Source organism: Oncorhynchus masou, unplaced genomic scaffold, assembly GCF_036934945.1.
Source record: "Oncorhynchus masou masou isolate Uvic2021 unplaced genomic scaffold, UVic_Omas_1.1 unplaced_scaffold_32___fragment_4___debris, whole genome shotgun sequence".
Classification (NCBI taxonomy): domain Eukaryota; kingdom Metazoa; phylum Chordata; class Actinopteri; order Salmoniformes; family Salmonidae; genus Oncorhynchus; species Oncorhynchus masou.
Genome location: NW_027016571.1, coordinates 80 through 72,168, shown reverse-complemented (window position 1 = coordinate 72,168; position 72,089 = coordinate 80). Strand labels below are relative to the sequence as shown.

The window sequence follows — 72,089 nt, the reverse complement described above, 5'->3', positions numbered from 1 at the left end:
TAGATGTGGAACTCACTTTTCCTGATGTTCTTTCTCCCCTCAGGTTCCGTGCCATCATCAACACCCTCATCAAGATTGGACCGACGATACTCACTTTCAGACAGCTCATTGTCGGAAGTTGTTTGTTTACAAACATTGGAGTGAACAAGCTTATTTTGGGTTCAGTTGAACTAAACTCATGAGATTGACGCTTGTAAGGGATATCAGATGATTTCAAATGTCAAGATAAATCAAATTCCCAATCTGTCAGCTGTGTATATCCAGCTATATGCCTCAACCCCAAATGAATGGGGGAAAAAATGTATGGCGCTTATCTCTTCTGTTCATTTTGGATTAGGCCATACAGCTGGATCTACAAAACAGATGGTCTTGGTCATTGACGCATATTTAAATTACACTTTATTATGATGGCTGAAAACAGACAATTGATTTTGGAGTGAAATATCCCTCCAATATGTAATCCTGTGTTGCAACTGATTGACTGCATAGTTGTCCCATATATTTCTCAGGTGGTCTATTACAAATTCACCATGGTGGGAATTGAGTTGTTCAAAGGGAAAATATGCTTTTTCGAGGCCAACTCCACTGATCCGGATAAGGCATTCTGTGGAAACACCCCGCTCAAACTTAGTGTTCGCCAAGCACAACTACTGCAAGAATAACTTTAACGTTGTTTCCTCTTTTATCCTCCTACTGGAACTCACCGTGGTCAACCAGTGGCATGATAACCTTTTCAAAGCTTGGGAAAATACATTGAGCTAAAACGATACTTTTTCCGTACTCTTGTGAAAATGTTGCTACAAGATAGAAATCTTGAATTGTAATGTACAGTAAGCAGTGGTCACTGACTAAAACTTCACAGTAGGTTAGTGTGTAGAGGATTAAAAATGAGATGAAATTGCAATATAACAACTTTATTTACTAGTCTTCATAGCTTATTTTAGACAACTGTTGAAGGAGAGGCAGACCAAAACACAGCGTGGTTATTCTGAGATGAAAATAGAACAATATAGAAAAACAAGCACCGCAAAACACCAAAAACAGCCCTATCTGGTGTAACAAACACAAAGACAGGAACAATCACCCACAAAACCCAACACAAAACAGGCTACCTAAATATGGCTCCCAATCAGAGACAATGACTAACACCTGCCTCTGATTGAGAACCATATCAGGCCCAAATATAGAAACAGACAAACAAGACATCCAACATAGAATGCTCACTCAGATCACACCCTGGCCAAACAAAACATAGAACATACAAAGCAAACTATGGTCAGGGTGTGACAACAACTGGGTAATTTCTCAGTGATTCTCTAAGTTGCCAGGCTAACTTGACCATTCCTGACCACTCAGTGGAGAATTGTTACTATTTTAATCTTTTCTTTAATGTTGGTCCCACTGCTGTCCAGCGGTTTCATTGCGGTCACTCACAGGATGTTCTTCGTCCTCTTCTACATTGTAGTCATCAAGTAAGAACAAGTCTCCTTTGAAATATTGAGAACCAAACAAACTTTTCTCAATTATACTCTATTGCTGAATATCCAATCGACCCCTAGCTCCTACCCCTACAGGCACTACAGTAGATCTAAAAGGATTAGACAAGCTTAAGCAATATGGTAATAACTTCCCTTTGCCTTTTGATTGGCTTGTACCCATCCAATAGTTTCAGATCTGCAGGAGTGCCTAAGGGATAGTGATAGGAATCCAGTTGGAACTCAGTATAGTATGACTTTGATAACTCACTCGCTCTTTATGAGAATTGAGTATCACGTGCATTTGTTCCTCAGTATTTTCATTGCTTTCATCCTGTACGCCTTCTTCGTGGAGTACACCGTGGACCAAAGTAACCTGCAATCTTCTTTGGAAAAGAAAATTGCGGAACTGGAATTAGGCGTCGAACAGTACGTGCCTGATAGTTTTGCAATTGGAGAATAATAATTTGCCATGCCTTGGGGTGGGCTTGATTTCGTATTGAGTCAGAGGGGTGAAAGTGTAGCATGCATCATTTCCTGTAGCCACGAGTCATGTTCCAAGCTAAACCACATACAGTATTCATGATGCACTGCCTTAAAACAAAGGGTTTGCTAATTGCTTATTTGCCAGTAGATGTGGCAGACTGGTGTTTAGTGAGGTGAAAGGTTCAGTGTTCCAGATGGAAAAATGATGAAGAGTTGATACGATTTCCTATTCAACATGACAATCAAAGCTGCTCAATCTATGCAAAACATTTCAATCTGATCGTTCAGTAATGATGTTCTCCTGAACAGCCATGTGCCATGTTTATCTTGTTTTATTGTATGTTCTCTTTGTGCCAATCAGAGAGAAACTGGATGGAAACTTGGTGGAAACTAACGACAATATGGGCACCTCTAAGTGGACCAAGGGAAAACCTGCACTCGTGTTCAAGATCGCCTGTAAAAAATAAGCTTTGAGGAGAATTCATTGTAGCGCTGTCTTAATCACCTGTATGGTGATATGATAAATCAAATCAAATTTATTTATATAGCCATTTACATTACATTTACATTTAAGTCATTTGGCAGACGCTCTTATCCAGAGCGACTTACAAATTGGTGAATTCACCTTATGACATCCAGTGGAACAGCCACTTTACAATAGTGCATCTAAATCATTTAAGGGGGGGTGAGAAGGATTACTTTATCCTATCCTAGGTATTCCTTAAAGAGGTGGGGTTTCAGGTGTCTCCGGAAGGTGGTGATTGACTCCGCTGACCTGGCGTCGTGAGGGAGTTTGTTCCACCATTGGGGGGCCAGAGCAGCGAACAGTTTTGACTGGGCTGAGCGGGAACTGTACTTCCTCAGTGGTAGGGAGGCGAGCAGGCCAGAGGTGGATGAACGCAGTGCCCTTGTTTGGGTGTAGGGCCTGATCAGAGCCTGGAGGTACTGCGGTGCCGTTCCCTCACAGCTCCGTAGGCAAGCACCATGGTCTTGTAGCGGATGCGAAACTGGTAGCCAGTGGAGAGAGCGGAGGAGCGGGGTGACGTGAGAGAACTTGGGAAGGTTGAACACCAGGAGGCTGCGGCGTTCTGGATGAGTTGTAGGGGTTTAATGGCACAGGCAGGGAGCCCAGCCAACAGCGAGTTGCAGTAATCCAGACAGGAGATGACAAGTGCCTGGATTAGGACCTGCGCCGCTTCCTGTGTGAGGCAGGGTCGTACTCTGCGGATGTTGTAGAGCATGAACCTACAGGAACGGGCCACCGCCTTGATGTTAGTTGAGAACGACAGGGTGTTGTCCAGGATCACGCCAAGTTTCTTAGCGCTCTGGGAGGAGGACACAATGGAGTTGTCAACCGTGATGGCGAGATCATGGAACGGGCAGTCCTTCCCCGGGAGGAAGAGCAGCTCCGTCTTGCCGAGGTTCAGCTTGAGGTGGTGATCCGTCATCCACACTGATATGTCTGCCAGACATGCAGAGATGCGATCGCCACCTGGTCATCAGAAGGGGAAAGGAGAAGATTAATTGTGTGTCGTCTGCATAGCAATGATAGGAGAGACCATGTGAGGTTATGACAGAGCCAAGTGACTTGGTGTATAGCGAGAATAGGAGAGGGCCTAGAACAGAGCCCTGGGGACACCAGTGGTGAGAGCGCGTGGCGAGGAGACAGATTCTCGCCACGCCACCTGGTAGGAGCGACCTGTCAGGTAGGACGCAATCAAGCGTGGGCCGCGCCGGAGATGCCCAACTCGGAGAGGGTGGAGAGGAGGATCTGATGGTTCACAGTATCGAAGGCAGCCGATAGGTCTAGAAGGATGAGAGCAGAGGAGAGAGAGTTAGCTTTAGCAGTGCGGAGCGCCTCCGTGATACAGAGAAGAGCAGTCTCAGTTGAATGACTAGTCTTGAAACCTGACTGATTTGGATCAAGAAGGTCATTCTGAGAGAGATAGCGGGAGAGCTGGCCAAGGACGGCACGTTCAAGAGTTTTGGAGAGAAAAGAAAGAAGGGATACTGGTCTGTAGTTGTTGACATCGGAGGGATCGAGTGTAGGTTTTTTCAGAAGGGGTGCAACTCTCGCTCTCTTGAAGACGGAAGGGACGTAGCCAGCGGTCAGGGATGAGTTGATGAGCGAGGTGAGGTAAGGGAGAAGGTCTCCGGTCTGGAGAAGAGAGGTGGGGATAGGGTCAAGCGGGCAGGTTGTTGGGCGGCCGGCCGTCACAAGAAGCGAGATTTCATCTGGAGAGAGAGGGGAGAAAGAGGTCAGAGCACAGGGTAGGGCAGTGTGAGCAGAACCAGCGGTGTCGTTTGACTTAGCAAACGAGGATCGGATGTCGTCGACCTTCTTTTCAAAATGGTTGACGAAGTCATCTGCAGAGAGGGGAGGAGGGGAGGAGGATTCAGGAGGGAGGAGAAGGTGGCAAAGAGCTTCCTAGGGTTAGAGGCAGATGCTTGGAATTTAGAGTGGTAGAAAGTGGCTTTAGCAGCAGAGACAGAGGAGGAAAATGTAGAGAGGAGGGAGTGAAAGGATGCCAGGTCCGCAGGGAGGCGAAATTTCCGCTCGGCTGCCCGGAGCCCTGTTCTGTGAGCTCGCAATGAGTCGTCGAGCCACGGAGCGGGAGAGGGGAGGACCGAGCCGGCCTGGAGGATAGGGGACATAGAGAGTCAAAGGATGCAGAAAGGGAAGAGAGGAGGGTTGAGGAGGCAGAATCAGGAGATAGGTTGGAGAAGGTATGAGCAGAGGGAAGAGATGATAGGATGGAAGAGGAGAGAGTAGCGGGGAGAGAGAGCGAAGGTTGGGACGGCGCGATACCATCCGAGTAGGGGCAGTGTGGGAAGTGTTGGATGAGAGCGAGAGGGAAAAGGATACAAGGTAGTGGTCGGAGACTTGGAGGAGTTGCAATGAGGTTAGTGGAAGAACAGCATCTAGTAAAGATGAGGTCGAGCGTAGTGCCTGCCTTGTGAGTAGGGGGGAAGGTGAGAGGGTGAGGTCAAAGAGGAGAGGAGTGGAAAGAAGGAGGCAGAGAGGAATGAGTCAAAGGTAGACGTGGGGAGGTTAAAGTCGCCCAGGACTGTGAGAGGTGAGCCGTCCTCAGGAAAGGAGCTTATCAAGGCATCAAGCTCATTGATGAACTCTCCGAGGGAACCTGGAGGGCGATAAATGATAAGGATGTTAAGCTTGAATGGGCTGGTAACTGTGACAGCATGGAATTCAAAGGAGGCGATAGACAGATGGGTAAGGGGAGAAAGAGAGAATGACCACTTGGGAGAGATGAGGATCCCGGTGCCACCACCCCGCTGACGAGAAGCTCTCGGGGTGTGCGAGAACACGTGGGCGGACGAAGAGAGAGCAGTAGGAGTAGCAGTGTTATCTGTGGTGATCCATGTTTCCGTCAGTGCCAAGAAGTCGAGGGACTGGAGGGAGGCATAGGCTGAGATGAACTCTGCCTTGTTGGCCGCAGATCGGCAGTTCCAGAGGCTACCGGAGACCTGGAACTCCACGTGGGTCGTGCGCGCTGGGACCACCAGATTAGGGTGGCTGCGGCCACGCGGTGTGGAGCGTTTGTATGGTCTGTGCAGAGAGGAGAGAACAGGGATAGATAGACACATAGTTGACAGGCTACAGAAGAGGCTACGCTAATGCAAAGGAGATTGGAATGACAAGTGGACTACACGTCTCGAATGTTCAGAAAGTTAAGCTTACGTAGCAAGAATCTTATTGACTAAAATGATTGAAATGATACAGTACTGCTGGAGTAGGCTAGCTGGCAGTGGCTGCGTTGTTGATTTGTAGGCTAGCTGGCAGTGGCTGCGTTGTTGACACTACACTAATCAAGTCGTTCCGTCGAGTGTAATAGTTTCTACAGTGCTGCTATTCGGGGCTAGCTGGCTAGCTAGCAGTGTTGATTACGTTACGTTACGTTAAAAGAACGACAATAGCTGGCTAGCTAACCTAGAAAATCGCTCTAGACTACACAATTGTCTTAGATACAAAGACGGCTATGTAGCTAGCTAGCTACGATCAAACAAATCAAACCGTTGTACTGTAATGAAGTGAAATGAAAATGTGATACTACCTGTGGAGCGAAGCGGAATGTTGACCGGGTTGTTGAAGTTCTATTCGGTAGACGTTGGCTAGCTGTTGGCTAGCTAGCTAGCAGTATCTCCTACGTTAAGGACGACAAATAGCTGGCTAGCTAACCTCGGTAAATTAAGATAATCACTCTAAGTCTACACACTCTAAACTACACAATTATCTTGGATACGAAGACAGCAAAGACAACTATGTAGCTAGCTAACACTACACTAATCGAGTCGTTCAGTTGAGTGTAATAGTTTCTACAGTGCTGGTAGACGGTGGACGTTAGCTAGCTGCTGGGCAGATAGCAGTGTAGACTACGTTAGGACGACGAAATACGATAATTACGCAATTATCTTTGATACAAAGACGGCTATGTAGCTAGCTAAGAAGAAATTGCTAAGATTAGACAAATCAAACCGTTGTACTATAATGAAATGTAATGAAAATGTAATGAAAAGTTATACTACCTGCGGACCGAAGTGTAGATGCGACCGCTCGCTCCAACCCGGAACCGGAACCGGGTTCGTACATCAGCTGATATCTCAAAGTGTTATACAGAAACCCAGCCGAAAACCCCAAACAGCAAGCAATGCAGGTGTAGAAGCACGGTGGTTAGGAAAAACTCCCTAGAAAGGCCAAAACCTAGGAAGAAACCTAGAGAGGAACCAGGCTATGTGGGGTGGCCAGTCCTCTTCTGGCTGTGCCGGGTGGAGATTATAACAGAACATGGCCAAGATGTTCAAATGTTCATAAATGACCAGCATGGTCAAATAATAATAAGGCAGAACAGTTGAAACTGGAGCAGCAGCACGGCCAGGTGGCCTAGGGACAGCAAGGAGTCATCATGTCAGGTAGTCCTGGGGCATGGTCCTAAGACTCAGGTCCTCCGAGAGAGAGAAAGAGAGAGAGAAGGAGAGAATTAGAGAACGTACACTTAGATTCACACAGGACACCGAATTGGACAGGAGAAGTACTCCAGATATAACAAACGGACCCAGCCTCCCGACACATAAACTACTGCAGCATAAATACTGGAGGCTGAGACAGGAGGAGGCTGATACATTTTATACCTTGGAAATCTATGAATGTGTATGGCAATTTAACCTTTAATGCATTTTCAAATATTATGGCTGATATAATGTACTATACAATGAGGTGAATTCTGAATGCACAATCAATGCATCATACACAGAATGATGATTTAATACCTGGAAAAAGGTTATCAAAAACTTTAGTTGTTTTCAAAAGGAAACAGCAAAAGATTTAGTAAAGGAAAATGTAAATCTGTGTTTTTGTTAGACAAGTTCGGGTAGTAGTCTACCTTAATAGGGCCTTCCTTTTAACCATCTGTACTGACCTCAGCTTTCTGCCTGCTTCCTCCCAGGATACAAAACTGTGGACGGTTTGTTACAGAGGATGTTTGAGGCGGACCTAGACCCAGAGAATTTTGCAGAAGACGAAGATTTCGATCCCAATAACTCCATTGAATCTGAACTTCCCAAATTCAACCTTTGATTCTCTATAGCCGTGGTCAGAAAGGGAATAAATACACAAAAATGTTTTGTACTGAAATGTATCATAACAAATACTATATTTTATGAAATATTTCCAGATGTTTATGTAAAACACAATACGCTATAAACGGTTAAACATTCCTCAATGTAGTATTTAGCTTGCTATTTTTCTATTTCATATTGCCACAGCATGAAAGGTTGTATCTATTGTCTGTTTCTATTGGGCAATCTGACTCAAATGCATGCTGTATGTACAGACTTTACTCTCAATTATTTCCACATTTTTACTTGATATTGTCATTTATGCACAGTTTCCCGGATACCGATCAGGCCATATCCTGGACTAAAAAGCAAGTTCAATGCAGAATCTCAATTTAAATGAGTTTAATCTGTGTCCAGGAAACCAGTCCTCACATCCAACCAACCATTCTTCTGTAGGCCTATATACATTATGATATGTTTACTAATAAAGCATACCAGCTAAGGGTAAAAATAATAACATTTTAAAGCCTTTCTTGTGATGTATTATGTGTGGCCAAACTAACATTTCATGTAACAAAGCATTCATTTACCAAAGACTGGTTTGCTCTGACATCAGCACAGCCACTTTCTTAAGTAAGCTTTGGCCGTCTGGGGCATAGCCTACCCTACCTGACACCATGCAGAGACAGTTACGGATAAATACCTACAGTGCCTTCAGAAAGTATTCACACCCCTTAATTAACTGTTTCTACTTTTGTTGTGTTCCAAGCAGTATTTAAAATTGATTACATTTAGATTGTTTTTTTGTCACTGGCCTATTAGCCTAGTGGTAGCCTAGTGGTTAGAGCGTTGGACTAGTAATCGAAAGGTTGCAAGTTTGAATCCCCGAGCTGACAAGGTACAAATCTGTCGTTCTGCCCCTGAACAGGCAGTTAACCCACTGTTCCTAGGCCATCATTGAAAATAAGAATTTGTTCTTAACTGACTTGTCTAGTAAAATAAACACACAATAAATTATGTGGTATTTTTGCAAATTCATAGATGAAAATACATCATATATGTATTTAACATGTCACTGTCATGTCCTGACCTTAGTTCCTTTTTAATGTCTCTATTTTAGTTTGGTCAGGGAGTGAGTTGGGGTGGGCATTCTATGTGTTCTATGGTTTTGTATTTCTGTGTTTGGCCTGGTATTGTTCCCAATCAGAGGCAACTGTTTATCGTTGTCTCTGATTGAGAACCATACTTAGGCAGCCTGTTTTCCCACTATGATTTGTGGGTAGTTGTTTTCTGTCTTTGTTTTAGTTACCAGACGGAACTGTTTCAGTTATTATTTTTGTTACTTTGTATTTTAATTTTCAGTTCAGTTTAGTTTAATAAAATGACGAACACTTACCAAGCTGCATATTGGTCCAATCCTTCATACTCCTCCTCAGAAGAGGAGGAAAACCGTTACAGAACTACCCACCACCAAAAAAGGACCAAGCAGCGCGGTAACCAGGAGCAGAGGGTTCTGGACTCCTGGACTTGGGAGAATATACTGGAAGGCAAGGGAACCTGGGCACAGGCTGGGGAATATCGCCGCCCCAAGGAAGATCTGGAGGCAGCGAGAGCTGAGCGAGGGTGATGTGAGGTAAGGCAGCGCAACAGGCATGAGAGGCACACGGGGAGATTGGCGGAGTCAGGCGATAGACCTGCTTACTGGAAGAAGCGGAGTACTGGTCAGGCACCTTGTTATGCGGTGTCGCCAGTACGCGCTCATAGCCCGGTGCACTATAGGCCAGCCCCCCGCAAGTGCCATGCAAGAGTGGACATCCAGGCAGGGCGTATTGTGCCGGCTCAGCATGTTTAGTCTCCGGTACACCGTTTCGGCCCAGGGTATCCTGCACCGGCTCTGCGTGCTGTGTCTCCGGGGCGCTGGGAGGGTGCAGTGCGCCCTATGTCTGCGCTCCACCCATGCCGGGCGAATGTGGGCATTGAGCCTAAGGGAGAGGTGTGAGTGTTATACACCAGATGTCCAGTGCTCACCCAAAGCCCAGTTCAACCTGTGCCTGCACTCTGGAGGGTCCGGGCTAAAGTGGTCATCCAGCCTGGACTAGTGGGGACAAGGCTGCGCACCAGAGCTCCAGTGCTCCCCCACAGCCCAGTCCATCTGGTGCCTCCTCCACGCACCAGGCCTTCTGTGGGTGCCCATCTCCTCCCTCCAGGTTCTCCGTTCTGTCCGGAGCTGCCAGAGCTGCCCTCCTGTCCGGAGCTGCCAGAGCCATCCATCAGTCAGGAGTTGCCAGAGCCGCCCGTCAGTCAGGACCTGCCACTGGCCCGTCAGTCAGGAGCTTCCAGAGCCGCCCGTCAGTCAGGAGCTGCCAGAGCCGCCCGTCAGTCAGGAGCTGCCAGAGCCGCCCGTCAGTCAGGAGCTGCCAGAGCCGCACGTCAGTCAGGAGCTGCCAGAGCCGCCATTCACTCCGGGTTTCCGGAGTCGCCCTTAACTCAGGCACTGCCGGAGTCTCCCGCCTGTCCGGCGCTGCTGGAGTCTCCCGTCTATTCGGGGCTCGCTAAAAGGGTCCCCAGTCCCCAGACCCTCCCCTATGGGTTTGGGTTTTGCATCCGGAGTCTGCACCTTTGGGGGGGGGGGGCACTGTCACGACCTGACCCTCGTTCCTTTTTTATGTCTCTATTTTAGTTTGGTCAGGGCAAGAGTTGGGGTGGGAATTTTATGTGTTATATGTTTTTGTATTTCTGTGCTTGGCCTGGTATGGTTCCCAATCAGAGGCAGCTGTTTATCGTTGTCTCTGATTGAGAACCATACTTAGGCAGCCTGTTTTCCCACTATGTTTTTGGAATAGTTATTTTCTGTCTTTGTATGTAGTTTACCAGACGGAACTGTTTCGGTTGTTATTTTTGTTATTTTGTATTTTTAGTGTTCAGTGCTATTGATTAAAATGACGAACACTTACCACGCTGCATATTGGTCTGATCCTTCCTACTCCTCAGAAGTGGAGGAAAACCGTTACAGTCACAAGTTGTATGGACTCACTCTGTGTGCAAAAGTGTTTAACATAATTTTTTAATAACAAGCTTTTTACTGTACCCAACACATACAGATACTTGTAAGGTCCCTCAGTCAAGCAGTGAATTTCAACCACAAAGACCAGGGAGGTTTTCCAATGCCTCTCAAAGGGCACCTATATTTTAAAAAAGCAGACAGTGAATATCCCTTTGAGCATGGTGAAGTTATTAATTACATTTTGGATGGTGTGTCAATACACCCAGTTACTACAAAGATACAGGTGGGCCTGTCAAGTGGCACAGTGGTCTAAGGCAGTGCTAGCTGTGCCACTAGAGATTCTGGGTTTGAGTCAAGGCTCTGTTGCGACTGGGAGAACCATGGGGCGGCGCACAATTGGCCCAGCATTGCCTGGTTTAGGGGAGGGTTTTGCCGGCAGGGATATCCTTGTCCCATCGCGCACTAGTGACTTCTGTGGCAGACCGGGCGCAGTGCATGCTGATACGGTCGCCAGGTGTACGATGTATCCTCTGACACATTGGTGCGGCTGACTTCTGGGTTAAGCGGGCATTGTGTCAAGAAGTAGTGCAGCTTGGTTGGGTTGTGTTTCGGAGGGCGCACGGCTCTCGACCTTCGCCTCTCCCGAGTCCGTATGGGAGTTGCAGCAATGAGACAAGACTGTAACTACCAATTGGATTCCACAAAATTGGGGAGAAAAAGGGGTAAAAAAACTAAAGATACAGGCGTTCTTCCAAACTCAGTTGCTGTCTGGAGAGGAAGGACACAGCCAACAGTTAGTTTATTGGCTGTGATAGTAGAAAACTGAGGATGGATCAACAACATTGTAGTTACTCCACGATACTAACTAATTGGCAGAGTAAAAATACAGAATAAAATATTCCAAAACATGCATCCTTTTTGCAACAAGGCACTAAAGTAATACTGCAAAAAATGTGGCAAAGCAATTAACTTTTTGTCTTGCAAACAAAGTATTATGTTTGGGGCAAATCCAATAAAACACATTACTGAGTAGCACGCTTCATTTTTTTCAGGCATAGTGGAGACTGCATCATGTTATGGGTATGCTTGTAATCGTTAAGGACTGGGGAGTTTTTAGGATGAAAAAGAAATGGAATGGAGCTAAAGCACAGGAAAAATCCTAGAGGAAAACTTGGTTCAGTCTGCTTTCCACCAGACACTGGGAGATTAATTCACCTTTCAGCAGGACAATAACCTAAAACACAAGGCCAGATATACAATGGAGTTGCTTACCAAGAAAACAGTGAATGTTCCTGAGTGGCAGAGTTAAAGTTTTGACTTAAATCTGATTGAAAATCTATGGAGATACCTGGAAATGGTTGTCTAGCAACAATCAACTTGAAAGAGCTTGAAACATTTTGAAAAGAATATTGGGCAAATGTTGTACAATACAGGTGTGGAAAGCTCTTAGAGGTTTACCCAGAAAAACTCAGCTGTAATCTGCTGTAAGCTTCTAACGTATTGACTCAAGGGGTTGAACATTAATCTATTCAAACTATATTAGTGTTTTATTTTTCATACATTTTTTTGATTTATTACAATTTGACAGAGTATTTTTTGATTTATTACAATTTGACAAAAACTACAATTAAATCCATTTTAATCACACTTTGTAACCCAATGTGGAAAAAGTCAAGGGGTGAGAATACTTTCTGAATGCACTGTATGTGTGCGTACTGTGCAAAGTTGCCCATTCAAATTGGATGTAGTCTATCACAGTGCTATCCATTTTGTCACCAACGCTCCATCTACTACCCACCACTGTGACCTGTATGCTCTCGCTGGTTGGCCCTAGCTTCATATTCGTCGCCAAACCCACTGGCTCCAGGTCATCTATAAGTCTTTGCTACGTAAAGCCCTGTCTTATCTCAGCTCACTGGTCATCATAGCAGCACCCACCCGTAGCACGCGAGAGAGAATAAAGTAGACGGCACGGGTCAAAATTTTGATTTATGACCCTGTGTCCATGATGACATATACATGTCCAAATTTGGGCCTCCGGCCAGGCCATCCTGTTCCTGTGGTCACGTGTTAGAGGGTGTGTTATTTTATATCTATATTGCATCCTTTGAAGTTGTCATGCTGATTGATGTCTAGGGACCTGGTTAAACTGGGTTCTGTGTTTGAACTTTTGAAAGAGTATGGCCCCACACCCCCAGTTTTATTGTTGCTATCTATGAAGCAGGAATGTGTGTGTGTGTGTGTGTGTAAGTGTGTGTGTGTGTTAGAAACAAGGAATGTGTGTGTGTGTATGGGTATGTGTGTGTGTGTGTGTGTATGTGTGTGTGTGTGTGTGTGTGTGTGTGTGTGTGTGTGTGTGTGTGTGTGTGTGTGTGTGTGTGTGTGTGTGTGTGTGTGTGTGTGTGTGTGTGTGTGTGATCGGAGTTTTGATGGAGCGGGCAAGCATCTTTGCGTTGGTGAATTCGAAACGGATAATGGTCAGGGCTAACCGGACCCTTTATCTGTAAGAAATAATATTTTGAATAATAACGTGTGTTAAAATGTATGTACTAAATATTTTGAATTAAATCACTGGTTTTAAAAATGTATCTCACGCTTTAACGATAGGGGAAGCGGTAATTTCATATTTCGGTTTAGGGGGTTATTAACTTTAACCTGCAATATGTGTTAAATATGTTTTACATACATCCATGACTGAATGGTTTCACAAACTCCCTTTAAAGATTTTGTAAGAAAGTTGTAACAGGCCTCATTCACCAGTCTAGAGATGAACCTAGAGACACCAAAACATCAACGTTTAGAGCAGCTTGGAGATTATTACCCATTTAAGGGGGAGCAAAGAGCTGATTTACCCAACTCTGTACAAACCCCGATGAACATGTACCCATTATAAAACTAAATGGTCTACGGTCAAATGCATCTATAGTTTTTAATGAAGTGGTCGCTGCAGTCTAGAACCAGTAAGAACATAGATTGAATGATCTGCTTTGTGCTATTGAGCAAGAGGCCTGACCCATTTCTATGTAAGAAGCCACACTGTCTAGAGATGTTTCTATTGTGTTATTGACTGTTCGTTTGTTTATCCCATGTGTAACTCTGTGTTGTTTGTGTCACACGGCTTTGCTTTATCTTGGCCAGGTCGCAGTTGTAAATTAAAACTTGTTCTCAACTGGCCTACCTGGTTAAATAAAGGTGAAATAAATAAATAACTCTATGGATTCTCCATTCACAGGAGAGTAGAGTCAGGGAAATCGAGAAGGGGAGGGGTTTCCCTTCTTATCTACAACAAATGGTTTGCTGACCCGAGCGCAGTGGTAGTCTCGACCCATTGTTCACCCGTCTTGTAATACTTGATGGTCAAATGCCTTCTAACTCCCGACGGAGTTTTCAGCTATTATCGTGACTGTTGTAAACATTCCACCTCAGGACAATAAATATAACACGCTGGCACTTAACAAACTGTACCAGGCTATAGACAAGCAGGAAATCTTACATCCGGAGACTGCCTTTCTTGTCTCCGACAATTTTACTTCTGCATCATTAAGACAAGTGATGCCCAAGTTCCAGCCTCCTTCCCCACTAGGGGCGATAAACTCTTCCCACAAGCAAGCATACAAGGCCCTCCCTCATCCATCATTTGGAAAAACAGATCATGACTCCATCATTCTGCTTCCTGTTTACAAGAAGTACCTGTGACTCGCTCCATTGAGAAATGGTCAGCAGAATCAGAGATTATGTTATAGGACTGCTTTACTAGCGCTGATTGGAATATGTTCCAAGACTGCGCCGATAACATCGACGAGCAAACCACCTCCGTCACCGGCTTCATAAGGAAATTCATCAGCGACATTGTCTCCAAAGTGAAGGTTCATTGCTTCCCCAATCAATTAACACAGAGGTTGGCGCTAAGCTAAATGACAAAGCTACCACACACAGGGCTATCGCAGATAACCCTTAGGCTACGGCTGGCAGGAACGGGACCAAGTACAAGAAGTCCCTCTACAACCTCTGCAGAGTCAAACGAGCAAAAGGACAATATAGGAATAAGGTGGAATCATACTACACATTCCCCGAGGCCCGCTGCATTTGGCAAGAGCTACAGTCCATTATGGATGACAAAAGAAGACCCAGCCATGATCTGCCCAACGATGCCTCTCTTCCAGACGAACTCAACACATTTCATGCACGCTTTGACAATAACAACAGGCGTACAGTGCGTGAGGGCCCTCACCAATTCAGAGGACTGAAGGGTCTCGCTCACTGAGGCCAATGTGTGTAAGGTCTTTAATCAGGTCAACACTCGCAAGGCAACGGTGCTGGATTGTATTCCAGGGCGCTTTCTTAGAGCATCTGCAGATCAGCTTGCAGGCATATTCACTGTAATTTTCAACTTCTCCTTGTGGAGATTACAGACTGGGACATGTCTTAAAGAAGAGTACCATCATTCCTGTTCCCAAGAACTCTATGGCTTCATGCCACAATGACTACCACCCTGTAGCACTCACATCTGTAACCATGAAGTGCTTTGAAAGGCTGGTTATTGCACACATCAACTCCATCATCCCAGACACCCTAGACCCACTAATTTGCATACCACCCCGACAGATCCATAGACTACACAATCTCAATTGCACTCCACACTGCCCTCACCCACCTAGATAAGAGGAATACCTATGTGAGAACGCTGTTCATTGACTACAGTTCGGTGATCAACACCATTGTCCACTCCAAGCTTAGGACCCTGAGACTGAACACCTCCATCTGCCTAGTACATCACTGGGGCGAGCTCCCTGCTATCCAGGACCTCTATATCAGGTGGTGTAAAAGAAAGGCTCGGAAAATCATTAGACTAGCCACCCATGGAATTGGCTGTTCTCTCCGCTTCCTCACAGCAAGCGGTACCATTGCATCAAGTCTGTCACCAACAGGCTTCCCTCTCCAAACCATTTGACTACTAAATAGCTAACAGAATAGCTTCACACCATCTGAGTTGACCCTTGTATTCTTTCTCTACGTACACACACACACACACAAGGCCCAACTCACACTGACACTCCAACAAACACACATGCCCACATATTTATACTGAATCTACGCACTTTTGTAAAGATGGCGCCGGAGAGGATGGCTGCCATTTCATGGGCTTTTAACCAACCGTGCTATTTTGTTAGTTTTTTAACATTTTTTTAACTTATTTTGTACATAATGTTGCTGTTTGATGGTTCGTCGGAGGGCATAGCGGGATTTCTTATAAGCGTCCGGGTTAGAGTCTCGCTCCTTGAAAGACGCAGCTCTACCCTTTAGCTCAGTACAGATGTTGCCTCTAATCCATGGCTTCTGATTGGGGTATGTACGTACGGTCACTGTGGGGACATTGTCATCTATGCACTTATTGATGAAGCCAGTTACTGTGGTGTACTCCTCAATGCCATTGGAATACTCCCGGAACATATTCCAGTCTGTGCTAGCAAAACAGTCCTGTAGATTAGCATCTGCGTCATCTGACCACTTCCATATTGAGCGAGTCACTGGTACTTGCTGCTTTAGTTTTTGCTTGTAAGCAGGAATCAGGAGGATATAGTTACTGTCATATTTGCTAAAGGGAGGGTGAGGGAGAGCTTTGAACATGTCTTTGTGTGTGGAGCAAAGGTGGTCTAGAGTTGTTTTTCCTCTGGTTGCACATTAAAGTCCCCGGCCACTAGGAGCGCCGCCTCTGGATGAGCATTTTCCTGTTTGCTTATGGCACAATATAGCTCGTTGAGTGCGGTCTTAGTAGATGAAAACCCTCTTGGTAAATAGTGTGGTCTGTAGCATATTGTGAGATACTCTGCCTCATGTGAGCAAAACTTTGAGACTTCATTAATATTAGATTTACTGCACCAGCTGTTATTGATAAATAGATACAGACCGCCACCCCTTGACTTATCGGGGGCAGCCGTTCTGTCTTGCCATTGCACAGAAAACCCAGCCAGCTGTATGTTATCCTTGTCGTCGTTCAGCCACGACTCAGTGAAACATAAGATATTACAGTTTATAATGTCCCATTGGTAGGATAATCTTGATCGGAGCTCATCCAGTTTATTATCCAACGATTGCACGTTGGCTAATAGGACTGATGGTAGAGGCGGGTTACTCACTCAACGTCGGATTCTTACAAGGCACACCGACATACGACCCCTATATCTCCGTCTCTTCCTCATGAGAATGACAGGGATTTGGGCCTTGTCCTATGTCTGAAGTAAATCCTTTGCGTCCGACTCGTTAAAGAAAAATTTCCTTGTCCAGTACGAGGTGAGTAATCGCTGTTCCAGAAGCTCTTTTTGGTTCATAAGAGATGGTGACAGAAACATTACGTCAGAAATAACACACACACACAATAGCACAATTGGTTAGGAGCCCATAAAATGGCAGCCATTGTCCATCAGTAGAGGCGCTGTGGAAATTGTGGATCTACCCGTCATGCTACAAGAGCTCCAGATTGCCCAGGGCCATACATGCAAACGCTGTCAAAAGTTAAACCGTTTTCGCATCAGTGCAACCACGTACCTAAGACAGCCACAACACTCAGGCAGTAATCCATACAGTGGGGCCCCTGTATGGAGAACTTTACTATGTGCCCACTCAAGGTGACTTTGCTAAATGCAGCAACATACAACCAGTTCTATACGTACCTACATCTCTGAAGAGAGCTGAAAATAGCCACGCAGCGACACTCCCCATCCAACCTGACAGAGCTTGAGAGGATCTGCAGAGATGGGGCGGCAGTGTAGCCTAGTGGTTAGAGCATTGGACTAGTAACCAGAAGGTTGAGGGTTCAAAACCCCCGAGCTGACAAGGTACAAATAGTAGAAACTCCCCACATTTAGGTGTTTCAAGATTGTTTCGCTGGCAAAGGTGCTTCAACAAAGTACTGAGTAAACAGTCTGTATACTTGTAAATGTGATATTTCAGTTTTACATTTTTTTTATACATTTGAACATTTCGCTTTGTCATTATGGGGTATTTTGTGTGGATTGATGAGGGGAAAAAATATGTTATACAATTTAGAATAAGGCTGTAACGTAACAACATGTGGAAAAAGAGAAGGGGTCTGAATACTTTCCGAATGCACTGTTATCCTCCATTGTATTCACCTTTCCTTATTTCAACTGTAGATTGTATTTCTGTGCACCAATGGCAAGTCTATAAAACTATGAGAAAACAAACCTTTGTATTGATTACATGTAATTGAATTGTGATGATACCGATGAAAAAATCCTACACACAATGTGCTTATTTATTATTGATTTTAAATATCAGGAATCATATTTAATTTGATGTGTATAAAAAAATTTGGTGAAATATGCATAGAAGGTTGTACTTCCAATTTCGATCATTGCGATTTAGTGACTGCAAAGAAGATGTATTGATATACTTGGATTTTTTTAAACACAGAAAAACTTTGTTTTACATTTCAGCAGACACTCTTATCCAGAGAGACTCAGTTGGTAAGCTCTACCAACGGAGTCGAATTGACTCAAGATCAGGATGATTTGTTTTTATTTGCTAGTTGGTTTTTATAGTCACTGCGTACAGATGAAGTACTGTACCACCTTATTACTATCAGTGTCCAGTCCTCCACCTAAGCTTGTCACGACTCCGACCGAAGGACACTCCCCTTCCCGTTCAGGTGGCGCTCGGCGGTCGTCGTCGCCGGCCTACTAGCTGCCACTGATTATTTCCTCCCCCTCCGTATGTGTTTATTGAGTGCACCTGTTTTGAGTTAGGTAGTTAGTAGTAAGGCTTTATTAGTCAGCCGGCCCGCCTGGTTCCTTGTGCGGGATTAATTATTTGTGACCGTCTGTTTTGTGTACTTGTGTGCACGTCTATGGGTTTTGTGTTTTTCCATTTTGTGGGTTTTTTCTGGACAGTTTAAGTCCCCCTGTTTGGGGCATTTGTTTGTTCATTACGCCCTGTGTTTTTGTGGGGGTTGGCTTATGTTCGCCGTTTCTCTGTGCATTAAAATAGCACTCCCCTGAACTCTCTGCTTCCTGCGCCTGACTCCTCACCCACTACACTCAGACCATTACAAAGCTAGTCTTTATTTTTCAACAAAACGTATATCCTCAAGAGACATTCTGATATGTGTGCCAGGGTTGGCATCAATTCCTTTTCAATTTAGTCAATTCAGGAAGTAAACTGATATTCCTATTACAATGACATTATTTCCCTCAATGCCTCCCTTGGCAAGTGCAATTAGTATTGGAAATTCTGTTTACTTCCTGAATTGACTGAATTGAAATAGAATTAACATCTGATGTGTGCATATTAAAACGAGTCAATATCAGTGACTATGCGCCTTCCTCTTTCAGGCATTTGGGTGAATTGTCACTTCCTTCACTGTGGTTGTCTGCTCTCTGTGGAGATGGGAGAAGGACAAGCTGTTGTCTGCTCTCTTGTGCCCCCTGCTGCCAGATGCCTTATCTTACGATGGGCCTCGTTCTCTGTCGATGCTGCTTCTGTAGGCATGTGCTGGGGTCCTTGAGAACCGTTTAGGCCTCTTGGACTGACTTAGTTCCTGATCGAGACTATCCCTCAGCCCCTTCCAGCAAATGTGCGTGGACACCTGACTGGCTTTTGCACTGACCTCCACATGCTACACAGCATTCTGGAACAGCTGGTTTAGCTCTGGGTTCAACAGTGTAGGCCTCTTGAGTTGGCTCACTTCCTGGTTGACAGGAAGGCTATCCTTCAACTGCTCCTCTGTCAGGGGGAAGGAAAGGTACTCAGACACCTGACTGGCATTGGCACTGGCCTCCACATGCTGCACAGCACCCTGCGTCAGTCCTGATCACCACAAGGACTGCTGGGTCAGCTCAGGACTCAACACAGCCTTCTGAGATGAGCCTGGACAACCAACCTTCCTCAGGATCATCTTGATTGCAGAGGGATTTTGAGGGTCCCCACACAGAATGGAATCACACACGACTTTGACTTTTTTGGAGCCAAGAGTGGGAGTTGTTGGTCAGGTTGTTCTCACCTGAGACCAGAGACTTGACCTGTAGGCCACTGTCACTATGGAGACTGGGTTTCTCCGCTGAGTTGTAATCTAAGTGTAAGTTTCTGTATTTATTTTCTTAGTCAACCTGGTGTTCTGTTTCTTTGTGTTCTTGAACGTAGCCCTGTCTTTCATTTTTGTTAATTGATTTGATTTCACCTGTGTAAGTTACTCACCTGGTCTCATCAGCTCCTTATTTAGTTCTGTTCATTCTGTTTAGTTCAGTTCATTGTTCGTTTTGATTCTACTAAGCCTTTTCCTAGCTTGTTTGTGAGAACCAGTTATAGCCTTCAGTACTAGTACTTCAGTACCTGTTGCTTGATTGAACTATTTTATACAGTAAAAGATTGGTTAAAATTGCTATGACACTTTTTGTATTGCAGTGATCGGACAAACAACCTAAAACCCCAGAGTACCTTTTTTCTAAGAGTGTAAGGTGATTTAGTCAAACTTGTGAGGTTCTCCATGCGCTTCAGTTGCTCACAATCGCTCAAAACAGGTCAACACATTTGCTGCTACTTCACTCAATCCAAAGAACGAATTTACATGAGACTAACCAGGAATCAAAAACTTTTGTTGTTATGCTAGCTCTTTATGATTGTGAGTACCAATTTGTTTCTACTTAGGTTTGTTTGGTTGAATTTCGTTTAATAAACTTCACTCTGAATTGGGTGCTTGTCTTTATTGCGAAAAATGTGCTCACTTTGACAATCTAGATAATTTTGTTCTCTTCGTCCAATGCGGTGGTACCTCACAAATAACTACTGTATCTATGTGGAAACAGACACCACTTTTTTTTACAGCCCTCTTACCTCCTACTTACCCTGTAAGTGTGAAGGTGGTAACCTGTAACAATAGAGTAAGATCACGGACAGATTTTCTGTTGTCTTCATGGGTTAGAGTCATCCAATGCAATGGTACCTCATAAATAATTAAATTGTATCTACTTGGAAACAGAAACTACTTCATTTTTACAGCCCTGTTATTTTTATTTTTTATTTTTTTATTTCACCTTTATTTAACCAGGTAAGCTAGTTGAGAACAAGTTCTCATTTGCAACTGCGACCTGGCCAAGATAAAGCATAGCAGTTTGACACATACAACAACACATGGAATGAACTAAACATACAGTCAATAATACAGTAAAAATAAATAAAACAAAGTCTATATACAGTGAGTGCAAACTAGGTCAAATAAGGGAGTTAAGGCAATAAATAGGCCATGGTGGCGAAGTAATTACAATATGGCAATTAAACACTGGAATGGTAGATGTGCAAAAGATGGATGTGCAAGTAGAGATACTGTGGTGCAAAAGGAGCAAAATAAATAATAAATACAGTAGGGGATGAGGTAGATAGATGGGCTGTATACAGATGGGCTATGAACAGGTGCAGTGATCTGTGAGCTGCTCTGACAGCTGGTTCTTAAAGCTAGTGAGTGAAATCACAGCTTCAGTGATTTCTGCAGTTCGTTCCAGTCAGTGGCAGCAGAGAACTGGAAGGAAAGGCGACCAATGTAGGAATTGGCTTTGGGGGTGACCAGTGAGATATACCTGCTGGAGCGTGTGCTATGAGTGGGTGTTGCTATGGTGACCAGCGAGCTGAGATAGGGCGGGGCTTTACCTAGCAGAGACTTGTAGATAACCTGTAGCCAGTGGGTTTGGCGATGAGTATGAAGCGAGGTCCAGCCAACGAGAGCGTATAGGTCGCAGTGGTGAGTAGTGTGTGGGGCTTTGGTGGCAAAACGGATGGCACTGTGATAGACTACATCTAGTTTGCTGAGTAGAGTGTTGGAGACTATTTTATAGATGACATCGCCGAAGTCACGGACCGGTAGGATGGTAGGATGGTCAGTTTTATGAGGGTATGTTTGGCAGCATGAGTGAGGGAAGATGTTACTATGAACATTCATGGTAACTAAAGGTTAAGTACATAGAAACATCAGTAGAAGGTATTTTGGTTGGTATTTACATAGTAATACATTATAAATTACCATGTATGTTCATTGGTGATTCTTAGGTATTACTTTGAAAGAGATTGGTGTGACTACGTATTTACATAGTAATAAGCTGGTTCTTACTTGTACTAGGGAAAAATGTTTTGCTCTATAATTACCTTTTGTGACTTTGTATGTTCCTTGGAGTTACTAGGTATAGTTATGAACTGGTACTGCGTTATACCTACCGTCTTACTTGTAGTTATCAATATAATTACATTTTGTAACTTTGTATGTACTAATTCATGTAGTACTAACTTCCTTGGTTCCTAAGACTAAATTGACACTATGTGTAAATGAAGGGTTACCAAAGAAGTTGATGTGGTTACTAAAACAGCTGTACCTCTAGATTAGTAGAAGTTATTTCTGTTCTGATTTCAGATTTAAATAACAGAAAAGTCTACTACGATTTCTGTACAACTTGTAGACTTGTTTACGTGCTCCTGTGCGGTTTGTTGCTAACCCTACTTTGCTACCTGCCAACTTTACGGTTTGTATTTTTTAATTACCGTTTTATATTTGAAAAAATATAAAAAAAGAGGGAAAACTTTTTTTCATTCAACTTTTTCACACCGGACGCTTTATCTGGACGTGGTTCGTCAGGACCTCAACCAGCCGAAGATAAGTTGCAACATTAACATTATGCCTTCGTCGCTGTAATCATAATATACGGGAGAACGGTCGCCTTATGGTGAGGATATCTGTGTCGCAAGCCCAGCTTCAGATGCAATCGTTAGGCAATGGTATTTTAAGTGTAGGAAAGGATGAAATGGCGTCTGTGCCATAAATAAGTACAGATAGTAGTATAAATCCCATCGCACAGTCCCCGCAGCCCGACAACTTTCTCATGGCTTCTGGAAGGAAATGCTGTAGGAATGCTCAACCGCTGTCGCTCATTCAGCCGACAGAAACTTTCAACCAGTTCTCCCCATTAAGAAACGGGTCGCAGTCAGAGGCCGAGCCTTCTCTGGTCTCTCCTCCTCCCGTTACGGGGTCTGAGACGCCGAAGCCTCCCACCATTAGCTCTGACAGATTGAAAACCCTAGTCATTGCCGACTCCATTACCCGCAGTATTAGACTTAAGACGAAGGCGAATCAACCAGCGATCATACACTGTTTACCAGGGGGCAAGCCTACCGACGTTAAGGCCAATCTGAAGATGATGCTGGCTAAGGCTAAAACTGGTGACTGTAGCGATGGCGACACCAACGATGTTAGGATGAAACAGTCAGACCAAGCGCAACATAGCTTCAGGGGGCCAAGAAATGTATTGCCTTGAAATGTAAATTGGATTCCTCCCTGCCAGTTGCAATGTGGCTATCGGAAGTTAATAGTTGTATCCCTTTGGAGAAAATCACTTACTGCTTGAGGAATAAGTTAAAGACATTTTATAGAATTTGGCAACCTTTTATTGACTATATGGAGAATCTCCCCCCACATCTCATTAATTGAATCTATATATATAATCCTCACATAATATTTCACACGTAATGTATAATATGTTGCCTACGGCAGGTGATCCAATGTCTCGTTATTATTTTTTTCTTATTGTATGTCTGTTTATATAATTATGATTATTTTTGTTGTTACGCTCGTCTGTTACTGTCACTTTGTCCTATCGTTGTCTATTATCTTTTCACTTTTGTTTTGAATGTTCTTAATTGGAAAATGCAAAAAAAATATATATAAAAAAAAAACGTAGCTTCAGGGTGTAAATCAGCAAAAAAGATGTGTCGGCATCGAGTAATTGTCTCTGGTCCCGTCCCAGTTAAGGGGAGTGATGAGCTCTACAGCAGTCTCACAACGCAATCGCTGGTTGAAAACTGTTTTCTGACCCTCCCAAAATATATAATTTGTAGATAATTGGCCCTCTTTCTGGGACTCACCCACAAATAGGACCAAGCCTGGCCTGTTGAGGAGTGACGGATTCTATCCTAGCTGGAGCGGTGCTCTCATCTTATCTACCAACATAGACAGGGCTCTAACTCCTCTAGCTCCACAATGAAATAGCCAGCCTGCCAGCTTAGTGGAGTCTGCCACTAGCACGGTCAGTATAGTCAGCTCAGCTACCCCCATTGAGACCGTGTCTGTGCCTCGATCTAAATTGGGCAAAACTAAACATGGCTGTGTTCATCTTAGCAATCTCACTGGAAAAAAGACCTCCATTCCTGTCATTATTGAAAGAGACTGTGATATCTCACATCTCAAAATAGGGCAACTTAATGTTAGATCCCTCACTTCCAAGGCAGTTATAGTCAATGAACTAATCTCTGATCATAATCTTGATGTGATTGGCCTGACTGAAACATGGCTTAAGCCTTTATGAATTTACTGTGTTAAATGAGGCCTCACCTCTCACTTACACTAGTGACCATATCCCCCACGCATCCCGCAAAGGCGGAGGTGTTGCTAACATTTACGATATAAAATGTCAACTTACCCCCCCAAAAAACGACTGCATTTTCGTCTTTTTAGCTTCTAGTCATGAAATCTATGCAGCCTACTCAATTACTTTTTATAGCTACTGTTTACAGGCCTCCTGGGCCATTAACAGCGTTCCTCACTGAGTTCCTTGAATTTCTATCGGACCTTGTAGTCACGGCAGATAATATTACAATTTTTTGGTGACTTTAATATTCACATGGAAAAGTCCACAGGCCCAAACCAAAAGGCTTTCGGAGCCATCATCGACTCAGTGGGTTTTGTCCAACATGTCTCCGAACCTACTCACTGCCACAGTCATACTCTGGACCTAGTTTTGTCCCGTGGAATAAATGTTGTGGGAAATGTTGTGGATCTTAAAGTTTTTCCTCATCACAGCCTAGTGGTTAGAGCGTTGGACTAGTAACCGAAAGGTTGCAAGTTCGAATTCCCGAGCTGACAAGGTACAGATCTGTCATCCTGCCCCTGAACAGGCAGTTAACCCAGTGTTCCTAGGCCGTCATTGAAAATAAAAATTTGTTCTTAACTGACTTGTCTAGTAAAATAAAGGTAAAAAAAAAAAAAAAACAGGTTGAATAGCAGAGAAGTAGACACATATCATCCCCTTTAAGTGTTTGTCTAAGCTGTTTGGAAAGTGGTAAAAGTAGGTAATATGTGTTAAAAGTTACATTATATGTGTTAAAAGTTACAATGAATAGAATGTTGGAAGTCATGGCCATTTTTAACAATGGGAGCTTTAAAATTATGAAAAATCCCATCGAAGTGGATGGAGAAGGACAAAAAGAAGAGCAAGTTGTATACAACCACACCATTCCATACCAGTCTGCACTTTATAGAGTTTGAATAGTGTTTCTAACTTAAACCTTGTATGAAAAATAGTGTTCCAAAGAAAAGTAAGATATGAGTGAAGGATTTAGTGGGACTAATAAGTCAGAACCAAGTTATACTGTCACACCTTGATCTATTTCACCTGTCTTTGTAATTGTCTCCAACGCCCGCCAAGTGTCGCCCATCTTCCCCTGTGTATTTCTGTTGCCAGTTTGTCTTGTTTTGTCAAGCCAACCAGCGTTTTTGTTATCAGCTCCTGCTTTCTCCCAGTCTCTTTCTTGTCCTCCTGGTTTTTGACCCTTGCCTGTCCTGACCCTGTACCCACTTGACCACTCTGCCTGCCACTGACTAAGCCTGCCTGCTGTCCTGTACCTTTGCCCCACCTCGGGATTACCAACCTCTGCCTGAACTGACGCCTGCCTTCCGTCCTATGACTGCGGGATTGACATTCTCCCAAGCACCACGACGCCCCGGGGACATCTGTACTCTCTGTCGGGATCGGAGACCAAGACTATGGAGACCTACATTGGGGACTCCATAGCTGCTGGATTTATCCGTCCCTCTTCATGTCCCGCCGGCGCAGGGTTCTTCTTCGTGGAGGAAAAGGATGCGCCCATGCATTAACTACTGGTGACTCAATGACATTACGGTTAAGAACCGTTACCCACTACCACTCATCTCCTTGGCCTGGAGAGGGCGGAACATCTGTTCATTGTGTGGACTGACCACAATAACCTGGAGTATCTCCACACCGCCAAGCGCCTCAACTCCAGGCTAGCCAGATGGGCCCTGCTGTTCACATGGTTGAACCTCTCCCTCTCATACCGGCCGGGATACAAGAAATCAAGGTGTATGCACCGCTATAGCCCCACAACTACTACCCCGGAACCCGAAACCATCATTCCCACTTCATGCCTGGAGACGGCACTCAGCTGGGGAATAAGGAGCAGGTCTGTGAGGCGCAGCATTCCCAGCCGGATGTTCGTTCCTGATGCCTTCTGCTCCGCGGTCCTTGAGTGGGCCTGCTCTTCCAAGCTGGCCTGCCTCCCGAGCGCCCGTCGAACACTGACCTTTGTGCGACAGCGCTTTTCATATTATGGTTCCTGACGTGTCTGCATTCGTAGCCGCTTGCATGGTGTGTGCACAGAACAAGACTCCTCAGCAAGCTCCGGCTGGTCTCCTCCAACCTCTGCCTGTCCACCACCATCCCTGGTCTACATCTCCCTGGACTTTGTCACGGGTCTTCCCTCTTCTGATGGCAACACCGCCATCCTGACCATGGTAGATCGGTTTTCCAAAGCCACCCACTTCTTTCCTCTCCCCCAACTGCCCTCTGCCAAAGAGACGGCCCAGCTCATGGTGCAGCACGTCTTCCGGATCCATGGACTGACCGTTGACATGGTCTCCGACCGGGGCCATCAGTTCTCGTCCCAGTTCTGGAAGTCGTTCTGCAACCTCATTGGGTCATTGGCCAGCCTGTCCTCCGGGATTCACTCCCAGTCCAAATGGCCAGTCTGATCGAGCCAACCAGGACCTCGAAATTACCCATAGCTGCCTGGTATCCGCCAACCCCACCACCTGGAGCCAGCAGCATGTGTGGGTCAAATATGCCCGCAACACCCTTCCCTGCTCTGCCACGGTCTCCCTTTGAGTGTTTCCTGGGGTATCGGCCCCTGCTCTTCGCTGAGCAGGAAGAGGAGGTCGGCATACCTTCTGCCCAGATGTTTGTCCGCCGCAGCCCGGTTGGCACTCCTCAAGACCACCTCCAGGTATCGGCGACAAGCGAATCGGCATCGGACCCTGGTTCCCCAGTATCGTCTTGGGCAGAAGGTCTGTCCCTCCGGGTGGAGTCTCCCAAACTGTCCGCCCAGTTTATCAGCTCTTTCCCCATCTCCAAGATCATTAGCCCCTCTGCTGTCCATATTCTGTTGCCCCGTACCCTTTGTATTCATCCTACATTCCATGTGTATAGAATTAAGCCCATGTCTCACAGCCCTTTGTCAAGGACATTACTAAGTGACCCCAAACTTTTGAAAGGTAGTGTATCTGTTTTTTTTGCTTTGAATGCGTCCCAATCTAACGCATCTGCCGATTTGCCACTTCCGCATCTGTGGTGAAAGGTGGCAGAGCTAGAGTGGTGTTTGTCAGACCGTTAGACATCCCAAAAATTTGACTTCTCATGAAAACGTCCGAACAATTTGACCTACAAACTTTTATGACCACTCTATGGAAAGTGGAGACCCTCACAGTGTGTTTTGTTCTCCATTTTGCTCTATGACCCCCACAAGTGTCAGGGGACTCTTCTGAAGTCGGTACCATTGATGTGCCAGCTACTCTTTGTGGTGTCTGAACCATTTGGCCTACAAACTAATGTTACCCCACTGTGGAGATAAGATACCTTGCTCAGAGCATTTTACTGAGAAATGCACACCTGACATGTACACAAAAGTGAGGAATGAGGTGACAGTAGGCCTTGCAAATGCAGAGCGCATTGCAATCACAAGCGATTCGTGGACTTCGTGTCACCGTCTCCTACGTCACGATCACTGCACATTACATATCTCCAGAGCGGGATAAGAAGGGCCACGTGTTACAAACCAGAGTCTACAATGAGTCACACACAGGAAAAAATCTTGGTGGTTTACTGAAGGAGTCATGCTTGGAGTTGGACATCACCAACAAAGAACCTGACCTGGGACCTCATGTATAAATTGTGCGTACGTACAAAACATACCCCAAAATGTGCGTGTGCCAGTTTTCACACAAAAGTTGGCATTTATACAAATGTAACTTGACTTGAGAATGTGGTCACCTTGTCCCGTTCTGACCTTTATTTCCTTTGTTTTGTATTCATTATTTAGTATGGTCAGGGCGTGAGTTGGGGTGGGCAGTCTATGTTTGATTTTCTATGATTTGGGGATTTCTACGTTTCGGCCTAGTATGGTTCTCAATCAGAGGCAGGTGTCATTAGTTGTCTCTGATCGAGAATCATACTTAGGTAGCCTGGGTTGCACTGTTTGTTTGTGGGTGATTGTCTATGCTAGTGGCTTGTGTCAGCACAGGTCTCATTTGTAGCTTCACGGTCGTTTTTGTATGCAGTGTTCAGTACTTTCTTTAATTAAATATTCACTATGAACACATACCACGCCGCATTTTGGTCCTCTGATCCTTCTCGCCTCTCTTCAGATGAAGAGGAGGAAGATCGTGACACACCTCCCCTCAAACTTTAGACCGTACATACACACATCTCTGCTAGTGGTTTAAATATTGTTTTGAAAGCCGGCAAGTAGCCTAATTTTATTTTTGCAAATGGTGGATATGATAAGATTATTCATAAAAAATTAAAAACAAGATAACTTACAAGAATGCAGCCATTTGATGTTAGTGAGAACAACAATATAAATGCAACATGTGTCACGTCTGCTCCTGCTCCCCCTCTCTGGTGCTCAAGGGCGCCAGGCTGCCCATCATTATGCACACCTGTCACCATCGGTACGCGCATCAGCACTTCATTGCACTCACCTGGACTCCATCATATCTTTGATTGCCTCCCCTATATCTGTCACTTCCTCAGTTTCTTCCGTGTCTGCATGAATGTAATTTTGTTTCATTTGTCCAGACGACCTCTGTGTTTTGTTTCATGTCCGTTATTTATTAATGTCTGTTATTTATTGCTTCTCATCTCCCAACGTCTGTCCTCACAACATGTAAAGTGTTGGTCCCATTTTTCATGAGCTGAAATAAAAGATCCCATAATATATATAATATACAATTGTTATTTTACATTGAAGTCGGCCTATGTATGCTACTGTAAGTACTGTAATTGTTTTTTTTTGTAGCTTGCCCAAGACAATGTTTCAGAATTCGTGAGAAGTCCATTACATTTAGGTTGGAAGAAAAGTTTCATGCAAAACACAATTGAATTAAAATGTTCTGCTGACAGGTCTACAATAATTTGCCATTGTTTTCTCTTTCAGAAACTGACACAGTCCTTTCCCAGATACAGCATAAATTACTGCAAAATATTAAAACATTCTGCTAACACACTAAATAGACCGGTAGTGTCACGCCCTGGCCTTAGTATTCTGTGTTTTCTTTATTATTTTGGTTAGGCCAAGGTGTGACATGGGTGATTTATTGTGTTTTGTCTTGTCTAGGGGTTTATTAGATTTATGGGGTTGTGTTCAGTATAGTTGTCTAGGAAAGTCTATGGTTGCCTGGAGTGGTTCTCAATCAGAGGCAGGTGTTTATCGTTGTCTCTGATTGGGAACCATATTTAGGCAGCCATATTCTTTGGGGTATTTTCTGGGTGGTTGTCTCCTGTGTCAGTGTTTGTACCACACGGGACTGTTTCGGGTTTCACGGTTCTTGTTTTTTGTAGTTTATTCATGTGTAGTTTTTCTTATTAAAAATACCATGAATTATAACCACACTGCGTTTTGGGTCGCCTCTCCTTCCCAGGAGGAAAAACGTTACAGGTAGCTTGTGTCAAATATTTGACATTATGGGTAGGTTACAGTATTGCTGTGCGATAGGAGCGTGATATCTTTGCCTATTTAATCTCAAAGCCTATACCAAGTCAGGATATAGAAACCCAATAATCTTATGGTAAACTAAATATTGAAAATCAATTTGTCTTTTGTATAGAAGTGTGGGCTGCAACATTTAGCCTACTTTTTAAAATGTTTTCGACTATACAATCAATCTTGCATTATGACGGAGCATGGACCTTGCTATAGGCAGCATGCATGTTTAGTCACGGCAAAAGCAGACTTTTCAGAAATGGCAGAAACAGAAATTCAGTATGAAATTTACGCAACAGTTCTAAATGAGGTCACTGGTCAAAGACAACGCTGTTAACTTGATTGTTGCTGTAGTTAAGGCCCAGATTATCCTACATTTAGATGACCTTAAATCGGGCCTAAATCGGGAAAAGATTTTGTGTCCTCTTCACGACTGTCTTGGTCTGTTTGGACCATGATAGTTCGTTGATGTGGACACCAAGGACCATGATAGTTCGTTGGTGATGTGGACACCAAGGAACTTGAAACTCTCGACCAGCTCCACTACAGCCCTGTTGATGCTAATGGGGGGCCTGTTCATGAATGCCAGGCACGACTCCAACACCATTAAATTTGCCGATGACACAACAGTGGTAGGCCTGATCACCGACAACAACGAGACAGCCTACACGGAGGTCAGCGACCTGGACCTCTATCCTAGGTGGTGTCAGAGGAAGGCCCTAAAAATGGTCAAAGACTCCAGCCACCCTAGTCATAGACTGTTCTCTCTGCTACCACACGGCAAGCGGTACCGGAGAACCAAGTCTAGGTCCAAGAGGCTTCTAAACAGCTTCTACACCCGAGCCATAAGAATCCTGAACATCTAGTCAAATGGCTACCCAGACTATTTGCATTCCCCACCCTCCCCTCTCCAAACCACTGCCACTATCTGTCAGCTCTTTAATTACTTGTTACTTTTATCTCTTATTCTTAGCCATATTTTTTTTAACTGCACTGTTGGTTAGGGGCTTGTAAGTAAGCATTTCACTGTCAGGTCTACACCTGTTGTATTCGGTGCATGTGACTAATACAATTTGAATTGATAATCTTAATTGTAGGTCATCAATTTTATTTTCCAATGATTGTGCGTTAGCAAGAAGAATGGAAGGCAATGGGAGTTTACTTGCGCAGCCTCCTTTCCGACTACTTTTTTTTCACGCAAAAGGCGTGGATCTAGGCCTGTTCCAGTGAAAGCAGGATATCCTTCTCGTTAGACTCCTTAAAGAAAAAACTTTAGCTTTTCTGATGTCCCGAAGTTATTTTCGGTCATAAGAGACGGCAGCAGCAACATTAAGTTAAAAAACAAGTTACAGAAAATCCCCAAAAATGACAAAATAGCACACTTGGTTGGGAGAATGCAAAACGTCAGCCATGTTCTTCAGCGGCATCTTGCATGCCCTGACACTTGTTAAAACTACTGTAATACTATTTTAGGCTGCTGTATACTCAGTCAAGCCTTTTCTGAAATATCTGTGGGAGAAATGTCCTCCTCAGAATTACTTTGAGAAACTCCCAAAATTATATAGATAAGGCTTTTTATGAAAAATAATTTTCATCCGTCATCCTCCCTAACTTTTAAGTCACCATGTTCATTTTTTCAAAACATAAGTATAGTCCTAATTGTGCATCCAGGTCTAAAATGTTCTTCTCCACTTCGGTAGGTGGCGGTATGTGCCGTGTAGCCTATACCACAAATCTCCGAGGAAAGCACAGAGGACGATCGCTTTGGTTGCTAAATGATGCTGATGCTGGGGGCGCGAATGAGGGCAGGGAGGAGGATGCTGCCGTAGAAATGGTGGTGTGTGGGGCGAACCTCCTGCAATGGTTTTGACCGTAGAGGCGAAACAATGTGCCTCTTCAAAGTCTTCGAGGTTTTCATGTCATCGCGTCTGAAGAGAATTAGGTAAAAAGAAAAGCTACTATCCTCTCTTCCCCATTCCCCAGGTTTGAAGGGTTATGTAAATATTGCCGTATGTTTGTACACTGAAGGCCCAGGTGGCTGATTTAAGGAATTATAGTTGTCTTAATGAATAGAAATGTGGAATGTGGATTTGAATTGCAGTAGATGTAGTTAAAATATAGCAAAATATTTTGATCCCAATCCATTAATGCCAATGGGCTATTATAGAGTTATATCTAATATTATGCGTATTTTAGTATGATGAAGTTCGGCGCTGGCCTTTTCCAGTGATTGGTTCACATTGGGAATTGTAGTCCGGTGTTTTTGCTCTCATATATGCTACATTGCATTCGGTAGTATTTTTTTTAGCGGTAGGTCTACCTATATCAAACAATTCCATTAAAATATGCAATATTATTGAAGATTAGAAAGGCTGACGTCCAATTACAAACGCAGTCCATTACGCGCGAGGAGAAGTAACGGACTGTTATTAGGGTATAATATTTGTAAAATGGTACAAGTTTTGTGATTTTGCAGAATATCTATGGGGTGTCGTGCGCCACCTCTCGCCATAAAGGCGGTAGTAATAGGTGGGTCTCTTGTCAAGCATGAGTATACGCTGCAGTGCGGACAAAAACCGAGAAGTGGTATGGATCGAGAGCATATAACCGTATTTTAAACCGATACATCAATTAGCAAGAGAAGGCAATGTATCGGAATAGTTTATCGGAATTGGACCCACTGCTTACCTGGATTTTAGTCGTCGACAATGTATTTTAATTGTGCATTCATGAAAAGCATACACCTGTACACTGCAGTTTGTAATCATAGGAATCCGCTTGCGTGACACGTTTATTGTCGAAGAATTTGGATCTTATTCTAATTTAAACAACTTGACAAACTAATGTAGAAAAGAACAAAATGTGTGTTAGGCCAATACACAATGTAAGAAAATCATATGTTTGATTGAATTTATTGGCGGTTTCGCTTGGGATAATTGCCTGCTAAATGCAAAGGAGTACGGTTCAGTTTAGCTTCGGACATTGGAGTAGATGTTTATATGGACCTTTCTCGCAATGGATTTGGTCTTACATGGGGAAATGATGCTATTATTGAGTGTATAGCTGTAGCAGTAGGGCTACTGTTTGTCAGAGGAAGTCTTCTGCTACCTTAAAATCCCAAATGAAGATTCCAAAAAGACGGAAAAGACTAACGTGCCGTCTCTGCGCCAGGTAATATTCTTCATGACATCTGTTTGGCTAATAACGTTTACATAATATAGACATCAGTTGGCAGGACTTCCTGGGTGCTTTATTAAAGAGGCTATATATGACTTTTGCCTCTGGGACTGTTCTTCAGCCCTAAATGGACAGAAATGTTGTCCCATTTAGCAAAATGTTATGTTTTATTGTTTGATAGGGCTATAGCTGTTTATGTAACTATATTTAAAGCATCAGTTCGGCCCATTTGTTTAAAAGAAATACTGCATGTGCACTATTTAACCTGACCCATTTGTTGGTATTGGTTATTGACTAAATCAAACTATCTCTGCCTGTATTTTGTGAATGTTGAACAGTCAGTTAGTTGCCTTAGTAGCAGATAGGTCTACGGAGTTATAGCACACACTGTGGAACGTGCATTTGCATATAACACATCAAGCAGTATCAATTCAACTCATTAGAAACATACTACTATTACAGTTTGTGCTTAAAGAGTAAGGCTAAATATTTGTCTAATTGTTAGGCTATTGTAAAATACTTTAGGGTGAGATGTTAGATTTGTTTAATTGTTCCAACTTTCTATTTGCCAATGTTACATTTAATGATACAGGTTCAACAGTCGCTTGGATCAGGCCTTATGTACAACATGTATACTGCCAAATATAGACCTGGGACCTGTAAAGTAATTCATATATTGTAAAAAGATTGGCTCGTAGTTCTAATCATCGTCTTATATGAATGTTATGCTAAATGATTGCATTATATGGCTTCTGTGTATTGTTGTCCATTATACTATTACTTGTCATTATTTCATTATCTACTCCTTCAAATTTAACTGTCATTCTCATAAATATTATTTAAATATCTAAATATCTCTAAACATCATTGATTTGGTTGTGGAGGCAGTTGTAACAAACCTCTTTGTATTTGTGTTTTTTTTATTTTGGCTTGTAGGCTTACAAAGGAGGGTTTTGGCATCGACTAAATTGGCCAAGTTCAGGATTTTTTTCTCAGACGTAAGGTTTTTGAAGAGGTTGTAAATATGGTGAGAGGTTCATGTGTTCTTCAAAGTTCCCTTGGAAATGCGGCTGCACTTTTACCCACCAGTTTGAACACAAATGGCTGTCGCGGCTTCCTTCGCGGATTTCAAGGAAATTTCATGATTTCATAGTTCTGGGAAACTTGATTGCAACCCCTTGGCTTTTTGCAAAGTAGATCCCCTCACACTATTGTTAGTATAGGACAGCAAATACACATTTACTTGTGTGTTATAATTGATTTGAGTCTCTCACTGATGCACTGCCCCTATGTTTTGCTTTTTGCTATGGCAACTGTACCCTGAACTATCACAACCCAGTGAAAATGATGATGATGCTAATATGATTTTCATTTTCCAAGATTATTATTGAACTACACCCAAAGGGAGGGAACAGGCTTGCAGTGTTTCCCAACATGAGAAGAATCTTTCATAACACCTGGCAAGATGGCCATAACATTATAATAGTTAGACTGAGAACGATATATTATCTTGAACCATACAACATGAAGCCTACTTTATATGATCTTATAGGGTGGCATCATGATGAGCAGTCACTATAGCTGCTGATCAGCAATTATCTCGATTGATTCATTATTAGTCAGTCATACTTTTGAAAGTATAAAATAAGCTTAAAGGGATAGTTCACTCAAATTACAAAATTACATTAATTTCCTTACCCTTTAAGCAGTCTATGGACAAGGAAACCAATATGATTTGTATATGGGTGAACTATCCCTTTAATGATTTAAGGTTAAAATAAAATATTAATTCCAATTCCATGGCTGTAGTGTGTAGAGGACGCTAAGTGAGGAAATGCTCCTTGAACAAACTTCTTTGTATTTAAACTTAAACTACTTACAATTTTGCCTGCTCTTGTGGGTTTTAGATCGAGTCTGATGAGGGCGCTAGGGTCGCTTTCAGCATGGTGCAATGTTTATGGGACATTCAGATATAAAATGTTATGTAGAACGAACATGCACTTCTGACATGTAGAATAAGGAGCCACGTAAGCTCTATTCATGACATTTCTATCTGCAAGGTTCCACAACATTTGCCTACTGAACGTGACCCAGTTCTTGCTACATTTGCAGTGTTACCAGCCTGTAATCTTGCTGTGCTATGAGTGCTTGAAATAACTACCAGTTATTGGCATATTGACGTTCAATGACACAGCCTCCATTCACATGCTTCCCACCATAGCAAAGCAAATATTGGGAACCGACCCAGGTGCATTGACAAACCTTGCTTTAAAGCCATAAGCACTGGCAATACCACCCTCGTAGGCTCACACCCTCTGTCTAAACCTATTGTATGTGTTCTAGTGCATTTTGTCACTTTTTCACAGCGGACTAATCTGCTAGATAATACACAGTCTCTCTACTGGCCTCAGCCTAGGCATGACTAAGTACCCCCCCCCCCAATGGAGCTGAGCTGTGCATGCATAACTAATGGTACATGGCCCTGCATGCAGAATAGCATGGTTTTGGTACTAACCTATTTACATGCATCACTCTTATCCCGATGTTGTTTACCCAGAATAATCATAAGCATCTAGAAAATAAAAGTTGATAGATATCGGTTCGAACCCAATACCAATACTGTCTAATAGTTTAGAGGGCTAACAGCGATTGGCCAGATATTGCAAAACAGATCAATTAAAATTTAAGAAGTGTCTATATCATCAGGCAAAACTGGTTGCAACGAACTCATGGTCAGGTTGTATAGTGGTTGTATAATGAAGTTTTGCTGAAGTCTTTTTAGCCACCAAATCTGGATGTTATCTGGTGACGCCTTGATCTCGTCATGAAGAGGACGTCTTTACCTGATTGTAACAGAGACCAGTTGGTTGTAATCTAGTTATCACGTCTTCTTAACCTCCAAAATGAGTTTACAAGCAGAAATTTGAGGCCAAATAATATATCCATTACAATGAATTTCATAGATGTATTGTCAGTTTGTTGTTGTACAACAGTGTTCAAGACTATGAGAATGGTTATGGTCCCGCTTTGTGGGAGGTCACTAAAACCATGTATCACATACAAATGACATATTGTAGGTACATTGTTGGCATACATTGTTACATAATCAAGCTTTTGTACAAAACTCTTAGCTCGGCGCTCAAGCAGAGTGATGTACTGTGCTTCAAGTGCCAAAAGTAATTTCAAATTTGAATTGGCCACACCCTAAGGAAAGTGCATCTCCTTATTGGGCTTGATGTTCAGATATGAAGGACATTTAGTATCTATGGACATATGTAGTTGCTGTAGTTGATGTACCTCCAACATACAGTATACCGAAGGCCTTATTTTCCATCGTTCACTTGCAGAGTATGTACTGTCTGTCCCCCTTGTTCTTTCAAGACAATCTAGATGTCAAACTACCACCGTCAATACCAGCAAGCTTTCTGTATGACCATGGTATTTGCACGGATAACGGAAAATACCATTTTCTTTTCTCCTCCACTTTGGCCCGAAGCTAACAAAACGAATGGCTTTATAAGACAACCCTGACTTATGTCTTTTGCTTTGAGTGCGCTGTGTGATGCCTGCTCATGGGTATTGTGTGAAAAGAAAGGGAATAAGACTGACTTATGTCTTATTGAATATCCTTTCCCAGATAAATGGCTCATTTAAGTTGGGAGCTGCCCGCGTTCTGTCGGGCTGGCAGATACAGTGCCTAGTACCAGGCCTCCAGGACCACGCCAACATGAATGGGGCTGGGGAGACGGCAGACATACTGCCGCCTAACTGCATGGTCAAGGACCGATGGAAAGTGGTGAGTATGCTACATAGTTGATCTAGTTGTGGTTTTGTCTTGGTATGGTCTCTCTATATCAGTGTTTCCCTAAGGGGCTAATTACAAGATTACCTTCACACACACAGATTTGACTCCCCGTCACCAAGGTTCTCTGTGTCTCACCAGAATTAAAGGGATAGTGTACTCGAAAATCTGTTTTCATACCTTGAAGTTGAGCAGATTACAGAGTTATGCAGGCCTCGATCCAGACTGAATGGGAAAGATTGTAACTAATTCACAGCAGCATTTATTCCCATCCATTTGTGACCACAATATTTTCTCTTTAACTCTACTCCTGGATCTACAGAACTGTAATGATGGGGCAGTGAGTCGGGTGCAGGTGAAACGTTTTAATAAAACAACAAAACCAATAACACGACACCAACATAAGGCAGAACGCCGATACACAAGAACAATACCAACTGGTGAGCGAACATGGGAGAGTGACATATAAAGGGGAGGAAATGATGAAGGTAATGGAGTCCAGGTGTGAATCATAATGATTAACAGGTGCGCTTAATGATGAGTGTCAGTTGTGCGTGATGATGAATCCCAGGACCGGCGGTTAGTACTCTGGCGACGTCATACGCCAGAGGAGCAGGAGCAGACATGACAAGAACAGAATGTAGAATTGTTAAATCATTGGACAAACTTTGTAGTTTTTGTCAAATGTCCCTTTAATGGTATCTGACAAACTTTTGGGGTTACTTCTGCCCCTTTAATAATGGTATGGTATACGCAGCGCCACGCATTCGGTGATTGCGTAACAGTTACTGTGCTTCTGATGGTGATCACTTAGACGACCCTGTCAGAACCAATCACGGAGCGACAGATCCCTAGGCCAAAGAGCTGAGGAAGAAAGTAGTGTGTTTGCACATGCCTGGTTAATATTTGTCTTTGGCACTTGGCTGTCATGATCAAGCCATAAACGGATAATAGGGTTGTTCAAAGCACTTACGGTAAGTACTTGGTGAAATAAAGAAAAAAATGCAATAGAGGAGTTGATGAAGTGGGGCTGGAGAAAGAGGGGTGGGACGAAGGAGGGCAACTATCTAGCAAAAATGAATTCACTCAATTACTGTTTGATCAATAAGACACACCTCTCTATCGCCTGGTCACAGATCAGTTTGTGCTGTCTTGCCAACTAATTTTGTTCGTTGTCATGCCAGACAATGACAATGACCATAGGAGTTGGCAAGACAGCACAAACAGATCTGGGAACAGGCTAACATCTCTGTACTCTTCCATCAAAACTGGTGTTTGTCATGCGAAAGGTTTGTTAAGTTGAGCTTCTTTACAGTACAGTATAAGCCAGCATTCTAACAGCACTAGAAGAATGTTGTTTAGTACACTTTTTATCCTCAACACCTTTCTAGCTGAAGAAAATCGGAGGGGGAGGTTTTGGTGAGATTTACGAAGCTCTGGACCTGTTGACTCGGGAGAACGTGGCATTGAAGGTGGAGTCGGCCCAGCAGCCCAAACAGGTCCTGAAGATGGAGGTGGCAGTCCTGAAGAAACTGCAGGGTAAGGGCCCACTGCAGTGGCCATTTTGGACCTTTCTGCTAGTTTTGTCAATGAGCGTGGTGGTGCCACTGCGGTTACCATTCTGTGTTTACCGTTTGGCTTAGTCAATGAGTAAGAAGGTGCTGCTCAGTCGGTTCTTAAATTCAATAAATGGCATTCTTTGTTGATGTCACTTGACCTGAACCCAGATCCCACCGCTGACACCATGTGTCAGTATACTTTGTTGTAGTCATGACAGACAAATATATAAAGTTTGTGTCAGCTACAGTGCATAGTCAAGTAAGAACGTTTATCTTTCCTGTGTAAGATAAATGTGTTACATCAATACTGCTTAAGACTGCACTTATGATTGGCTATAAAATCTGCTATGTCATACTCATGACAGTCTAGTGAAAAGTGTAATAACCTCTCCTCATGACAGCACAGCATAGGTTTCAGGACAGTAAAACCAGGTAAAGTGTTAGTGCTTTGGGTGTCCTTTGAGACATCCTGTCAAAAGGAATCAGAATTTCCTTTCACATTGTCATGTACATCCTTAAGCATCCTTCAGTTAAAAGCTGCAGAGCCATGCAGTCTACTGTGACAGAATCTGTAACCTAATAAACAGCCAATTACATTTGTTTCGTAAATATGTAATAATGGGCCGCCAGACTATTGTGACTCGGTGGCTGTGGACTTTGAATAGAGCTTTAGGCCAAGTGGCTAGGGAGAGCAAACATTAGCTCTGTCTGCCATGCACTAAGCTTATTTAATGTAACCTTCTCTTCCTCATGGCCTTATTTAGTGGGTCACGATGCACTATTTAAGCATATCTGTTTCGTGCTTTGCATTTTGGTGTGCTGTTTGAATTATGGCCCTTGAATCTTTTGCTTGAGGTTCAAGCAAATGTGGAAACCAATGTCTCTCTTGCTTACTACACCCATAGTAGCTTCACGGAAAAGTGGCTAAGAATAGCTTAGACCTTATGAATCAATAGGTAACCTAGTAAACTACTCAACATCATTGCTCATGTTGTGTATTGATTAAAGGGCCTCTGATCTCCTTGAAGTATATTGTAGGTAAAATGTCTACAAGGCCATTATGAAATAGCTGTGAAAAATACTCCACTCATGATTTTAAAAAAGGCCCTTAAAAATGTGCCTGGAAAATAAGCAATATAGTGTTGCTTGTTTTTGGTTATACGTATGTCAGTAGGAAGTAGGGGTCCCAACAATCAAATATCTTACAAAAGCCAAACATGCATCCTAACAGTACTTTATTGATGCTTGATTGCATGGTCCCAACAGTATTTCCAAAACAGTGAACAAACTAGAGCAAGTATTTTGGCTTAGACTATTCCTTTAATTCTGCCATAATGGGCCCTCTATATGTTTTTATGTAGATTAAATGTTGTGACTCACAGCACGGTTTTGCATGGGCAGCAGTAACATGTTAGACGTGATGGCGATCACGTGGCACATAGGAGAGCAACTCTCTCCTCCTGGAGTATGCACGTCAATGTGCCAGGGTAACAAGTGACTCACTTTGGCTACGAGTCATCATCACAATATGAGGAAAAAAGTTACCTCGAAAGCTGTGGGTGACAGTCACACACTGTAACTGATGTGTGACAGCTTTCGAAGTAAATTTGTCCCTCATATTGTGATGATGACTCATGATCGGTTTACAACATGTACTATGTCTTTGAAGAAGCTTGTGTGTGTGTGTGTGTGTTGGTATTTCTATGTACATATTAAAGGAAGAGACTGCAATATGACATCACGAAATGTAGATGAGTGAAACAACAAACAAATTCAAATCTGCTTAGACTGCTACTATTGGCTCTTCCCAGCATGCCCATATCAGGACTTGCCAATACTGTTGTTGTAAGCAGGACGACACCCTTTGGTGTATAATGATGTCATATTACAGACTCTACCTTTTTTAAGGAATATCAAACAATCTGAAGTTCCCTCAGAATTTTTTAGAGTCTGAGATTCCAAAATGTTCGGTACTAAGTCACATTAACAGGGTGCTCCATCAAAAGATTAATGGTGCATGATGAGTAACAATGGTTCATGCCCAACTGACCTTAATTGGGATTAACTGTGAAGAAAAGGAAGACCAGGAAACATGGACTGGCCAGCTCATGAATTTGTCCAGTTTTATTTGTCTGCCAGTATTTTATCTAAAGTGATCTTTTATAGAATATTTAACACAAGGCCATGTCCTAGAGAAAGAAGTTCTGAAAAGAACAGTCCTCAGACAGGTGTTGCCAGGAAGAAAACCTGGAAAGAAAATATTGCTTTATCCTTTCTTCAGCCCTTGAGTGTCAACATGAGTGGTTCTACTGTATTTTCATTGATTGATATGGGAATTTGAATTGGATCTTACCTAGGCCCTGTCACCACTCTCATCTCCCTGGTGTAACCAATGAAAACCAATCCAATCATCAAGTTGAAGTGATATGGAATATTTTGGCATATGCATCTTTGAACTACGATTCTTAAAATATGACCTTTTTTGTTTAGGTAAAAACCATGTTTGCAAGTTTATTGGCTGCGGGAGAAATGACAAATTCAACTACGTGGTCATGCAACTTCAGGTAAGAAGCTGACCTTTGCTTTTAATAAAGATTGACCACCATCCCCAAAATGCATTCTGTGAGAATCTGACCACAATGAAACAAAAACACGTTTTTCTGAGGAAGTGCAATTTATAAAGCTTGCATAAGGCATCGTGAAATATGAAGTCTTGGCAAATAGGCCATATTAACTGAAACAAATATTCATAAGCAGGGGCTGGTTAGAGGCTGACAAAGCACATACTGATGAAGGATAGTAATTCAAATGCCATTATGTCACATGATCCAGCATAGCATTGTCAGCCTTCTATAATATGAAAGTATATTATGGAGAGTCTTGATCCAATCCTATAAAGCTGTTATGTCATGGTACTTGGGTGTAAAAATCCATCATGACCAAACTTTTGATACTGTATGACTTTGAATACAAACAAATAGATGATTGTTGATTTGTGACTGCCAGTGAAAAAAATGAGACCCAGCCAGGCATATCGGAATATTTAAAAATACGATCTTGTATTTGTAGCCCAGGCCTACTCTACGCCACTACGAGCTGCATTGAACAGTCTATTCTGTGAACAGTGATTGAGTTATATTATTGGCCTAAATCTAATCATCACATTAGGAATAGTAACCCATCTTACATAAGTCTGTAAATGTGAGGATGCATGGAATGCTTTATTATAAAGGTGCATGTTTATGGTTCAAATTTGCTTCCCCAAACTTGAAACTCACGTGCAGCCTATATTAAAAGGTATTGTATGTAAAAAGTGATGTGACAACTCTTTACTAGGCTACTAGGCCCGCAGATATCATTTATGAAATGAATAAGGATTCTATATGTAATTCTATGTTCACACCTAGGCGATTGGGTGTTTCCATACCGGTAAGAAATAAATGTGTTATTTCGCACAAAGCCTGTTTGGTTACGTATGGTTGGTTTTCTGGAGTAGAGTGAAGTAGCCCCAAATGCAGATTTTTGTGTCAGATTTAGGATTGGGGATTGGGGGAGGGAAGCTGATTCTAGATCTGTACCTAGAGGGAACTTCACCCCAGAGCGTTGTTTTGTTTTGGGGGGTGGAGCAGGGACGCAATTTGGCAGACTTGCGGAGGAGCCAGCCTCGGGGGACTTTCACCATGAGTACCACACTCCGCCTGGGGAAACAGATCCTGGAGTCTATAGAGGCCATCCACTCTGTTGGCTTCCTGCATCGAGATATCAAACCGGTACGTATCATACATAACATCACGGCACAGCATGCCACAGCTTTATGAAGGGTTATCAGTGCTAATTCTAAAAAAACAATGCTTAAATGCAATTAACCATTGCATTTTAGAATTGGCACTGATAACCTTCCATAATGCTGTGGCATGCTGTGCTGTGCCATGACGCATGTAAAAAAAAAAGACTGCATCTGTGTTGTCCATCAAAACGGAAATGTGTATTTTTGCCATCGGTTCGTTTCATTCCCAATCCCAGACACCACACACACAGCCCAGCATTGGGGCGAGCTTTCCCTATAGTAACCTGTACCCCTGGAGCAAGTTAGGGGTTATCTGTGGCATATTAGATGGTCTTATAACTGATGTTTCATCAAACAATGCCCCATCCCTTAAAACTTATGGCTGCAGGGGCAGTATTGAGTAGCTTGGATGAAAGGAGCCCAGAGGTGCCCAGAGTAAACGGCCTGCTCCTCAGTCCCAGTTGCTAATATATGGATATTATTATTAGTATTGCATAGAAAACACTCTGAAGTTTCTAAAACTGTTTGAATGATGTCTGTGTGTATAACAGAACTCATATGGCAAGCAAACACCTGAGAAGAAATCCAAACAGGAAGTGAGAAATCTGAGGTTGGTCGATTTTTCAACCCAGCCCCTATTGAATTCACAGTGGGATATGATTGAAGTTGCACTTCCTAGGGCTTCCACCGTCTTTAGAAACTTGAATGAGGCTTCTACTGTGTTGTGGGCCTGAATGGGAGCTGAATGAGCCAGGTGTCTGGCAGAGAGCCAAGGGCTTCTCTACACACAAAGGAATTCTCCGGTTAGAACTTTATTGAAGATTTATGATAACAACACCCTAAAGATTGATTCTATATTTAGTTTGACAAGTTTCTTCGACCTGTAATATAACTTTTTAAAAGTTTTTGTCCGAGGTTCGGCTGGACCTGCACAAGCGTTTGGATTGTATACCTAAGCCCTAACAAAAGTAGCTACTTGGACATAAATAATGGGCATTATCGAACATATCAAGCATTTATTGTGGAACTAGGATTCCTGGGAGTGTATTCTGATGAAGATCATCAAAGGTAAGGGAATATTTATAATGTGATTTCTGTTGACTCCAACATGGCGGATCATTTTATTTATTTTCTGAGCGCCGTCTCAGATTATTGCATGGTTTGCTTTTTCTGTAAAAAAAATTGAAATCTGACACAGAGGTTGCATTAAGGAGAGGTATATCTATAATTCCATGTGTATATCTTCCATGTGTATTTTCATCTACATTTATGATGAGTATTTCTGTTGAATTGATGTGGCTATGCAAAATCACTGGATGTTTTTGGAACTAGTGAACGTAATGCGCCAATGTAAACTCAGATTTTTTTTATATAAATATGAACTTTTATTTATTTTATCTCTATTTGTGCTTTTTTTGACGCCTCTCTGGCTGGAAAAATGGCTGGGTTTTTCTGTGAGTTGGTGGTCACCTAACAATCGTTTGTGGTGCTTTCGCTGTAAAGCCTATTTGAAATTGGACACTGTGGTGGGATTAACAACAAGATTACCTTTAAAACGGTATAAGATACATGTATGTTTGAGGAATTTTAATTATGAGATTTCTGTTGTTTTGAATTTGGCGCCCTGCACTTTCACTGGCTGTTGTCATATCATCCCGTTAACGGGAATGCAGCACAAAGAAGAACAAGCGCCCCTCCTGGCTAACACTAATGGCACTGTGATGGTTCTTTGGTGTTGCTACAGTAGCCCCACACTCTTACCATCTGAGCCACCAGACCATATCTAAAATGCATTGTATAATCGTGTATTTTCTCTGCAGTCAAACTTCGCCATGGGAAGGCTGCCTTCAACCTTAAGGAAGTGTTACATGTTAGACTTCGGCCTCGCGCGGCAGTACACCAATACCACTGGAGAAGTCCGCCCTGTAAGTCTCCTCTTCTGTTCCTTTGCTTTGGTTTGTCCTACAAAATTATATTAATATTTACATTTTAGCAGATACTCTTATCCATTAGGGTTAAGTGCGTTGGGGATTCGAACCAGCAACATTTAAGTTACTGGCCCAACACTAACCACTAGGCTACCTGCCGCCCACTTAAATGTTATTGTGATGTTATTAGAATAATGTCCAGCTCGTGGATAAATTCCAGGTCATCTTTATTGCAATGGTGAGGCTGCACAGATTAGCAGGTCTAGGCTTGTATTTATAAACCATCTCAGAGTAGGAGTGCTGATCTAGCATCAGGTACCCCTGTCCATTTATGATCTAAAAGGCAAACGGTAATACGATATATCCGTGTTCTGCGATGTGCAGCGCGACAGACCGGCGACGCACCCAGTGTTCCCCAAATGGTGGGTCAGGATCAATGACGTCACGTCACCCACCCTGAAGTATGTAACACACTGAGAATATGATTGCCGAAGACTGTCGATAGGTACTTATCACAGTGGGAGGCTGTTCCTTCTCTTGCTAGAACAAAAGCGTTACCTGCTATGTGCTGACCCGGTTTCGACGAACCTACGCAACGCTTGTCAGTGGCCAACAACTTGACTTTGAGCCAATCAGATAGCATGAGAACATGTTGGGGCATGTTCTTCAGCCAGTCGCACATCATGTGCAATGTACTGTAGGCTATGGGATAGCAGTTAGCTAAGTGCACAGACGCAACGCACACAACACTAAATCCTTCCTCCAAGCTAACTAACCATTATAGAAAGCCTTTGAAGTTCGTTGAAGTCGAAAGTTTACATACACCTTAGCCAAATACATTTAAACTCAGTTTTTCACAATTCCTGACATTTAATCCTAGTAAAAATGCCCTGTCTTAGGTCAGTTAGGATCACCACTTTATTTTAAGAATGTGAAATGTCAGAATAATAGTAGAGAGAATGATTTATTTAAGCTTTATTTCATCACATTCCTAGTGGGTCAGAGGTTTACATACACTCAATTAGTATTTGGTAGCATTGCCTTTAAGTTGTTTAACTTGGGTCAAACGTTTATTTTAGCCTTCTACAAGCTTCCCACGATAAATTGGGTGAATTTTGACCCATTCCTCCTGACAGAGCTGGTGTAACTGAGTCCTCCTTCCTCGCACACTCTTTTTCAGTTCTGCCCACAAAATTTCTATAGGATTGAGGTCAGGGCTTTGTGATGGCCACTCCAATATGTTGACTTTGTTGTCTTAAGCCATTTTGCCACAACTTTGGAAGTATGCTTGGGGTCATTGTCCATTTGGAAGACCCATTTGCAACCAAGCTTTAACTTTCTGACCGATGTCTTGAGATGTTGCTTCAATATATCCACATAATTTTCCTGACTCATGATGACATCTATTTTGTGAGGTGCACCAGTCCCTCCTGCAGCAAAGCACCCCACAACATGATGCAACATGATGTGGCAACCCGGGTGCTTCATGGTTGAGATGGTGTTCTTTGGCTTGCAAACCTCCCCCTTTTTCCTCCAAACATAACGATGGTCATTATGGCCAAACAGTTCTATTTTTGTTTCATCAGATCAGAGGACATTATTCCCAAAAGTACGATCTGTGTCCCCATGTGCAGTTGCAAATCGTAGTCTGACTTTTTTTATGGAGGTTTTGGAGCTGTGGCTTCTTCCTTGCTGAGCTGCATTCCAGGTTATGTCGATATAGGACTCGTTTTACTGTGGATATAGATACTTTTGTACCTGTTCCCTCCAGCATCTTCACAAGAACCTTTGCTGTTGTTCTGGGATTGATTTGCATTTTCGCATCAAAGTACATTCATCTCTAGGAGACAGAACGCATCCCCTTCCTGAGCGGTATGACGGCTGTGTGGTCTCATGGTGTTTATACTTGCATACTATTGTTTGTACAGATGAACATGGTACCTTCAGGCATTTGAAAATTGCTCCCAAGGATGAACCAGACTTGTGGAGGTCTACAATTTTTTTTCTGAGGTCTTGGCTGATTTCTTTAGATTTTCCCATTTTGGCACTGAGTTTTAAGGTAGGCCTTGAAATACATCCACAGCATCCACAGACTCAAATTATGCTAATAAGCATATCAGAAGCTTCTAAAGCCATGACATAATTTTCTGGAATGTTCCAAGCTGTTTAAAGGCACAGTTAACTTTGTGTATGTAAACTGCTTTCCCACTGGAATTGTGATACAGTGAATTATACGTGATCTGTCTGTAAACAATTGTTGGAAAAATTACTTGTGTCATGCACAAAGTAGATGTCCTAACCGACTTGCCAAAACTATAGTTTGTTAACAAGACATTTGTGGAGTGGTTGAAAAACGAGTTTTAATGACTCCAACCTAAGTGTATGTAAACTTCCGACTTCAACTGTACATGCTAATCAACGTCTTATGCAACCAGAACTAAGCCGAAGAAGGACTAACCTCCCCATCCTCCTACCAGCACACTGTTTGTCTCTGTCTCTACACATACCTTCATCCAAGAGAGAGGTATCCAAAGTGTTAGTTAAGGGCTTGTAAGTAAGCATTTCACTGTAAGGTGTACAAAATACAACACCTGTTGTATTCGGCGCATGTGACAAATCAAATTTGATTTGATTTATTGACTGCATTTTCAATCTCTCCACTTCTTCCCCTCTTTGATCTTCTTCTTCTCCTCCACTTCCATCCTGTCATTTCCTCTTCTCCCTATCCTTTTATCTCCCTTAATCTCTTCTAGCACTTTCACCTCCTCTCCTTTCTTCTCCCTCATCAATTGCTTATGCATTTGTCCTTCTCTCCCCTGGACTATTCTCCTCCTTTTCCTCCCTCCTTTCCTCCTCTCCCCTCATTTTAAATAGACTCTCTCAAGTATCTTCTCTCCTTTCCCCGCTTGCCTCTTATTCATTTCTCTCATCCACTCCATTTCCCTTTCGGCTCCTCTACCTTTCCATCCACTCTTTCCATTGCTCTCCCCTTCTTTTGCCTCCCATCTCTTAGGCACCGCTCTCCCCCTTCCCTCCACTCTCCTACACTCCTATCTCTCTATTTCTCTCCTCTCATCTCTTTGACTCAGTCACTATCTGATCTCCTCTATTTCTCTCTACATCTCCCCCCTCTCCTCTCATATCTCTGGCCCGAACACTCTGTGTCCTCATGCAGCAGCCCCCCCCCCCTCTCTGCATTCAGAGCTCTGTAAGTGCAGCAGTGTGAGATTTAATTTGCTTTTGCATGCGTCAGTGGGCTATGGCATCGCCTCTCGCTTCCCTTCTCCTTTTTCCCTTCTCTTGCTCTCTGATTTTTTGCCCTTCTAGCCAGTACAGCTGAGTCAGCTTCAGCTCATTGATTCGTGATGAATGTGAGGCTCTGGCTCCCTCTCTCTATCGTTATCCCTCCTTTTTCTCTCCCATTTGCTTCTCCCTCTTTCTTTCTACCTCTCTCCCTGCCTGTTTGTCTCTCCATCTCATTTTATTTAACTCCTCCCTGCTTCCATGTCTCTCTCGTTCTTTACCCCTGCTTCCCTCCCTCTCTCTCCCTCCTCCTCATTCCCTCTCCCTCTCTCATTCCATCTCCCCTCCCTCTCTTCATCTCCCTCTTCCCCAGTCCCTGGCCATTAGCAGTGTATGCCTCTCCCCTACCCGTAGGCAGCCAGGTCTCCAGGGAAGCAAGTGTCAGGGGCCTCCCCTGTCCAAATGTCCTTCACCTTGCCACTATGTCAGCCCCTTAGCCATTAGCCACAAAGAATTTTTGTTAGCATGTAGCTGTTAGCCCCCAGCCATTAGCCAAAAAGCATATTTGTTAGCACTCAGCCGTTGGCATTCAGTGCTTGTGCAGTGAAAGACCTATCAGCTGCTCAACACTAGTGTTCTCTCCGCAATGAAGAAGGATCCTCCCTCCCTGATAACTGAATAAATCATTGTGGGTAGAGCAGAGCTATTTTTCCTCTCGTGGAACGCATCAGGCGTTTTATAAGAAATCTTGTTTTCCATGACTTCTTCTGAGAAGTGGAAGATATTATTTATGTAGAGATTTTGGCATGCATGTTAAATGTTGATGGGTTTTGTAAACTCTTGGGACATTTTCATATTCATATATTGACATATTGGGGTTCTCAAGTGGCGCAGCGGTCTAAGGCACTGTCTAAGACACTGCATCTCAATGCAAGAGGTGTCACTACAGTCCCTGGTTCGAATCCAGGATGTATCCTATCCGGCTGTGATTGGGAGTCCCATAGGGCGGCGCACAATTGGCCCAGCGTTGTCCGTCATTGTAAATAAGAATATGTTCTTAACTGACTTGCCCAGTTAAATAAAGGCTACATTTAAAATATATCAAGCACTGCTGGAAAAAAAATGCTTTCAAACAAAGTTAGCTTTATCTTGAGGCATCCGTCAAATTACATATCAGCTGCCAAAATGTATGGCTTATATTTGATTGAAGCAGGTTTACTATTTTGAGTATGTAATGCTGCAGGATTAGGCCACTTTTCAGGGAGTTTTATGTGTAATCAGGTCTATTTCTAGACTAAAACACATTCACTAGTCCGCTTAGTTCAAGACTAGGCCTAATCTGTGTCTAGGAAACCGCCCCAATACGTATTACATCTATCATGTTCTGGGGCTTTTAACTTGTAATAATCTGTTATTAAAGATTATATAACGCCATTATATAGGTATTATTAAGGCTGTTTCATGCACATTATTGCCTCTTGGATAGGATACCACTCAATCCACTTTCAGACCTACAGTAGGTGAAAAAATGGGATTTGAAACTTGAAAACAGCCAGTTGAAAAAAGTAAGATCCCCACTCACCAGCAGTTCCCACAAATCAAACTGACACATTTTCTGAATGTGTGATGTTGTAAGCCAGAATATATTTGTTACAGGAAGTTGAAACACGTTTACAAAAATGTTAATATTTCAGACAGAATTGTGGCCATTGACGGTGAGCAAGGACATTGCTAATTATCAAGTATATAGTTCTCTCTGTTACATACAAGCCAATAGAAAATGTTTGACAAGTTACTGCCATTACTATGTGTAATTGTCACTTTTTGTGATGTGTGCCTATTTCTGTTACATTTCCTTATGTTTATTAATTCCTTTTGTTTCAGTGCTTGCCTTTTTGTTTTGTGTTTTACAGTTCCTTTGGATATTTGATTGTGAAGTGCATGCTCAACCCGTTTCTCCATCAGATCCTTGCTCCGCCGTGGCTGTCATGTGCATGATGACAGAGTGACGTGAGTGTGGTCACCAAGCTTTCTGTTCTCCTCATAGCAGAGGGGTCACACTAAGGACACCCACCTTCGACCTTTCTGTTATACTTATATCAATAGCTCACCAAGTGATGGTATTTCTATTGCTAGGACCCCCTTATTGTTGCTTGCAGCTATTTTATATAGGAACAGCTATAAGTTGATCTATCTACATAGCAGTAATATTAGAGCCACATTCGGATGTGAGATATTTGTACATTATTGCTCACTCTCTAACTTACACTTAGATATTCTGTTTCTTTTAGGTTTTTGCAATGTGTCAGAGCAGGGTCCTAATTCTGATGCATACGCAGTTGAAAGCAACAGAATATCTAAGTGGAAGTTAGAGCAATGTGGAAGTTTCTCCTGTTTCTAACAGGACTGACATACAGGCAGCCTCTCTCTGTAATAACCAGATGAGAGCGTCCCAAATAGTACTATTCGGGATGCAGCTCCAGTGTCTACCTCTGAGGGCTGAGTACTCAGTGTTTCGAGAAATGACCGTGGAACTCGACCGTGAGCGTTCAGTCTGCTCCCCTCGGAGGTCATGTCACCAGCAAACCGCGAGGGTAATGTGAGAACGAACAGCGTGCTCTGCGCCACTGATACTGCCATCCCAAGCCAAACACAAGAGATTGAGTTACTCAACTAGAGGTGCAATTCAATTTTCAGATTGTCAGTATAGGAAATGAATCGACATTTAGGAAAAAATTAACGAGTTATTGAAATATTTCAATTCAAGTTCATTGAATATTAATTATTGATATTGACTGGATTCAAATGGAATTTATCTCAACTACGTTATAATACCATTATGGTTTGACCCAAGTCGCTTACTGTGCCGAACACACAGATATGCATTCATGAGCTTTTAGTAGGATTAGTGTACAGATTAAAGGTGTGACCCCTCACTTATGTTTCTGTCTACTTTATTATTTAGCTTTTATTTTTACAATTTAGATTCACTGTGTTTACATTAAGCATTCATAACTCCTCTACGGCACTAAATGCTGGCAACAAAAGCATTGATATTACCTATATTTGACTTCGGCATCTTATGGCACATGTCAGATCGAGTAGTCAAGGACAAATATAGCATTTTCAACGTTCAATGGCGTGCTTTTGGGTCTTAAGATGGTTTGTATTGCATGTATCCTCTATGTAGCTGTTGTGTCATGTTTATTTGGTGCTAACGGATGTGGGATGAATGCTAGTGTAGTGTAAATGTAAATCGTTATCAGTAATTTATTTTATTCCATTTGTTGTCCTTATTATTTACTTCACATTTAAGTAAACATTTAGATAGGAATAGTTTGTTTCTTAAAACCACCAGATTTTGGAGAGTAAACAGTAGGGATAAACCTAGAAGAAAGATGTGTTAGAATTAGTCTTTTTCTAAGACGTTGTTGTATATGCATCTTGATATTCGTCCGTCACTAATGCTGTTTTATTTCCTTTCAGCCGAGAACTGTTGCAGGTTTTCGAGGAACTGTCCGATATGCCTCAGTCAACGCACATAAAAACAAAGTAAACAATGTTCATGTTGAAATGTATATGCTGGAAAATGTATTCTGCCAATTTTGCTCTTTTGAAATAAACGTAGAACTTGTTAATGATGTTGTTGTACTGTCAATTGGTGGCGGGCAACCATATAATAAGGAATTACAATACATAACCCCTGTAGTTATTTAATAGGATCTCTATGGGGGCAACCTTAGGTTTGGCACTATTAAGGGTGTAGTGTACTAATTGAAACGATATAGCGTGGATATCATTCATAATCTTTACTTTTATTTTTTCTCTCCCCAGGAAATGGGCCGCCATGATGACCTATGGTCTTTATTTTACATGTTGGTGGAATTTGCAGTTGGACAGCTGCCATGGCGGAAAATCAAGGACAAGGTAGAGTCCCTTCACTCGTCCATGACAGACCCACTGTATTTCTAGCGAATCGTTAAAGTCAAATAATCAAATCATACGCAAGCTGAACAAAACACAAGCCTTTCTGGATCTTCTTATCTTTCAACTCTTAACAATGTTAGTAACAATTAAACATTTAATTTAGTAGGTATTTATTTTGTAATATGAGTTGCGCCTCGAAATCAGATAAATAAATGCATGTGGCATATCATTTTGTACACCTCTGTACGATTCTTTGTATGAAATTGTGCAAACTCCAAATATCACAGTGTGTGTTGGCTCCGTTGAAGTTGCATGTAAGGATGTTCTAATTTGCTCCTACACCCTTGATCATTTTCACTCCATCAGCTTTCGGACACTTGTGCCACATGGCGCAATGGGCAAATGGAGGGGGAAGTGGAAAGGACTGGTTTGTTCAGCTACTGAATGACAATTAAATAAAGTCAAACAAATATATCATGTTTTATTCTGGGGGTTTTTGCGCAGGAGCAAGTTGGGCAGATTAAAGAGCGATATGACCATAGGATGTTGCTGAAACACATGCCGTCAGAGTTTGATATCTTCCTCGACCATGTATTGGGCCTGGACTACTACACCAAGCCGGATTATCAGGTACCATCGCAGTATAGAGAATAAGGACAGTGAAATGCTCCAACAAACGTCTCTTTTGACTGGCCACCATCTCACTATTCCCAGGGACTTGTTTTGTATGCTCACACAAACTGATATATTGACTTCATCAATGCTTCCTCGTTCTCCCTATGCTATTTCCAATAAGAAAATTGCATCTAAAATGACACCCTATTTCTTATATACTGCACCAATATAAAGGAAGTAGGGTGCCGTTTGGACACAACCAGAGTCTAATTTGGAGTTGTTTTCTATTTGGCCGGCTGCTGTTCTGGTCAAGGGAAAGGGTCTAATTCAAGATTAGGGTGTCATTTGGGATGTAGCCAAAGTCAAATTTCCTTTATTTCCCAGCTGCTGATGTCGGTGTTTGAGAACAGCATGAAGGAGCGCATCATCACGGAAAATGAGCCGTTTGATTGGGAGAAAGGAGGGACAGACTCCACACAGTCAACAAGCGCCTCCACCCAACCACAGCACAACACACGGCCCACCGTCGCCATGGTGGGGTAAGGACCCTGATATATTTACCATTAGGATTAAAAGGAAAGTCCACAATTTTACACTGCGGGGCAACTTTCTGCTTGCAATTCATTTAACACTAGAACCACTGGGCCTCGAGGAACCCCCTTCAGGCTAATGAGCAGTGATTCTGACTGCAACACTAACAGTGTGATTCATACATTTCATATATGCTATCACAAAAAGTAGTATTTGGTTGTGTTTATGAAGGTAACATTTGAGTAATAAAAAAACCCATTTCAAATAACACAATAGCATTTTCATTTGTTTGTTGCTGTAGGCTATATGTAAAAATACAAGTCTTCAATCAGTTTTATTTGTGGAGTGCCTTTGAGTTGGAACACGGTAGCAGCTTCTTTGTAATGATCGTTGTCCTCCTCGGATGAGGAATAGGAAGGATAAGACCAAAACGCAGCGTGGTAAGTGTCCATGTTAATTTTAACAAATAAACTGAACACTGCAATAACCAAAAAACAACAAAAACAGTGAACAAAACAAAACAGTTCTGTAAGGTGAAGACAAATAAAACAGAAAACAACTACCCAAAAACACAGGTGGGAACAGGCTACCTAAGTATGATTCTCAATCAGAGACAACGATAGACAGCTGCCTCTGATTGGGAACCATACCAGGCCAAACATAGAAATACAAAACATAGAACAAAAACATAGAACGCCCACCCCAACTCACGCCCTGACCAAACCAAAAATAGAGACATAAAAAAGGAACTAAGGTCAGGACGTGACATTCTTTTAATAATGATTAAATAAATAAAAAATATTCCTACCACCAAGGCGCATGGTTAGCACCAACTGTACTTGATAAATGGTAAAAATCTGCACAGAAGTAATGTCATTATAATGAATATAAGTATCGATATGACAGCAGTAAAAAAGAGTGGATTATTTATACGTTGGACACCATGGCGAATTTGTTTCCAGGCATCAGGTTCTCATTTCTTTATCACCAAAACGAAGGTGACGCATGATCTCTCTGAAGCGATCCCGTGACATGATTTCTCTGACCCGAAGCTCTCCATATAAGCCCACACACTCTTTCCATCGAATGCTCCACAGGATTGAAATGAATGCTTCCAGCTGGTGACTGCTGTTGCTGATGTTGTTTTTTGCTTGAGATGTAGGGCTTGTCAGGGGAGTAAGCATGGGTGGGCTTGGGTGGGCACAGGCCCAGCACGGGGGTGCCAGGCCCTGCCAAACCCATCCAATCAGATTGAGCAAAAACAAAAAAAGAATACATTATTATTTATTTTTTAATATATATTTTTTTAAATACTCCACAGCACCCACCCCAGCCCACCTACCATCGAATTTCTGGCTACACCCCTGGGGCCTGCTCTCTGTGATGACATTTTGTGCTGATAATCAGTCTGTAGCATTGTCACTGGCTTGTTGTATCCAAACGGTGCCGTCTCTTCCTCTCTTTTGTCTCACATTTCATTTAATGGAGGCGAGGGCACCTGCTGCATGCGCATCGTTCTAAGACCTTGGAGGTGTAGGTTCACGCTGAGGCTCAGAATCTGAAGAATAATCAGATGTCATGAGTTATTTTCATTCAGTTCGAGTTGCAGTGCTAACACAGCATGTGCATCCATTCGCCTGTCTTCTTGCCATTGTAAATGATGCACGCTCTCACTGTGTACTCCAAGTAGGCCTGAGTAGACTGATAAAACTGCTTGGATTAGGTGGACTGATAGAGGGTACATATTTAGGGTATACATTTTCAGATTATAATTACATTATACCAGTACAACATAATGGCCCGCCGTGTTCTTCATTCAAAATTGGTAATTACATTCTGATTATCAACTGGGCACGGCACCTTCCACTGTCGGGAGGAGGTGCAACGGGGAAAACCATTCAAAAAATGAGATGCCCTCCTGAAACTGGTTATAACTCCAGTTCGGTTTGTAATATTAACGTTCTACCTACGGTTATATAGACTTAGGAATAGTCAAGGACGGTGGGGGGCATGGCTTTAAAAATGGCAGAGTAATAAAAACTATTATACGAATGAGCAGTCGAAATTAATGCTTTTGTGGTTCTAGTGTTAACAGGGACAGTAACCATTAATCAACATTTCAGTGTTCACGTCAATGTAAATGTGCCAGCTGAAATGGCCTCCCTTGAGGCGTGCTCGCATGTGAAGAGCCAATAGAGGCATTCATGGCAGATTCACATTTTGTAGTTGTTGACTTTTGTAAGCAGAAAGTTTCCCCATTGTGTATGATGATGTCATATTTCTGCATCTTCCTTTATCTTATCTTTTTCACCAGTTGGCTGTCTTTGATACTTGACATTTACAGTATCAAATCACAGTGCAAAGGCACAATACATTAGATCCTGAAAGTGCCACAACATGATAGTGCAGTCACAGTGCTCTATTTTTAATCTGTCTTTTATACATCTTTCATGGGAGCTATTGTTTGACTCACTCACCCAAATATATTATTTTTGAAGATTCTCTCTCTCTGATGACTGTCTGGTTTGAAGCTCTTTACTGTTCAGGCTGCCTAGACACGCACACCTACACACAGCTGCATGACTTCCCTGCGAACACGACATCCTTATCTCTGGAGACATCGTTAGTGTTTTGGTCGTCATCACACATGAGGCTCTATCCTAAATGGCACCCTATTCCCTAAGTAGTGCACTTTGACGTCATATTGCACTGTGGGGAATAGGGTGCCATTTAGGAGGCATCCTGAGCCTCCCAGTGCAAATGAGAAAGAACAGGTTTTGTGTCCATCAGTATTGCTGTCACACCTCGAGGCTACTGCCACAGTACTCATCCAAACCCTTTGAAATGCATGATATTGAATTCTAAACTAGGCTGTAAAAGGACTTTGAAATACCAGTTTACAATCAATGTTTCACTGAATAAATAGATGTTTACTGAACTTTGAGGGTTGCCTGTACAAAGTTTATTAATTAAGTGCATGCATAATTCAGGAAATAAAAAAATAAACATTTTGGAATTGAGTAGGGCTGGAACAAAAACCTGCATTCCCAGTGGACATATATTCACATATAGGTGTTATACATGTGTTTATAATATACATTGTGTACATCCTTGGGACCTCCGCTGATCTTAATCAACTGATTTAACCTGAACCCATCCCGCAACTCCCATCCATCTTCTCCCACAGAGCCCTAAACACCCCGGTGCCCGGAGACCTGCAGAGAGAGAACACGGAGAACGTATTCCAGGACGAGCACCTCAGCGACCAGGAGAACGCCCCTCCGGCCCTGCCTCCCAGTGGGAGCCGCCAGGAGGGCGAGGGCGGTGGCCAGACGCCCGCAAAGGGTGAGGGATTGGAGGACACCGACTTCAACCGCAACAAACTCAGGATCAGCCTGGGCAAGGTGAGTAAGGGGGAGGGATGAGGGGAAGGAGAACACAACATTTTACTGTATGGCATCTATGTAGATGTTGTTCTAGCGTAGCTTATACTGTTTGTTGATAAAAGTATTTTTAGCATTTTTTATTAATGAAAAATATGGGATCGATTGATGGTTGGCTGGCTGGAAAGAGGATGATAGACGGACATACAGATGCACAGACTGAGATGAACATCCAGACTGAAAATGTGTACACTAGACAGTCGAAGGCCTACCCTTTAAACTCCTAGCAGTGGTAATAGACACATTTTAGAATGAATTACTGTTTAGCATACACCATCGTGATCTCCTGTCTCTCCTTTCCCCTCCCGTCTCTTCCCCTCCTCTCCCCTCTGTGTCTGCAGGGGGCCCAGGAGGGGGATGAACCCAGCAGAGGGGCCTGTCCCATGTCGCCGTGCCGGGCAGGAGGGGCCCCAGAGTCCCCCAGTGGCCAGGTGCGCTCCCTCCGGTACCGCCGCATCAACAGCCCAGAGTCAGACCGCATGTCGGCTGCTGATGGGAGGGCCGTTGACGGCTATGGCCAAAGGTGACCACTACAAACCAGCTCTAGTATTAGCTACAGACCTGTACTAGCTTTTAGTATAGTAGTATTTAAGTATAGTAGTTAACCAGGAAGTGCATTATGCTAAAATACATTTAGTATTGTACCTAGCTCTTAGGCGTTCCAGGAAAAGTCCTTTGGGTTAGGGTCTGTGTAACTGCTATAAGCCTATCTATTCTAGCCCTCCACTTTAATACTTAATTCAATACTTAATGTGTGTGTTCCTTTGGTCTTTTGTTGCATCTCTTTGTGCTTGTGTGTCTATGTGCACCTCTACGTCCTCGTGCTTGTACCTGTGTGTATGTGTACATATCTGTGTGCCACAGTATCAGGTCCCGCATGGACATCCTGGGCTCGCCGTCGCGCCACATGTACTCGTCCCAACCAGCCATGATGCTGTCTGTGGACGACGGCCTGCAGCGCGGGCGGCACGGCGAGGGCTCGGTGGCATCCGTGGACCAGGAAGCCCACAGCAATGCCTTTATCAGATCGGTGCCACTAGCAGAGGAGGAAGACTTTGATAGCAAGGAGTGGGTGATCATTGACAAGGAGACGGAGCTGAGGGACTTCCACCCCACCACGTCGGGCACCACCGATGAGGAGCCTGAGGAGCTGAGGCCCCTGGAGGAGGGAGAGGAGAGGAGGAAGCTGCGGGGAGGAGGTGGGCCTGAAGGTTTCATGTACATTCAATAATGTGACATTTCAGTCAGTTCAATTTTGTTCTATTCAGTTCTGTTGTTAACAGTTCTGTTCTATTCTGTACAAGTTGTGTTGACGATGATGCTCATCTCTCCTCTGACAATAAAATATTATTTAACGTTTGACTTAATCTAGTAAACACTTTTCACGCTACTGAGCCGAACCAAAGCATTTGTACTGAGCTGACCTGGTTATGCATCCATCACATTTGCTGGAACCGTGCTAAAAAGGACCATGTGAAAATTAAATATTCAACCCATCACAGTTTGATTCCGGTTGGCATGATAGTGTGAAAAGGGTACTAGATTCCTAACCAATCCTTTGTTTTAGGGGCGGAGATGGTGGTGCGGCCCAAGACGACCCACACAACCAACAGCAGCCGGGGCATGCTCACGCTCACCGAGGAGGAAGCCTCCAGACGAAGTGGGGGAAGCCCCGCCATGTCGCCCTGTCATTCACTCCCGTCAGGCCGTCCTATCGGACCCCAAAGACCGGTAAGAGATCGGCCAACCTTATCGGTGGAGGGAGGCTTCTCTCCTTGCATGTTCACGGTAGTCGGCTCAGAGCTGGGTCGCCTGCTGCACAGTGTGGTTAATCTTTAGATGATATGGATGAGACCCAAATTAGCGGTGGGTGTTGTTGATCTATCCAGATTATGTAAAGATGAGCTGTTCGGTGCCCCGTCTGCTCGGGATGTCCATTAACATGCAGTGCTAAACCTGGGGTTAGGGTTAAGCCAAGGGTTGCAAAATTCCGATAATTTAACCCAAATTACCTGTTTTTCCAGAAATCTCAGTTGGAAGATTCACGGATTTCCGTCTTAGTTCCTTATAATTCAAGTAATCTTTCTAGAAAACCTGGGAATTTTGCAACCCTACAATTTAGCAACCAGTGGGAAGTGAATACCTTGGCGGGGGGCGACCATTATTCCTGCAGCCATTTTAGTGTCATTCACACTGTCATTGGTGTGACATCCTGCCAGTGTAATGAGAGAAAACATGCCTTTTTCTGTGTCAGCAGGCACAAATTCTTCCTTTCCATCAGTTTGGTTTTGCCCATGACTTTTGGTTTTAACCATTGTTTTGTAATGCTACGGTATGAATGGGAGACGTGGCTTTGCTAACTGCATATTCCAGCATCAGATCAGATCATATAATAATTATTGAACAGTTTATGCTTTTTGGGTGAGATGGTGGCATGAGTAGGGTTGTTTTTGATAGGTGCTTCCCCCCCAATGTATTTCTACAATATTTTCTCAATAGTTTTCTCAATGACTCCACGAGCATTTTCTTATTGTACGGTTCCGGTAAATGCCTGATGGGCTGGTCCATACCCCGGGAAGATTCCTGGTCCCAGTACGTCCCTGTATTCGGTTTGACATTAGGGTTGCACTGCACTTGATGCCCTCGTTATGACACACTGATGAAACAAGATATATGCATACATGATGACACTTTGTCATTCTGATGAGAATAATGTAACAAACATCCCGATAGCCGTAGCAAAAGGTTTTTGTAACAGAAATATTATCTTTGGACATGTTCAGGTGGTGCCACCAAGTTTCAAAACGTTTTCTTCATACCGAACATGTTCTTGACGTCAGTGTTATAAATTCCTGACATGAAAACCTTTGGTTGAAAAAGTTAAATTAAAACATTTAAACCGTGGGTCTTCCCATCAGGCTAGGGAAACATATCCCACCGCTGCCACCAAATGTTTTTAAGCTGACCGTTACCTCATACATAAAAAGATGCACAAAGAAGATATGGGGAATGTTCAAGTCTTTTAGGTGAATTATAGAGGAAATTCAGCAATTACTTGGGGAACAATTGAAGTTGACAAGATGTTTATTTTTATTGTAACTTCCATTAGGGTTTCAGTTATTCAGGGGTCTTCTAGGTGAGAATGTAATGCAATCATACTATTTTGCCCAACAATGATATCTGTATTATATTTCATTTTTGTCACGTTACACTTTCAACTCTGAAATACCGCTTTGTACACAAATATGTGTCAAGAAATTTAAGTATGAACCAAAGACACATCCATGAGCATTTCAAAGAGATTCATAAATGCTTTGTTTTCCAACGCTCAATCACTGGTTGGCATATGGCACAGGTGTGAAACGTACGGCCCAGAGCTCGAATCCTGCCTGCGAGGAGGTCCAATCCGGCCCACGGATGGTTTGATTCTTTTGGGTGGGGGGGAACAAACTCAATATACTTTAAAATGACTAAAACCAAATCGAAACTGTGTCGAAATTATATAATGGACCTACATACATAAATGTTCTTGACTGTGTCCAGCTCACTAATAATCACAGAATTTGAAAGCTAGACAATCAGGGAGCATCAAAAAGTCCCAAAATGATGGATAGACTGTTTTGAGTTTGACATCCCTGGTTGAATGAAGGTCATGATGAGTTGATTATTGGAAACAGGTGTTAGTGCTGGGTTGGGGAAAAAACCTGCACATCCAGTATCTCCCTAGAGTTGGAGAACCCTGATTTGCATAAACTGTCATACATTGCTTACTATGTGCTACCGTGTATGTCTAATGGGAGGCCCATACACATGGTGTGAGTACAGTAACACTGGTTCTTTATTTTTATTCCCCTGCGCCCAACACTAGAGGGTGCTCAAAACAACCTAACTCAGAGCAGAGTATGGATACTATACAAAGAAAAGTATATGGACACCCCCTGAAATTAGTGGATTCGGCTATATAAGCCTGCCCAGTGTATAAAATCAAACACGCAGCCATGCAATCTCCATAGAACATTGGCAGTAGAACGGCCTTACTGAAGAGCTCAGTGGCTTTCAACGTGGCACTGTCATGGGATGCCACCTTTGCGACGAGTCAGTTTGGCAAATTTTTGACCTGCCAGAGCTGCCCCGGTCAACTGTAAGTGCTGTTATTGTGAAGTGGAAACATCTAGGAGCAACAAAGGCTCAGTTGCGAAGTGGCAGGCCACACAAGCTCACAGAACGGGGCCACCGAGTGCTGAGGCGTGCAGCGCGTAAAAATCATCTGTCCTCGGTTGCAACACTCACTACCGAGTTCCAAACTGCCTCTGGAAGCAATGTCAGCACAAGATCTGTTTGTCAGGAGCTTCATGAAATGGGTGGCTGAGCAGCCGCACACAAGACTAAGATCACCATGCGCAATGCCACGCATCGCCTGGAGTGTTGTGAAGCTCACCGCCATTGGACTCTGGAGCAGTGGAAATGCGTTCTCTGGAGTGACAAATCACACTTCATCAAATTGTGTTTCACATACACATGGTTAGCAGATGTTAATGCGAGTGTAGCGAAATGCTTGTGCTTCTAGTTCCAACAGTGCAGTAATATCTAACAAGTAATCTAACAATTCCCTAACAAATCTAAAGGGGTGAATGAGAATATGTACGTCAGTCTATGGATGAGCGATGGCCGAGCGGCATAGGCAAGGTGCAATAGATGGTATAAAATATAGTATATACATGTAATGTAAGATATGTAATCATTATTATAGTGGCATTATTTAGTGCATTGTATAAAGTGACTAGTAATCAATTTATTAAAGTGGCCAGTGATTGGATCTCAATGTATGCAGCAGCCTCTCTGAGTTAGTGATTGCTGTTTAACAGTCTGATGGCCTTGAGATAGAAGCTGTTTTTCAGTCTCTCGGTCCCAGCTTTGATGCACCTGTACTGACCTCGCCTTCTGGATGGAAGCGGTGTGAACAGGCTCGGGTGGTTGATGTCCTCGATGATCTTTTTTGGCCTTCCTATGACCATCTGGCAGTCCGACGGATGAATCTGGGTTTGGTGGATGCCAGGAGCATGCTACCTGCCGTAAAGCAGAGTGCCAAATGTGAAGGTTGGTGGAGGAGTAATTGTCTGGGGCTGTTTTTCCTGGTTCGGGCTAGTTCCCTTACTTTTAGTGAAGGGAAATCTTAACGCTAAAGTATATAATGACTTCTAGACAATTCTGTGCTTCCAACTTTGTGGCAACAGTTGGGGGAAGGCCCTTTCCTGTTTTAGCATGTAAGGGAATACCCCCCTGTATTGGACAAAAATGAATGGCAAACCATTGGCATAGTACAAACCATGTACACAATGGCCAATACCACCCAAATCGGCGTTGATTCATGCAAAATGTACTTCAAATGCCATATGGCAATTGCCAGTTGTAACACTTCAAAAATCCAACAGGTGGCGTGTGCGCTCCACCGTGGTTTTTCATATTGAAAATGGACTCCAAGTCAACATCCAAAAGCCAAATTTTGAAAAAATTGATTTTTTTGTCAACTTATCACCCCTTAAAAAAGTGCTTTCTGGACCGTTTTTCGAAATTCTTTTGCTTTTTTTGTCAATTACACGTGTAAGAACTGTATGAATATACTTTTGTCCAATTTTATTATCATATTTTTTTATTTTTTTTTACTTGCGCATTATTGCATGTGTTTTCTCCATTTGCAATATTATTTCATAGGAAGTCAGAAGTCAAATGTAAAAGTCAATAATTGCAAAATTTCATAAACTTCACACACCCCTAAAAAAGTGCTTTCTGGACCGTTTTTCGAAATTCTTTAGAATTTTGTGTCAATTACACACGTATAAGAACTGTATCAACATACTTTAGTCATATTTTATTATCATTTTTTTTTTTTTACTCGTGCATTAGGCATATGCTTTCTCCATTTGGAACATGATTTCATAAGAAGTCAAAAGTCAAAAATTGCAAAATTTCATAAACTTCACACAACTGTATCAACATACTTTAGTCATATTTTATTATCATATATATATATTTTTTTACTTGTGCATAAGGCATATGTTTTGTTGGGGTCAAATGTCATAAGAATTTTGACATGCTCAAAAATCCTGCAGAAATGCAAAATTGACTGGCCTGATGAACTCGGGATGGCCGGGCAGTGATTGTTGTTCCTTTCAATCACTCGTGGTGTTGATTTCATCATGTCCATTTGTTTATGTTTTCTCACTTTTGCAAAGTCACTGTGCATTTCCAATATGGTTAACTGGGCATTCACCATCACCAATTTGTCATGCTATAAAAATCATGCAGGAATGCCAAATTGACTGGCCCGATGAACTCGGGATGGCTGGGCAGTGATTCTGGTACCTCTCCATCGCTCGTTTGGGTTGATTTCAGAATGTCACTTTTGGTGATGGTACCTCACTGTTAAAACATATTGCAAATGTTTTCTCACTTTTGCAAAGTCACTGAAAATTCGTGCAGGAATGCCAAATTGACTGGCCCGATGAACTCGGGATGGCTCGGCAGTGATTCTGGTACCTCTCCATCGCTCATTAGGGTTGATTCCAGAATGTCCATTTGGTGATGTTTCTCACTCTTGCAAAGTCACTGTGCATTTGCAATATGGTTAACTGGGCATTCACAATCACCAATTTGTCATGCTATAAAAATCGTGCAGGAATGTCAAATTGACTGGCCCGATGAACTCGGGATGGCTGGGCAGTGATACTGGTACCTCTCCATCGCTCGTTAGGGATGATTTCAGAATATCGCTTTTGGTGATGGTACCTCACCGCTTAAACATATTGCAAATGGACAAGAGTCACCTGCAATTCACCGTCCATCAGTCAATTTGATATCATTCTGACACCAAACTGACACCAAACCCACTTTTCCCAACTCGTTTAGGAGCCAAGTATCACATACTTCAGAGCTGGCCCAAAATTCACAACGCCTTCGGTTCAAACCATAAAAAAACATAAAACACATAGTTACTTTCTAGCTGCGGGTCCAGTTCGGACATTATGTGTAGTCCTATGTGAGGCGACCCCGAATCCCGAGTTTCGGCTCAATAGGTCATTCGGTGCCCGAGTAAAACCCTAATTGGTGCTGAAAATCCACTTTTTTCAATTACTTGCTACGGGGTCCTTGAATGAGCTATAGATAGAAACGTTGGATAGAAACGTTGGGGTCCATCTCTATGGGCCGAGCCGGTTTCAATGCACCTAGTCTTGTGTCTCTGAGACATTTCTAAATGTCGCCATTTTTGTAATGGTCAAAATGAATTGAAGTCATTGCAAATGTACGAGGCTGTTTCTCGGTCCGAGAACCTTCTAGAGCCACCTAATTCACCACGCACTGTTGACCTGAGGTCTAGAACAGGTTTCTAAAGTTTCGGAACTCTAGGTCTGACGGTTCTTTTGTAGCTCGAACAAAGCTAACTATTGGAGGCACTGTCAGCCTCTACGCACCCCAATACGTCCCTCCATCCAAGTTGTGTATCTCTGTGATTTAGTTTTCCTTTGAATTTTTATGGGAAAAATGACTGATTTACAGTTCATGGGTGTTGCCTAATCACACATATGAAGTTTTGGACAGATCTGATTTTTTTAACCCTTCCAAACAGCCCCTGAGACACCAATTATGGCACTTCCGGTTGACACAGGAAGCTATAACTCAACACACATCATCATTGGGCTATGCTTTTACAGAATACTGAGTTTTAAGTCTTTACGTTAAGAATTGACTGATTTACACAGGGTTCAATGCACTATGTCCATCAAATTGCAGGCAGGGTATGGATATACACTTTTAGGGTGATTTTAAGCACTTCCCGTTGGCCCAGGAAGCCTAGAATCGACACAGGTAGACCTTATAGTGGCCTGATGGACTGGTACCGAAGACAGGTTCATAAGGCATTCATAACCCATATAGGCTCCAGGTTGAATTTAGTGGAGCAGGCAATGTATTCCTATGGGGAGAGAAGTCAATGCAAACTGTTTTTATGTAAACACCTTCTTTTAACCTTGAAGGGTTAATGTCACACGGTCAAGGTTAGGCTTGCACAGATCGGGAGGACCTTAGGAACAGTCCTGTGTTTGAATTGTCCTTCTAAACCTAACGGTTCCGCCGCTGTCACCCAAAATCAAATGACGTTCTGGTGCAGGCTTCATATTGGGCCTACTTTTCTCATGGTCGCTGCGCTTAGACCGAGCGAGCTATGGTCAAGCGGGATATCTCGTTGAACTCGGCACGGCCTTGGGATTATGTTTATGCCATTGCCTGCTCTCTGTGTCTTTAAACACCGTGCTTTGTCACTCCATCCTTGCTGTGTGTGTGTGTGAGAGCTTTTCTTTGACATCTGTTGGGAGAAATGACTGATCTTACAGTTCAGGAGGGTTGCCTAATCACATATGAAGTTTTGAAAAGATGTGACCTTTTTAACCCTTGGATACAGCCACTATGACACCATTTAAGGCACTTCCTGTTGGCACAGGAAGCTATAAATAAACTCATATCCTCATTGGGGTATGCCTTTACAGAATCCTGAGTTTTAAGTCTTTACGTTAAGAACTGAGTTATTTACGGAGGGTTTAGTGAGTGTGTGTTATTTCAGAAAATCATAGAAAATCACAGAAATGTCGCAGAGCTCCGCAGCACACTTTAAAAATATTCGTATGAACACCCTGCAACTGGATCTGTAACTGTTGAAATAAAAACACCTATATTTGAACATCACAAATCTGTCATCGTACGATTTCTCTTAAATGACGATAGATAAATGGCTGATTTTTTTTTATTGACACCGGAGGCTCCTTGACTTTGACGTGAAGTGAAAAAATCATTTCTCTATTTTCATTTTGGACCTTTTAATCCCAGAAAAATGGCCATAACTCAAAAACCGTTGAGGCCTAGACGCCATCTTGTTCGGGGCCAACTGCCCATTATGCCAAACCTATGCTCACCAAGTTTCGGCTTCGAAATATTTACAGTTTTCGAGATATGGCCCGTCGTGATTCGTGATGTTTTGTCAAATTGCAATATGATTGCTTATGCCCTCTTGTGGGATTTTCCGGCATAGCGGAAAAATGAACAAAATTTGATTATTTCATAAAACGAAAACCGAATGTCCGACAAAGTTAATTTGATGACTTCCCGGTAGGTCTGGCCCTGCCGCTCGGCCCGACGCCGTCCCCGAATTTTAAAAATGTTTTCGGACGTCTAGTAAGGGACGGTACATTTGCAATATGGACTTTCTCACTAACCATACGGTAAATGTCGAAATGTTCCCTTAAGGTATGACAATACCCCCATGCACAAAGCAAGGTCCAAACAGAAATGGGTTGTTGAGATCGGTGTGGAAGAATTTGACTGGTCTGCACAGAGCCCTGACCTCAATCCCATCAAACACCTTTGGGATGAATTGGAACGAGCCAGGCCTAATTGCCCAACATCAGTGCCCAAACTCACTAATGCTCTAGTGGCTGAATGGAAACAAGTCCCTGCAGCAATATTCCAACATCTAGTGGAAAGCTTTTTCAGAAAGAGTGGAGGCTGTTACAGCAGCACCAAATCCATATTTATGCCCATGATTTTGGAATGAGATGTATTTATCTATGAGGTTAGGGTGAGCAATAACTTCCAGATCATTTGAAAGGTTTGAATGGAAAACGGGATACAGCTCTATATGAATGAAACCATGGCCCACACTGATAAAGGACAACAGACAAAAAAAGAACAAAACAAGAATGTCAGTCAGTAGTCACTGAGATGTGGTTTTAAATCCAGTTAGTTCAGATTGATTAATTAAAACAATAGTGTAGTTGGGTCATTCCACAAACTGAGTCCATGTTGTGCCCCTTTGATATTTCAAATAAATATTGTGCACCAATATTGGATTTTAAAAGCCTATAATATTAAAAATGACCCATCCCCTAGTGCCGATATTCCCATCAAAATCCGTCTGTAAACCCCCCCGAAACCAACCAAGGCTTAGACTTTAAATACATTCAATTTGATTTTTTTATGAATGAAGTTTTGCTAAAGTGCCAAAATGTGTACATGTTCCTCTGTGCACTCTGTTACATCTCAGAAGAGTTTAACCCACTTAACTGCAACATTTCATAAAGCCCTAGTTATTTTGTTGCTTTGACAGTCATTTCTGAAGATTCATATTTATTTTGTAATTAATTTTAAGTAGAAAAAAAACTGTTCCTCACTTTAAGGTCCACCCTGTTACAGGAACTGAACTCTCTTTTTTAATATGATTTAAACTATTTTTTAAATATATTTTTCTTAAAGGTCCAATGCAGCCATTTTCATCTCAATATGAAATCATTTCTGGGTAAATTAAGTACCTTACTGTGATTGTTTTCCATTAAGAAGCCCAAAAAGAAACCAAAATAGCTCCTTAGCTAAATGAAATTTCTCAAGCAAGAATTTAGTTGGAACTCTCTGCTAGTGGTTTGAGAGAGGGACCTAATTTGAAGGAGCCTAATTGAACTTGAAAACTAGCTGTTATTGGCAGAGAGTAGGGCAAACTCTCTTTATTGGACTATTAACTTGTACCACCTGGTGATGTCACCAGTTGGTTCAAAAAATCCCACCCAGCCAAACAAGCTGAAATTTCAGGCAGTCTTTTCAAACAGCGTTTACACTTAAAGTGCATTATCATAATTTTCACAGAATTATTTCAACCTCATAATGTGGAAATATTTATAAAAAACAGGAAAATCTAGTTTTGGACTGCACTGGCCCCTTTAAGAACATTTAATATATATATAGTAATATCATAGTGTAAGGCAGGTGAGCTGGTTCTACGCTTTTTGGCCATGTTTTGTAGTGGAGAACTGAGTGCGTTGAGCATAACACGTCAACCATGTTACCCATAGGTGGACAGGCTAGAAATGTTTTAACAATAAAAAAATGTTTGAAGCTTGCATTCAATTGCCCCTCCCTGTTGCACACAACAAGCTTTCGTTTCCCCTATCACAAGGGGTTTTATGGCTGATGTAATCCTGTTACTTTATTTGGCACATAATAGGCACTTACTATAGTCCTCTTTTTTACTAAGTTGAACATGTGCTCATCATGACAATGTTACAATGGGGTGAAATAAAACTTTCACCAAATTACACTACCCAAAAGGGACTCGCATTTCATTTAACGACCCAGTTATCACTCATTGGCTCTATTGAGTGTAATTTAAATGGAGTGTAAATGCACTGTGGAAGAATGACTTTTCAAATATTTTATTTTCATTTTGGAGATACTTCATTTTGGAGCAAATCCTTGTTCTTTGAAAACCAAAATCAAATTTGTTTTTATTATTTTTATTGAACAAAATACACACGCTCAAACTATTTTGTATGCAAATACAAAACTTCACACAACATGGGCCTTTACCTGCTTGTAATCTGATTATCTGACTTCACTTCAACCAGATTTCAACAAAAGGAAACCTTACAAAACTTTGTCGTGACGACATCAACAACCCTGTGAAAAATGCAGACTATATAGGTTGTTGTTGAACCAACATCAGATTACAACCAGGTGCAAAAAGTCATGTAATCCTTCCTTTATCAACCTGACCATAATGTCAGTTTGTTTGATGTCTTTTCAACCGATTTATATCCATTGCAATCTCTTCAATTTGAACAAAAATACATAAACTAGCTCAGATCATTTTAAAGCTCATTTCCTGCAATTCTACACATTTTGCCAGGGGGCAGACAGAAACATTTGCAGTTTAATAGCAAATTTCATGCTATTCTATACATTTTGCCATGAGGCTGAGAGAACATTTCCGGGGGCCCCCAACCAACTTGTTCAATAGTTTTTGGGAGGATGACACCCTGGAGGTTAGGGTTTTAGGGTTTTGAATACACATTACCCAGAATCCATGAACCACTAGGGTCATCAATTAGAAACCAGTCCGGAAGGTCTTTTGTATTATGCAAGTCTGCGTACCATTTGATCAAGTTAATATTTAATGTCTATTTAACCTTTTTGTACGATTTTGTAAAGTGTCTTTTTCTGACGGTTACAGTATGTCCATGAAATATGTTAAAGAACGTTTTGCTCAGGTGTATGGTAAGAATAAAAACCTGAATACACAAGGACCCTTAAAAAACAACAGGCTAGTTCACCCATTCCCTGTGCCAGTTGTATTTCCTTGTCATGGATTACCGAAAAAGAAAACAAAAATGACGAATTACTTACCTCACCAATCACGTTTTACCAGCCTTATTTGTGATTTCACTGCAAGTGCCTAGTACGGCAGGCCTCGCTATCGTAAACATGTCAAGGACCCTCGTTTTATTTGCCCTGCGACCTCTTCCTTGACATAACTGATGCATTTGCTCAACCTATCACTTAAAAGTACAGTATGTCAAGTTGCACTCACCCAGAGGAGAAAAAGCGAGGGTGCCATGGGAACAACAAGCGAAGAAATAAAGTGGTGTTTTGGGGTAAGCACAGTTTAGGATAGTCCTTACTTCTGTTGTTTTTTTTCTTAATGAGTTTCTGTTCCCGAACTCCTCCTTTTTTTGTTCAGCCATATTTATCCCCTTTCCTGCGTTGTGTGTTTGTGTTTCGTGTGCTTGATGAGACCATCTATATTTTGTGTTATTCATTTTGCATTTTCCAATGGTGATTTTGTTTTTCGACTTTTAGTCAAATTGAGTGTAATGAAATTTGATCGTGTCCTGGCATTTTCCCAGGTTCAATGTGTTTACATACTAGAAGAACATGTACAGTACTTGTGCGTGTTTTTAATGGCATTGTTGGGGAATGCGTGCTCTGTGCCTCGATTATGAGACAGACGGAAACCTACTCTCATTTGCTTCCAATCTGGCAATCTACTTAACTGTTTTGTAGAATACTGTCTTCTATCATTTGAACATACTGTAACGCCTCTGCTGTAATGACAAACACAGTCTTCCTCTCCCTGTTTCTCTCTGGACTACATCCGAGAGCCCTTACAGCATGCACACAGGGAAGGGGAGATGTATGACAAGATATGTTCCAATACTCCATATGGATTCCTTTTCTTGTCTCCTTCTTTTACTCTCTTATCAGCTGACCTGAAAGGTACTGGATAGCTCCCAAGCCTATAATTCTCAACTATCTAATCCTTTTAGAATACTGGTGAGGAAGGGTAAGAAGACAAGGAAATGAAGCCGTTTCATGAGAGTTGGAACGTGAACCAATTACTGGTCTATAGTCTGTTTAGCATGACCTTGTTGTCCCTCCCCCTTCCATCCTAATGCCCCTCCTTCGGTTTTCTGATTGGTTTCTTCTGCAGCTGGAGGATGACAGGCACCACCCGAGGCCCAATCAGCTGCGGAGGCTGGCCTCTTACGTCTTCTCATCATCCACGCTGGAAACGGAGCAGTACCCGCACCCCGGAGGGTCCTTCATCCAGCGGAGCCGCTCAGCCGAGAGCAGCCCTGCTCACATGAACTCTTCCACACACCGGCGCCACGCTCCCCTGCAGAGCCCTGGCAGCCCACGGAGCAGGCACTCGGTCCTGAATGTGTCGCGCACGCAAATCCAGCAATTGCTTGCCAAGCTCATGAATAAGAACACAAGCTGAGGGGGGGGGGGGGCACTCTGCATGCCAAAATGCATTAGTGTATACTCTTTTTCACCCATTATGTAAATACACAGGGACATACTCGCAGTTTGAAACCCAAAGAGCCCTATTTTGACGGGTTGGTTAGAACACAAACACTTGCACGCTTGCGCACACATTATCTTTCAGACACACACAAACATACTGAACTAAAACACAGTTCAAACAACTCACTTTAATTTAACTAACATTAAAGAAGTGAATAGGTAACGAAGAAAAGTGCTGATGTCAAAATATTTTTCACTTAATAAACTCATAAAAGTCTGCTCCTTGCAAAGTCAGAGTTGCACGTGCAATTTGAGTAAAAAGTGATGGAAGTGTAAACTTGAGGTTTCCCCTTTCCCTCTTCATCATTTAATGGTACTGTGCAGAGGAGGAGTCACAAAACTGAGACTGTTAAGAGACTGTTTAACTTCATTGCATTCTTTTTCCATTCATGCTGCAGGCTTGAGGGATTGTCGTCAAATGCAGGTCATGTCGGCAATGCGTAGCTAAAGGAATTACAGTAACGCTTTCGGTAACACTTTGCTTAAAGGGGCAATCTGTAGATCAACTCAAATTTATTTATAAAGCCCTTCTTACATCAGCTGATATCTCAAAGTGCTGTACAGAAACCCAGCCTAAAACCACAAACAGCAAGCAATGCAGGTGTGGAAGCACGTGGCTAGGAAAGCTCCTGACACTGTTACGAGGGTCTTGTGACAAAGCATTAGAGTTAAATTATTCCCCAGAGAAGGTATGTAATGCTAGGCTGCTACAATAAGTGCTCTGCAGTCTACACACTGATCTTGTGTAGCTTGGTCCCAGATCTGTTTGTGGAGTCTTGCCAACACTTATTATCATTGTCACGTCCGTGACCATAAAAATGACCATCGTAAGACAGCACAAACAGATGTGGGACCAGGCTAGTTCTTGTGGAGTGTAAACAGAAATATTTCCGCTTCTGTATGTTTATCACACAGGGCGCTATATTCTATATGTCTTATCTTGCTTTTGGTGTACTTTATAGAGTTTTTTTTGTCTGTCGGTTGCTGGCATATCCATGCTTTCTATGCGTTGAAATGCTGGAGCAATGGGTTAGTCAGGCTTTTGAAGGGTGAGGATATTAGGTGTGGAGTTTTGCAATAGGAAAACTCCCTTTCTCTAATATTCAGTGTCATGTTTTTACAACAGGCGTTATCGTGGTTGAGTTCAATGTACTGTATAGATGTACAATCTTAATTTGATCACTCTTTTGTTGCTGAGAATTTAAACTTGTTATGTATTTGAGTTTTTAAAAAGGCTTGTTGCTACAGTAACATGATTCGAACGTTATGATGCAAGAAATGGTGAAACCTCCTTTCATAAAACTGTTCTTAATTCAGTTACGTGACATAGCATTTATTAACGTGCTACAATACATGACAAACTGCTCGTCGAACATCTCATTCCAAAATCATGTGCATTAATATGGAGTTGGTCCCCCCTTTGGTGCTATAACAGCCTCCACTCTTCTGGGAAGGCTTTCCACAAGATGTTGAAACATTGCTGCGGGGACTTGCTTCCATTCAGCCGCAAGAGGCATGGTAGCCTAGTGGTTAGTGTTGGACTAGTAACTGGAAGGTTTCAAGTTCAAACCCCCGAGATGACAAGGTACAAATCTGTCATTCTGCCCCTGAACAGGCAGTTAACCCACTGTTCCTAGGCCGTCATTGAAAATAAGAATTTGTTCTTAACTGACTTGCCTAGTTAAATAAAGGTAAAATAAAATTTAAAAAAAGAGCATTAGTGAGGTCGTGCACTGATGTTGGGCGATTAGGCTCGCAGTTGGCTTTCCAATTCATCCCAAAGGTGATGGGTTTGAGGTCAGGACTCCGTGCAGATCAGTCAAGTTCTTCCACAACGATCTCGACAAAACATTTCTGTAGGGACCTCGCTTTGTGCACAGGGGCATTGTTATGTTGAAACAGGAAATGGCCTTCCCCTAACTGTTGAAAGCACAGAATCGTATAGAATGTCATTGAATGCTGTAGCGTTAAGATATCCCTTCACTGGAACTTAGGGGTCTAGCCCGAACCATGAAAACAGACCCAGGCCATTATTCCTCCTCCACCAAACTGGCATCCTGGCATCCGCCAAACCCAGATTTGTCTGTTGGACTGCCAGATGGTGAAGTGTGATTCATCACTCCACACGTTTTCACTGCTCCAGAGTCCAATGGCAGCGAGCTTTACACCACTCCAGCTGACGCTTGGTATTGTGATCTTAGGCTTGTGTGCAGCTGCTCGGCCATGGAAACCCATTTCATGACGCTCCCGATGAACAGGTCTTGTGCTGACGTTGTTCCCAGCTTCAGATCACCCTAGTAGTTATTTCACAGTTGTCTGAAGTTTGTTTGGTCATAATGTGAAATCACGTCACCGTCTGGAATCGGTAGCAAAGCTGCTATGTGTGAATGTTGACGGAGGAAAACTTGCACGTATAAAGTAATACCCAGAGAGACAGTGGTTTTCCTGCTTGAGATAGAAGTTGTCTCTAACCACAGATCTAGGATAAGATCACCCAACACTGAATCCTATCCTTAACCATAAGGCGGGTAGACCCTGGACCAGTGGTTAGTGTGGACTTCTGCTAAACTAGAGGAGCTGTGATGTCAGGCAGGTATTATGCAAACAGCTGTGTTTTACGAAATGAAATCTGGTTCCAAAGTAGTTCAGGCACTTACAGTTTAAGCTCCATAGAATGGCATCTTTGCCATTGCATTGGCTCAGCTCTTCAACTTTATCATTGTTATAGATAGATAATGCCAGGGTTTGGATTGCACTGGGGGGCTTTGTGTTATCTATCTTCTTGCAGAATAGCATAAACCATTCATTTGAATGGCATAACCATTCATTAAAGTAGCCAATGTTAGCCAAAAATGCCATTGGAATTCTGTGGGTTTTGGTGTGCATTTTTGCAGTGAAGTGAGCTACATACTGTATATCAGGATCGACTGTTGTATGTGACAGTATATTTGTGTAGATAAGTCATCAACATAGCACTTCTTTCTCCATTGTCCGTTGAGTACTGTACCTCACTGTTGCACTTTATAAAGGACT

At 42.7% G+C, this 72,089-nt stretch overlaps 1 protein-coding gene across 4 annotated transcripts; it reads left to right on the top strand.

The window, feature by feature from the left end:
• The first annotated feature begins 31,180 nt into the window (after nt 1-31,180).
• Nucleotides 31,181-70,372, top strand: LOC135538881 (tau-tubulin kinase 1-like). Of its 4 annotated transcripts, none has more exons than XM_064964768.1 (15): nt 31,181-31,306; nt 36,179-36,337; nt 37,735-37,882; nt 40,393-40,466; nt 41,532-41,672; nt 43,510-43,614; nt 50,347-50,412; nt 50,695-50,787; nt 51,292-51,417; nt 51,787-51,941; nt 55,121-55,337; nt 55,718-55,899; nt 56,241-56,575; nt 56,944-57,107; nt 68,680-70,372. In XM_064964768.1, the coding sequence occupies exons 2-15, from the start codon at nt 36,269-36,271 to the stop codon at nt 68,968-68,970; spliced, it is 2,166 nt and encodes a 721-aa protein (XP_064820840.1). In that variant the 5' UTR covers nt 31,181-31,306; nt 36,179-36,268; the 3' UTR covers nt 68,971-70,372. The 4 variants fall into 4 exon arrangements, with proteins under 4 accessions (XP_064820840.1, XP_064820838.1, XP_064820842.1 ...); XM_064964766.1 differs by having other exon boundaries at nt 41,529-41,672; XM_064964770.1 differs by lacking the exon at nt 31,181-31,306 and adding an exon at nt 32,451-32,535.
• The last annotated feature ends 1,717 nt before the right edge of the window (nt 70,373-72,089 follow it).

Coding starts and splice junctions, on each gene's coding strand:
- LOC135538881 (XM_064964766.1), top strand. CDS start 36,269: ATGAATGGGGCTGGGGAGACGGCAGACATACTGCCGCCTAACTGCATG. Junction 41,673..43,509: donor TGCATCGAGATATCAAACCG/GTACGTATCATA, acceptor TTTTCTCTGCAG/TCAAACTTCGCCATGGGAAG. Junction 50,788..51,291: donor GGCGGAAAATCAAGGACAAG/GTAGAGTCCCTT, acceptor GTTTTTGCGCAG/GAGCAAGTTGGGCAGATTAA.